This window comes from Phodopus roborovskii, unplaced genomic scaffold, assembly GCF_943737965.1.
Source record: "Phodopus roborovskii unplaced genomic scaffold, PHOROB, whole genome shotgun sequence".
NCBI classification, from domain to species: domain Eukaryota; kingdom Metazoa; phylum Chordata; class Mammalia; order Rodentia; family Cricetidae; genus Phodopus; species Phodopus roborovskii.
Genome location: NW_026126578.1, coordinates 2,740,878 through 2,812,966, shown reverse-complemented (window position 1 = coordinate 2,812,966; position 72,089 = coordinate 2,740,878).

Sequence of the window (72,089 nt, the reverse complement as noted above, 5' to 3'; positions counted from 1 at the left end):
TGTGGCCAGCTCTACCTGCCCCAGAGTCTTCATTAATATGTTCCATTGCCTCATAACTGGCATCACACACTTAGCACATGGGCCATTGTTAGATATGCCACACCCAACCTGTGGCACTGAATCTCAACAGCAACTCTAAAGTATGCAAAAGAAATGATCACACACACACACACACACACACACACACACACACACACACACACACCACAAAGAAAAGAAAAAGAAGAAATGAATCCCAGCACAAGGGCCATATTAAAATGATTTCATGTATCTCAAAGGACCCATTTTTACAAACCACCAAACTTGGAAACGCAGCTTCAATGTGTGCATCTTGAGAATATGTAATCCAGTACATAATAGCCAAAAACTCAAGAGCAATCACTGTTTATCAGGTATATTCTTATCTAAAAGACCCGAAAACTGAAATTATTTAAAATGCATTATTAAAACAAATGATGATAGAGACCTTCATTTTTCAATCCAATTATAGGAGGAAAAAGAGGTGACAGTTTTATTGTGATGTGACTTTCTCCTTTGCCACACTTTCCACTTGATTCTGTCCAAGTGAGAACAAGGAATTTTATTGACTAAGCTACACAAAACCCCAAGTGGATACAAAGTCAATTATAAAAACCAGTACTATTATCCAAGGTGATAACTGGTGATACTAGGGTTGGACAGATGCTTTTAGCATTATTCCTCTCAACAATATTACTTTCTCCCATTTAGAACTGTAATATTAACACAGGGCATAATACCAGTTATACTGAATGGCTAAACATCTTATAATTACCATTCACAAAAGAGTGAGCTTGCCTTTGTTAACATTCCTCACACCAATTAGACTAACCGATTGAAAACCCCTGTAATTTTAAACTACAAAATGAAGTAAAAATGAATGGTAAAACTGGACTTCAATGAATCATATTTGGATGACTTATTATTCTGAAAATATTAGAAGCTAATTAACTGAGATATCTCAAATTAAGGGATTTAAAAACACTGAGTTTTAGTTTTACAAAATCTTTATAATCTAATAACATAATAGCATATGATAGGCATTAACATTTCACTCAGTGATAGAGTTATTTTCCTAACATGAATGATGCCTTGGTTTCAATTCCAGCTTCCTCATCAATTTTCTGACATATGGTAAAGATGAAATTAAATGCCCAGCTCCAAGAGTGGGATTAAAAATAAAAAAGAAATAAAGAAAGAAATGATACTATAGAAGAGGGGACAGGATGAAAGAAGGCAGGGCAGAAGAAAGGTGGCGAGAGAAGAGGAAAGAAATAATACTGAGGAATAAATGTCCATGTTATTAAAATTAGCCTTATTCAAAATAGCCAAATGTGGATAAAAAAGAGGATAAAAAAGAAAAACCAAACATAAACAAAATGGAATTCATTTACCCTGGAAATAAAGTAAAATATACACTGGAACATGGAGGATCTTTTGAACCAATATCTAGGTCAAATAAGTTAAAAAACAAAAGAAAAGTCCATACTGAATTACTTAGTTTACTAGAGGCATCAGAATCAGAATAGATACTTTATAGAAACAAAAAAATGGAATTTTATTTTTCAGTCATGGAATTAAGTGAAAAAAAAAATGAAGTTACTGTATAACTGAGACATACCCTCAGTTATAAGATGAAAATTTTCTGAAAAAGGACCAAGGTGAAAAATACATACAAGACTATCTGAATAATTTGATACAGATACTGATATAGAGATTAAACTTAAAAATGGTCCAATAGCTAATTTGGGCTATGAATATTTTACTACAATATAAAAAATAAAAATGAGAATTTTAGAAAATTGAGGCAGACTGTGGCTGCACAACATACATGTACTTTGTATCAGTGAACCATGAACTGAAAAACTTTAAGATTACAAATCTTATGTCTTGTATGTCACCACAAAGTTCTAGTTTTGCTTCTGTCGCTGTGATAAATTACTCTTAACAGCAGCAGCTTCCTCAGGAAGGGGTTTAAACTCACAGACCTCGGTCTGACAGCTGGGAAACCAGCATAAGACCTAACAGGGGCCTGAATGTGGTGTCAGTTAGGAGGACTGGACAGTCTATGTGGCCTCTGGCAGTAGAACCAGTATTTATCTCTAGTGCATAAATGGACTTTGGAAGTCCATTCCCTGTGGAGGGATACTCTCTCAACCTAGATACATGGGGGAGGTCCTAGGTCCTCCTCTGAATGATGTGACAGATTTTTGATAATTCCCCCATGGGAGGGGGTGGATTGGGGAGCTCGTGGGGGGCATGGGAGAATGGGAGAGGGAGAGAACTGGGGATTGTATGTAAAATGAGATTGTTTTTAATTTAAATAAAGATGTATTTAAAGAAAAGGAAGAAAGGAGTGGGTTTATTTCAGTTTACACGCCTTGGTTATAGTATGTAACAGCAAGGAAGCCAAGTTGGAGGGGACTTAGAACAGGGAGTCACATCATATCTACAACCAAAGGCAGAGGGAAACACACTCTTGGTTGTGATCAGACCTGCCTCTTTGATGTAGTACAGAATTCCCTCCTTAAAAAAAAAAAAAAAAAAACAAAAAACAAAGAAATGATACCACCAACAGTTCACTCAGCTCAGTTATTATTAAAATAACCCTCACATAGACATGCTCACAGACAATCCTAACCTAGATCATCCCTTGACACCCTTCATTGGTACATTGTATCAAGCTGACAATTAAAATGAATCATCATAATCAATGAAAATACATAGACATGTAAAAAGAGAGATAACCCAGAAAAAGTACAAAATATATAAAATAAAGCAGCGACATATGTTATTTTAAATATGTTAATAATTGCTTTGAGATGTAAATATACCAATAAAGCTTGAAAGTTGTCTAATGGAATTAAAATTGTATTCACAAATGTGGTTCTTTATTAAAGCTATGTTAAATATAAGGCCATGAAACATTAAAGGTCAAGATTTTGAAAAACAAAACCAACCAAAATAAAGCTGAAAGAGTTTATTAATTCTAGACTAAGCCAACTTGCCAGGAAAATAAATTATCCATAGTAAAGGGGAGTATGGTTTAATAAGAAGATAGGTAATTTTCTGAGACAATAAAATAATTGTTAACATGTATGTATCTAGTAAAGAGTATTTGTGAATTGAAACCTGAAAAGTATGTGAAGAATAGTCATAGATACCAGCACCCTGTTATCAGTAATTGACAGATCCAGTAGGCAGAACATCAGTCAAATGACAGTTATTTCAAACTATCATCCATCACACAGATATTATTGACATTTATAAGTTATTTCATACAATAACAACAGAAAACATATACCTTATTTGCTGGCATGGTACATTTGTCAAGCAGAGCATATCTGAGGTCATGCAATAATTCTTACCACACTTAAAGATTTCAAAATCAAATCAAGTAATTTTCAGATAAAAAAATAATACTAAAACCCAAAATAATAACAAAATAGGAATCATATTATTTTTAACTAAATATATGAAAATAAAAATAAGTATAAAATATGTTTGCAAAAGCAGTTCTTAGAAAAGCATTACAACAGTAAGAACTCTAAGAAATAAAATCTAAAATTAAAAACCTAAAACTGGAAAGTAAAGAAGATAAAAAAAACTAAGTAGAAGTGAATGACAAAATAAGAAATATAGCAAAAAATAGTGCACAATTTAAAATGAGAAAAAATGTTATATTTAATAGCTGGTTCTTTGGCATAGTAATAAAATTGAGTAAAAGTCTCCACTTAGAGAAAATAAGAAAACAAAAGGAGACCACAAATTAATAATATAAAAAATGAAAGTGGCATGGCCATTAAAAAAAAGGGGGGGGCTCTTTTATCATCTACATGCTCATAAGTTTGTTAACTGAATAACATAGATTAATCTTTACAAAGAAATAATTTGCCAACATATGCAGAAAAGTGAACAGTTTAATATCTATTAAATATATTACAAAGACTAGCTCAGAGGATAAGAGCACAGGTTCTCTTTGACAGGTCTGGGGTTAAGTTCCCAGGGACCATCTTAACTGCTAATATATACCTGTAACTCCACTTCCATGGCAACTTCCAGAATCCAGGTACACTTGTACTCATATATATGCAAATACAAGTATACATACATGCACACATGTACATACACACACAAACACACACACACATACAGAGAGAGAGAGAGAGAGAGAGAGAGAGAGAGAGATTTCCAAAAAGTAAGAAAGAAAACTCCAATTAAATATGGACAAACTTGGGCTAGAGAGATGGCTCAGCTGTTAAAGGCTAGGCTCACAACCAAAAATGGACTAACTGCTACAAGAGAAAACAATAAGCTTTTGATGTGTTTCCTTGTTAATTTTAGCTACATTAAAGGAAGTTGTTCTAATTATGTAGTGACTCTCAGGAAATGATAAGGGATGTGCTTCTTTATCCACTTAATATTATCATCCCAATAACAGACGTAGCCAAATAAATGGAAAGAATAAAAACACAGTCAAAAGTATAAATGTAAAAATTCCCTACAAATCATTAGGAAATTGAACTCAACAGAATATGAAGGACTTATACACCATGACCAAGGGGGATTTAGTCTATATAGGTAAGAGTAGTTCATCCTTTAAAATTAACTTATGACTGATATTTGCTTACGCAGACAGAAAAACATTTGTGGTTTTTCACAGACTACTTGATTGCTGATGTACGAAACACAAAAGTGTTCAAAACAAAAGCTCTGGTAGTCACATGTGATTATAACAAAGTGAAAGGCTGCAAAGTTTATACACAAAGGCTAATTATTATTTTTGTGTCTAATAGATAATTAGAATTTTTAAAATAACATGATGTATTCATAGGCAACTAATAAGTAGGTTGTTTATCAGAATATGAATTACAATACTCATTAAAACAAAGACGTAGTTACTGTCCTATTGCTGTGAAGAAACACTATGACCAAATCATTTGGGGGAGGGGGCTTGCTTACAGTGCTTGAGGGTTAATACACATTTGCCATACCAGGAAACAGACAGGAATCACACTGGTAAAGTAGCAGTGAGCTTTCCATCCTGATTTACAGGCAGAGAGAAAGATACACATGGCTTGTGTCACCACTCACACTGCCAGTGACACGCCTCTTCCATCAAGCCCACACCTACTGCCATAAAGCCACACCTCCTAATCCTTTCCAAAAAGTTCATCAACTGGGAACTAAGCAAGCAAATAAATAGCAAATGGGGGAGGGGGAGGCATAACTAATCAAAGTTTACCCCATCATGCTTTGCTGCCTCACCACAGGCTCAAAAGCAAACAGAGCGTATTGATCAACAACTGAAACTGCTGAAATTGTGAACTAAAATCAATCTTTCTTTTATGTAAGCTGTTTATCTCAGGAATTTCATCACAGTGACAGAAAGATAATGGTTTTGCTAATGATTTTCTTGAACAAAATGAATACCCAGACACTAAAAAGACAATTATCACAAAGATCTAAATAAGGTGTAAATTAATGGTGCTTTTTTAAAAAATGAACTATTAAACTCATACCACTCGCAGGGATTATAGTCTCAGAGGAAAATAATGATTGATGCTTAAAGAACAAAAATACTTAGGAAATTTTGCTCTTCAGATATCCCCCATTAAAATTTGCTTGTTACTGTTTGGTCAGGATGCTGTCCTTTCTTTCCAGCTTGCTTCCTTCTATTCCTTTCTTGAGCTTCAATCTCAAGAGCTGCAAATGGGCAGGCTTTAGATTCAAATAGCTGGCTATCCTCCTCTTCCAACTAACAGCACCATGTCACTTTTTAAAAGAGCAGTTAGATGCCTATACAAAACCAACCAGGTTGGCTTCAGCCACAGCAAATAATTCAAAAGCTCTTTGTTCAATGAGAGTTCATTTTAAACACATGGATTCATCCACGTTTTTTGACTTTTCTTCCTATCCATACTTACTATTCCAAAAGAACTTTTACAAAGGAGAATAAAAATAAAGGGGCCATACTTCCAATTTTTCATAAAGTTTTAACAGCTGAATTAATAACCATTCAAAGGGAATAAAGGATTAATCATGCATACAAACATTTCTCCCCAAATTCAACCAACTAAAATGTTTATTGACTGGAAACTTGCATAAAATTAGGTTTGTAAGGATTAATCATTGCTTGCTTTTTATATGAGATAATGTTTATATTCTAAGTTCAAAATAGTATTTCTCTCATTGATTTTTATAATTTCAATACACTGTTTCATTGTGAAAAATTACAGTTATTTGCCATTGACACTTTGCAACTATATAACATGCCACCTGATTATTTGCATGGGAAATCTGTTTTGCTCATTGTTAGTTTTTCAGAAACTTGCTACTCTCAAGGGTGAACTCATTTATTGATGCAAGTCAGATCAGCTGGAAGTGATTCCTTTTCTCTGCACAAGTGAAAAATAAGATAATTCATTTATGTCTCAATCCCCCCATTAAAGCATCCATAGCTGTCCAGACTTAAAAAAATATAAATTTATACGTGATTTTTCAGTATAAAATATTTCTGTAGCATTTACGTTTTTGTTTTTTGTTCAACAGAACTATGAGTCAGAGATTATTTGGATCTTTCATAGGAGGGAATTGAAGCTGTGTCTCCTTTTCTCTGACACACACATTGGTGACCTGGAATGTTGTGTTTTAGCAACTCTTCCAATTTCAAAGCCATCTCTTCTTTATTATGATTCTGTGCATGAAAAAAAAAAAAAAAAAAAACCTAAGTTAGGCACTGAGAATGAAAAAGTTTGTTATAAATAGCAACAGTCAAATTCTACCAACCAATTGTTTTTGTAAACAAAGTCTTAGTGAAGCAACTCTATTCATTGGATTGAACTGCCCCTACCCTATAGTGACAGAAAAATGGTCCAACAGACTGCATTTACTGAACATGTTTTCAACACTGTTTGACACTTGCAGACATTTGGAGAATGAGGGCAATTCTATCTAGCTGACTTTATGTATGAGTGCTAAGAAGGTTGGTTTTGACCCTGAGTAAGCCATTTATTGCTGAGAAAATAAACTCTCTCTTACTTTTTTTTTAACTTTTATTATTTTTTTTTTCATTTTTATATACTAACCCTAGTTCCCTCTCCCTCCCCATCTCCTGCCACCCCCAATCTGCTCCTACTCCCATCCACTCCTCGGAGGGGGTAAGACCTTCTTTGGCGAAGTCAAAAAAGTCTAGCATATCAAGTTGAGGTAGGAACATTCCCCCCGATGATGGGAGATGTCATTCTGTATATGTTTCTCATACTGGTTAATAAATAAAGCACTGTTAGCCAATAGGAAAGGAAGATAGGAGGGACTAGGAGACAAGGAGGAGGTAGTAAGGAGGAGTCAAGATGGAGAGTTGAGAGAAAGCAGTATGCCAGGCAGGCCGGCTCCCCGGTAAGAGAAATACATAGATCAGCAGAAATGGGTTAATTATTAAGGCAGAGCTAGCCGATAAGAAACAAGTAACTGGGCCAACAGAATTATATCTAATACAGAGTCTCAGTGTGTTAATTGGGGCTGGTGCGGCAGCGGGACAAGACCATCTGTGGCGGGAGGAAAAAACTTTACTCGTTACAAATGGCGCCCATGTGGCTAGTAAGAACTTCCACTTAAAATTTAACAGAAGCTTAAAAAAGGGTTTTAGAAACAAAAGAACAGAGACAAGCAAGGTTTCTTGGTAGTAGCATTTTTCTTGGTTGAACTCTGCTTTGCAAGAGACAAGCAGATATTCACGTGGCTCCTTTAAGGGAAGATTCCTGACTCAGCATAAGTGGCAAAAAGCCGCATGGCTTTAAAAAAAAGCACTGCTAACAATTTATTGGTGTGTATCAGAGCTGGCAATGGCAGTGACTACATCTCCAAGCCGGCAGCATGCAGACCAAGGCAGTGAGCACAGCTTTCAGTGCTGGCAGTAAAGTTACCCACTGCCATCTTTGATAACCACAGCAGAAACAACAAAGACTTTCATTTTAGCAATGTTGTTGTTTACCAGATAAAAGACTGTGGCCAGAAAAAGATAAAGATTTACAGTAAAGACAGATTCATATTTAAAAAAAAACCTCTAAAGGTTTACAGTGTGTTTTAAAATATACGTAGGCTTGGGAGAGAAAAGAAATAAAATGGTTTTAAAAATACAGGGAGGAGCTGGGTGTGGTGACACATGCCTTTAATCCCAGCACTCAGGAGACAGAGGCAAGCAGATCTCTGTGATTTACAAAGTAAACCTGGTATGCAAAATGAATTCCAGGACAGATAAAAATTACACAGAAACCCTGTCTCAAAAAATAAAAGTAAAATAAACAGTAATAATAAAGCCACGTAAAAGCTCAGAGAGAATCTGGTTACTGTATGCTATTGTGTTGTCTCTGCATTGTTTGACTGCTGAGAAAATAACAACAACTGATAAAGGAAATGCTGCTGCATTAATTCAATTTATATATTTTAAAAATGCTTTGACTCAAAAATTTAAGTTCAAGGACAAGTTACTGGGGAAAAGGATTTCTATTTTTGTTTCCACAGAAAATAAAAAGACTAATGTGGTTTGATCAAGCCAGACCCCCTGAAATAGAGTCGCTGGTGATCCAACATTCAAAACAGCTTGGACAAAGCAGCCTCGTGACTACAACCAGGATTTCTGTGTCTTCTTAGGATTCTCCCATGACAGCGCCCCCTATCAGCAGGAAGTAGTTTGGAAAGAACGACACCCAAATTCCCAAATACTGTTTATAAATGTTTGTTTTCATTATTATGGGATTGGTTATAAATGCTTAATGACTACAACCAATCTTTTTAAAGGTAAAAAGGGGATTATGGTATAGATATGATTACTTTGTTTTGGAATGGATTTTCATTCATTGATACAATTATGGTCAATTTTGTCATATGTATATTTCTCCTCTTGTTTGTATAGCTCATTTAGAAATGTATTATATAATTTAGTACAGATTATAGATAATTACCTATGACAGTCAAAGCTTAGAGTTAAGTTAGTTAGGTTTTTCAACATACACAGAGATGTATTTGAGATAGATAGAAAATGCTTCAAACCTTTCAAAGACCGACAGAATATGGCATTTAAAATGGATTAGGGTTTTTCTTGACAGTGAGACATAAATGCTCCTGGCAACACCACCTGCGTCAGTCAGAAAGGAAGATGGACATTAAAGAAACACGTTATGGAGTTTGCCTCCAATATGGCAAGACTAGCCATTTGGGCAAGATACTGCTCTTGTCTGGACTGTTTGACTTTATGCTGTATAAACTGGACATGCAGGACCCACAGGAAAGTGACTGCTGATTCAAGATGGACAGTGCTACAGAGTTCCTGCTTCATGGAAGAGTCTGCCAGTCTGCAGGACACAGAGAAAAGTGACCGACAAACTGCAAATACAAGAAGACAGTTTAAAGTCTCCTGCTTTGCTGAAGAGTCTGCCAAACACACTGTGGCCTATGGGCTGAAGATGGAAGATTACAGAAGAACTTCAGGTGACTGACAAAGGCAAGATGTCTCTGTCATTTGTAGAGTTTATATATTATCCTTCTGTGGTCTTTGAAGGAGTTGAAGACAGATAGTTATGGTTATAGTTTTCCTTAGTTAGGCTTAACGATAAGTTACTTATACTTTAGACACAGAAAGATAGAATAGATGATGGAATATTTTCTTAAATCTTGCTAAATGTTAATGGACTAAATAGTATTAACTGTGATTCTTATTTGATTACTGTTATGTGATATATTTTGCTATGTTAAGGTTAAAACTCTTCTTTTTATTTAAACAGAAAAGAGGAGATGATGGGAGATGCTATTATGTATATATGTTTCTCATACTGGTTAATAATAAAGCACTGTTGGCTAATAGGAAAGGAAGAAAGGAGGGACTAGGAGACAAGGAGGAAATAGGAAGTAGTAAGGAGGAGTCACGATGGAGAATCTGGAGAGAATAGAACCGCCAGCCACCTCTTGCTGGTAAGACCACGTGGAAATACTAGATTAAAAGAAATGGGTTAATAATTAAGACAGAGCTAGCCGATAAGAAGCTAGTAACAAGCCAACAGAATTATATCTAATACAGAGTCTCTACGTGTTAATTGGGTCTGGTGTGGCGGCAGGACAAGACCAGCTGTGGCAGGCAGAAAAACCGTACTCATTACACCCCACCTCATCCCTGTATGAAGCCTAAGCAAGGTATCCCAACATAGAAAATGGGTTCCAAAAAGCCAGTTCATGGATTGAGGATGGATCAAGATCATGATGATGAAAAACACAGAGACAGCTTACCTAACTATGGACTGATAGCTGCGGAACCTACATGGAACTAAACTAGGTCCTCTGAATGTGGGTACCAGTTATGTGGCTTTATATGTTGAAGGGGGGCATGAAGTAAACTATTTCTTAACTGCAAACTTGCTGAGAGTGTTCACAAATTAAATTTATACACTATATTCCCTGGGATTCTGATTTATCAGGCAGCCAAGGTGAGATCAGTGTGCAAAGATGTAACAGAATCTCAGCAACTTAAACAAAACCTCCAAATAAAGCAAAACACACAACACACACACACACACACACACACACACACACACACACACACACCATATCCCAGAAAACCTTTGCCCAGTCTATAATCATTTGGTAGTCTTTAAGGTATTACCTGATAACAAGTTATTAAAATAGCCCAAGATTGGCAGGTTTGTGTACAACAACCATCAATAACAACATAAAATGGCAATTACAAGAAGTCACCTTTGTCTCTTTTGTTAAAAATCAGATACTCATGATGGGAGGTGGGCTGTCATAGTAATTGAAATTAAGTGGACATGACATAGAAATAATGGACAACAGAAGACATTTATGATGTCTTTGTCAAAGGTTTCTTTGGACACAGTATGAGACATTGTACCACCTGTCCTCTCATAAAGTGATGATTTTCCAAATCAATGTCTCCCACAGGATCAGCCTCTGTTTTCTAAATTAATCTGTTATCTTAATAGGATATGACTCTAAGCTAAATATCATTATGCCAAAGAAACTGATGGTATCTAAGTTGCTTTTAAAGGTCATCCAATTTGTAGTTATGAACAAATGCAAAAGTGTTCTAGAATAAACAAAGACAAAACTATTAAAAATCGCATTAAAAATATGGTAGAATAAGAGAACATTCTGGAAAGCAGATGACTTATATTTGGCTAGATATACCATATAGCAATATATGGAGCCATACATAATGGGTTATGATTGAGATATGATGTTTCTAAAAGACTTATGTGTTGAAGGCCTGGTGTCAGTATTGAGAGGTGGTTGTATTATAAACCCGATCCGCTACCATCATGTATACATTGATCCATTGATGAGTTCATAGCTGAATAGATATAAGGAGACAGTGCTTTCCCAAGACCTTGGGATGTGTGGCTGGGTGGGGGGGATGCTTATATCTTGCTCCTAATCCTATCTCTACTTCTCCTCATGTTATCCTCCAAATTTTGCTTAGATGAGGTGAGCACCTTTGCTTTGACATATACTCTTCATTCTGATGCTCTGCCTAACCCAGAATCACTGGAGAGGCCAAATATGAACTGAACATTCTGAAACCTGAGCCAAATAAATCATTCTTTTCCTTTTAGTTTTACTCAAATCTCTGAACAGTGATGAAAAGCTATTTTACTGTGTTAAAGATTTTATATTGTACATAGAAAAGTTATCTCTTCAAAATCACACAAAAATATGAGACTAGGATAATGATAGGGTACTCAGTTTTCCTGATTCCATGCCAGGAGTAACTGTTCATGTTTCCATAGTATTTATCCTTATGTGAAGCACTTTTTAAAAGGTACTTAAATAAGTGTAAACTCATCGCTTCCCACTATCGTCTAGAGGCAGCCGTGCACTTCCTGTCCCTTTCATCTGCCTTATTGCCCAGCTTTCACAACTTCAATGAACACCCAAACCACTCTAGTTCAAAAAACTACTGTGTTGTAGAAATTTCCATTTGTTCAGTAGAATTCGCTTCTTTTAAATGTCATGAACACAGGTACGGGAATGGCTTTTAAAAATCCATGGCAGAGGCAAAGTAAAACTCAGCCCATTTCCAGTATTAGCCAAGCATTAACATTAGTCACTTCCAATTATCCACAAATTATACATGTGTCTACTGTCACCAAAGGGTGACATTATATGTATGGTATGAAGGAAAGCAACAGTGGAGCTGATGACAGAAATGTATTCCAGACACCTACAAGCTAATGTTGAGTTGATCTGATACATAGATACATGTATGTATGTATCCTGGTTCCTGCACCATCCCTCCTTCCCCTGTTTCCCCTAGCAACCCCCTTCCCATTCCCTTTCTGCTCCCCAGGGAAAGTAAAGCCTTCCATGGGGAGCCTTCAAAGTCTGTCATATCATTTGGAGCAGGGCCCAGGACTTCCCACATGTGTCTAGGGAGTATCCCTCTATGTGGAATGGATACCCAAGCCCCATTCATATACTAGGGATAAATACTGATCTACTACCAGAGGTCCCATAGACTGCCCAGGCCTCCAAACTAACACCACATACAGGGAATCTTAGTCAGTCCTATACTGGTTTTCCAGCTATCAGACTGGGGTCCATGAGCTCCCCCCTTGTTCAGGTCAGCAGTTTCTATGGGTTTTTCCAGCCCAGTCTTGACCCTTTTGCTCATCACTCCTCACTGTCTGCAACTGAATTGCAAGAGTTCAGCTCAGTGTTTAGCTGTGGGTGTCTGCTTCTGCTTCCATCAGCTACTAGATGAAGGCTCCAGTAGCTGCACTCCCCTACTAGAACCTCCAACAAGCTCTCAAGATCTGCTTCTTGCAAGGGCAGAAATCTCTGCTATCTCAAAAATAATCATGAGCTGAACTCTTGCAATTCAGTTATGGACAGGTCTGGGAAACACCCAGCCAATACCTATTTCTTCATTAATTCAATGTTCAAGTGATTAAGACTTAAGAAAGTTTCTTATACATTTTATAACACCAGTCAATTAGTTAAAGGACATACCATTCAAATCATAACCAATAGTTATACATATAAAAAAACTGCAAAATAAATAATTACATAGAATTTCATTTATATTTTGTCAGGAGAGAGCAAGATAAATTAATTAACAACCACCTAGTTGGTTCATTACTATTCAAGGTTCTCCAGAAAACAGAATATATATATAGAGAAAAAAATGAGATATGGTTAGGAAAAGGGAAGAAGAGGCAATGGGAGAAAGAGACCAAGACAGTACGTCTATGAAGATGGATTGTGTACTGGTATGAAGAAATTATTAATATGCAATCAGAGAAGCTGAATCTCACACCTGCCACCTGCACAGTGGTGACAAAGGAAAGACAGGCAGCTGGAATTAGAAATAAAGAAACCAATAAAATAAAGCCTAGGGCTGGAGAATAGATGAGAAAAATCAAGCTAAAGAAGAAGGCAGAGGAAGGAGAAAGAAGAAGGAAGGAGGAGGGGGAGGAGAAGGAGGAGAAGGAGAAGGAGGAGAAGGAGAGTGAATTCCTCCTTTATCATGTCTCTATCTGGGCCCTTACTGCTTTATCTACTCACATTGTTGACAGTCATCTTTTTATGAATGTCACATTGGGACATCCATGTGAACACACTCAGGAACTGTTCAGCCTGATGCTCTGTGGCCCATTCAACTTAGCACCTTGACATGTACAATTAAACAGGACAAGCACAGTTCTACTGTTTGCCACAGAAGAGAACAATTTTTTCTGTGTTTTTTCTATCCCAGAGTAATTTTCATTGTTGATGTTTTTCTATAAATCTGGTTTCCTTTGGCTTTTTCATCAAGTTCTCTAGCGACTAAGAGTAAACACAAACTCAATTTTCTCCTTATGTGTAGATATTTTGTCTAATTTTAGAATATTGGAAAATACAGAAAGGTCAACCCATTATATATATATCTGTTAAGTTCTTCTCATTGTGTATAACTAATATTGAACTCCACCATCATCTATCAACCATCATCTTTCAACCACATACTGACAATGCACCTAGCAAGCAGTGTCTTTTTTCATAGTCACCTGCCTGTTGCTGTAATTAAATTCTCTGACATAGTCAACTTAAGAAAGCAAGGCCTCATGGTGAGTCACAGTCCCCTGTAGCATGGAAGTCATAGCAGCCTGGGAGATCTCCTTACACAACATCCCCAATCAAGAAGCATAGAGATGAATGCATGCTGCTGTGCAACTCCCCTTTTCCAGACAGATCTCTAGCAGGGAATGGTACCTATCAAATAATGCAACCAAGAGAGTCCCACACAGGCATGTAGAGATGCCATCTCCTAAGTGATTCTAGATTTCTGTCAAGTTGACAAATCACAGTAACTGTCATATTATCTATCAGATTCCAAGTTTCAGACAGCTGTGACCATCCTAATATACCCAGTACAACTAAGCAGTTGTAGCACAGTAAACCTAGAGATACCTTTAAAAGATAAAACAGGAAACTTATTTTTCTTACAGGCTCTCTGAATATTTAAATAAATATTTTTTTTCTTATCAAACTTTTCAACATATATAAACCCCCCATGTAATGACTTCATCTTGAATCCAGGCATGGTATACAAATCTTTCTTTATCCCTGTGTACAAGCAGCAAGATCAAGCTACAAAACACACCCAGCACCTACAAATCTGGTGTTCTTTGATGTTTTTCTTTGTTTTGTTCGTAAGAAAGAGCACTTACTATGAGATTACCTACTAACATTTTAAAGTGGGAAGCATCAATATATTTATAATATCTACCATGTTGTATATCAGATTCTAGAAGTTACTTATTTTGTATAAGCGGAACATAAAAACCATATAGCAAGGTGTCCTTACCTCCCTCTTTCCATGGGGGCTGTCCATCACAATTCTACTCTTTGTTTCTGTACTTGTAAAATTAGCTCATTTCTTAAGCTGTGCCATCAAACAAAATCATCTCTGTGTTTCTGTCATGGTTATGATTTATATTTACATGATTTATAGCAGGTCCCCAGTAAATCATTTTATAATAAATGATGGGAAGATTGAGTAGTTTTATGAGATTGTCCAGCTTTCTCATAAATGAAACCTGAGCAGAAATATCTGAGAAATCTCTATCTCTGCCTAAAGCCGATAAAATATACAGAACGTCATGTAACATAAAGGTCTAATATTCTACCCTTTATAGTCTTTTTAATGACAGATATTTTAACATATTACAAGAAAAAAGTTAACGATATTACATACAACAAAGTCTGAATAAGCAGAAACAGATATACATCACTTCTTTAGGGAAGGGGATAGCAAAGCTGACAGGTGCCTTGTGAGATCAGGCTTCTATACCTGCTTCCAGTACATAGCTCTAATACATGCTTATTCAAGCAGATGGGAATATATGGACTTTCATTAGCATGTAATTGACTTCCTTTTAACTCTTCTTCACAGCAACGTAGTTGAGAAAAAAAGAATAGAGTTCTAGGTCTTAGCGTTAGAATATCCACACATTCTCCTTAAGGTTCTATGACTTAGTAGGGTAAGTCCATGAGGCAATTTGACTTCACATTTAATAATATATCTAATTGATAGCAGATCATATGAAAAGTTGAAATATATAAATAAGCTATGACCCAAACATTTCCATTCTTGTATTAAAACAGATTATGTCTGTAAGAAAATCATTAACAGAACTATGTGGTAGTTGTTATAGCAGCAGCTATTGTAATATTCTAATGATGATAATACCAAAGACAGAAACAACAGTATTAAAACTGAAGACACCCTTGCTTGAGTCACTCCAGCTATGGTCAGCTGGGCTTTGTGTTTTGCCTGCAGCAATCATCCTTCCTTCACTTTTTAGTGATAGTGATACAGGCTGTTTTTTCTTTGTTCTTTGGTCACAGTAATAGATATTTAACCAAGATCAGCCCAAATACCTCCATATTCCCAACTAACTAGCAAGTTAGACCTTGGGTTTTCCAGTAAAGAGGCAAAGAATGTCTTTCTTGCCCTTCAAAGGGAAGATATAGTCTAATTTGGTGACATGTGTTCCCTCATTACAAAGAGAAAAAAAGTTTCTATGAGATAGAGAAAGCTAGAACCAATGTGTGATTCCACACTCTGAGCTCCTACAATCACCCACATATGAGCCAACAACTCAGGAACTTTTAAACGGCATGTGCCAGTGAGTACCTCTTTTACTTAGGTCATTTTGAGCTATATTTTAATTACTAAGTTTACCTAAATGAAACCATATGTACATTTATCATTTTTATTCAACAATAAACAGCATTTCTATGAGATCATTGTATAAGTAATATCCAGAAGATACTACTGCATTTGTTACTTGAAGATGTGATCCAGAACTCCTACTCAATTTACGCTCATGGATATATTATTTTTCTGTTTGGTCAAGTTCTTGGAAACATTATATTCCTCTAACATGTATCATTACTATGAAAATATACAGTTTTAGTACTTAAAAGCAACCTTAAACAATAAAATACGATTTTGGATATTGGAAACTCCTCACATGTAAGCATTGTATTGAATTATTGAAGCATACTTTCATTCTCTAAAATGTTTTACAATAATAAAGTGATATCAGACTTGACTTTGCTTTATAGTAGCTGAAAATTTTGATGAGACACTTTCCATTTATTGTGCTCTGTTCTCTCACTTTTGAGAAGGAAAGAGAAAAATGAAGAAAGTCATACAGAAATGGTAACAACCTAGGCAAGTAGTAATTTATTCTTGCGGGAAGAAGGCAATGATGACATAGTGTCATCAGAAAAGAGGGAGTGGGGAGTTTATTTCAACATCTTTGGCCCAGTGTATCTGTAGGAGTAATTCATCTGTACAGTCTCCCTACAATCTTTATGAACCACATCCCTGACTTCCTAATAATTTATTCATTTTATTCATCCTTAGACTACCTGGGAGTTAGTGACAATGCAATTTTTGTTCTTGTTGTTCCTATGGTTTCTTGCTTGTTTTGAACCTGTGTTTGTTTTGTTTTTGAGCCAGGATCCTGATATATTCCCAAATCTCCATTAGAAAAAAAAAAAAAAAAAAAAAAAAAACACTGGAATCTCTGACAAAATAGCTTGAGTCCTAGCCATGCTCCTCTCCCATGCATTCAGGCTGAGAATGGGTGGCATCCCACCATAGGGAGTAGGAGGAGGCAAAGGGAAGTCAAAGAAAGTGTGAGAGGGAGAAGTATAGTTTGAATGTAAAATTAAATTTAAAAAGTAATAAAAAATAAAAAAGAAGTAAAAGAAATAATTAAAATTATTTTTTAGATTTCCTCAAAAAAAAAAAAAAAAAAAAAAAAAAAAAGAAAGAAAAGAAAAGAAAAAAAAAAAAAGAAAAAAAAAACTACTACTACTGGATGCAACAATTCATTCTACCTCCCACGTAATCAGACTCTATATAATGGCCACCATACTCAATATAAAATGCTATTTTCTTTCCATTTTGGTTCTGGCCATTTGGACAAGAAATCCTGACAGAAAGACAGGCATGTGAGCATCTTTGAAGACAAGTCTCCTCATTCACTATTTATTGCCAGTGAAAATTACATAAGTTAATCCAGCTGTAGTCTTAGGAAACAAGTAGATTCATAGTATCATGCCTTTGGTGATCCTTGTAAAGCCTGATTTAAGGGGTGATAAAATTCCATCTCTTTCATTTGTTCAAAAAAATGTAAATTCAAACCCCTAATTTCAATAGAACATCCCTGTCCTCAAAGACCTCCTCACATAGGTAATAAATTACATTATGAAGCAAAAAGGATTCTGACTGAATGTGTGTCTGTTTAAGTGGGGGGGGGACAAAAGTTTCAAGCCATCTCAAAATTATTCCCATTTTATTACACATACTGGAAGGACATTATATCTTTATTGAATCTCTAGGAAATAAGACAACTTTAAGCCCCCAACGTAAATGAAGTGATCACTGTTTATGTACAATGAAAGGTTCCACCTCTAAAGATGTTCTATCCACATTTCTCTGCCAATAGCTTTGAAAATGTGGAATGACAGAAAGGGTGCTGTTCTGGTGTCAGCATGTACCTGTCTTTCATGTTTTCACCCACAAACATTACAATTTAACTGTACCCTGTGAAGCAGAAGAGATTTGTGGAAGAAATTTCCCTCCCATCTCTCTGTGACTGTAAATAGGCAGAAGGTACTAGAAAAACCAAAGGCAAGGTTATAAAAGACAGATCATCTTATTTCTTGGTACAGTTTTTTTTTCCCCACCAATGAACAGAACCACAAGGACAAAAGGTGCAGAAAACAGAATGTCTGTCTCTTAGAGGCCAAGTCTTGTCTTGAACATGTGTCTGCGAACTGAATGCGGACAATGGACACAAACTTTTAAAAAGAGGAAATAAAGTTAATTGTTTCTCTAATCCTAACTTGGCCTTGAACTTTTGGGTTGAGTGGTAGATAAGTATATTGAATACAGTCCTTACTTAAAGTGTCTAATTTAATGTGAAGTGTCATAGATTCCATGTTAAATGTGAATTCTTTTTTAGAAGGTAACCTTTTTTAATATATGTATATGTATACAAATATATTATTTTACACATCAATCCTAGTTCCCTCTCCTTCCCTCCCTCCCTCCGTCCTATGCCCCCTGGTCCCCCTCCCATCTTATCCCCCACACACACAGGGAAGATGATGCCTTCCAGGAGGGATCATCAAGATCTGTCAAGTCATTTGGAGTAGGAACTAGGCCCTCTCTCCTGCCTCTAGGCTAAGGGAATATCTCTCCATGGGGAATGTGCTCCCAAAGTCCTTTTGTGCACTAGGTATATATCCTGGTTTCACTGTCAGAGGTTCCTTAAATATGTCCAGGCTTTCTGACTGAGAACCACATTCAGGGGGTCTGAGTCAGTCCAATACTGGTTTCCCAGTCTGTTTTCCCCCAGTCTGGGGGTCCATGGGTTCCCACTTGTTCAGGTCAGCTGTTTCTGTGGGTTTCTGTAGCCTGGTCTTGACACCATTTTCTTATCACTCCTCTCTCTCTACAACTAGATTCTAGGAGTTAGGCTCAACTGCTTATGTTTATTAAAGTAGTATAGAATTGGGTACTGGATAACTTTGTTTCATGCAATGTTTTTATTTACATAAAAGTGCTTTCAAATAACATATAAAATATTAAATTTTTGGCAGGAGTAAGATGGTATCTCAAAGTTGTTTTGATTTGCATTTCCCTGATAGCTAAGGATGTTGAGCACTTTCTTAAGAGTCTTTCAGCCTTTTTGATTTCCTCTATTGAGAATTCATTCTTCAGTTCTGTACCCTGGCAGAATGGTTAAAATTAGAAACACCAATGACAACTCATGCTGGAGAGGATGTGGAGAAAGAGAAACACTCCTCCACTGCTGGTGGGAGTGCAAACTCGTACAGCCATTTTGGAGATCAGTATGGCGCTTCCTCAGGAAAATGGAAATTAGTTTACCACAGGACCCTGCAATCCCCTTCTTAGGCATATACCCAAACGATCCACATCCATGCAACAAAGACATCTATGTTCAACTATGTTCATAGCAGCATTATTTGTAATAGCAAGAACCTGGAAGCACCTAGATGCCCCTCAACTGAAGAATGGATAAAGAAAAAGATGTGGCACATCTACACAATGGAATACTACTCAGCACAAAAAAATAATGGAATCTTGAAATTTGCAGGCAAGTGAATAGCACTTGAAGAAACCATCCTGAATGAGGTAATCTAGTCACAAAAAGAGGAACACAGTATGTACTCACTCATATATGGATTTTAGACCTAGATTAAAGGATCACCAGCCTATAAATTCACACCACCAGAGGAACTAGGATACGAAGTGTATTTTAAGAGATTCATATAAAGTCCCTCACAGAAGGGGGAAGGGACAAGTCCCCCAGAGCACAGGGGAAGTGGGGGGGCAGTGACTGGAGAGAGATGCAGGAGAAGGAGAGGGGGGAGGAGAGGAAAACACATGCAACTAGGAAGATTGAGTCAAGGTAGCAATAGAAAACAGGAGGCAGAGAGAGAGAGAGAGACTGAGAGAGAGAGAGAGAGAGAGAGAGAGAGAGAGAGAGAGAGAGAGAAAGAGAGAACATAAAAGAAGGAGCCATTATTGGGTTGAAGAGAAAATTGAACCTAAAGAAAAGTCTAGAGACCTACAAGATTCCCGCCAACTAACAATTTGAGCAACCATGGAAAGGCTACCATTAATGCCCTTCCCAGATAGCGAGATCAAAAACTAACTTATCCATGGAGCCCTCAGGTAATACCTGTAAGAAACAGAAGCAAACACCCATACATAAACACTGAGTCTAACTAGAATCCAGATGAAGATGGAGAGGACAAGACCAGGGTGCAGAAACACATAGAGACAGCTGACCTGAACAAGGAGGATCTAACGGGCCCCCAGAATGATAGCTGGGAATCCAGCATGGGACTGACTCAGGACCCCCTGAATATGGGTCTCAGCCAGAAGGACTGAGCAGTCTAAGGGACCTAAGACAGTGGAACCTGGATGTATCCCTGGTACACAAATGACCTTGCAAACACATCCCCCATGGAGGGATACTGCCTTAAACTAGAGACAGGAGAGATGTCATCATCCCTACTTCAAATGACCTGACAGATCTACATGATCCCACCTGGATGGTATTGACCTACATGTGGAATTTTGGTGGGGGGATGGGAGGGAAGGGTGGTCAGGGTGCATGTGAGGGGGCAGAGAGGGTAAAAGGGAGGGAGGGAGGAAAGGAGTGAGAACTGGGATCGACATATAAAATAATAAATTAAATATTAAAACAAATAAAAAATGTTAAATTTTTTAAAAAAAATAAAAATAGGGAGAGAAAGAAGAATTCATATTATAAATAATCCATGAATAACTTGAATTGTATGGGAGAATATGCAGGAGATAAAATCTAACATATCAATTTATGTGAAAGACTTGATCATCTTTAAACTTTGGGATCCAAGGAGAAAGTTAGTCCAGAGTAGATTCTATGAACAACTATTTAACTACATTTGGTATTTTCAAAGATGTCTTCTCTTACTAGCTGAGCAGGTTAATATTATTCTGTCTCTAATAGCATGAATACTAATTTTCAAGGACAAATTTGATGCATGGTGAATTTTATTAGTCAGAAATGAATAAAATTGCTCCTTTGTCCAACAATCTACTAAAACAGAGCAGAAGAAGTCTCCTGACCCAGAGTTCAGAGTGGCTAAATGCCTTGTTGAGGACCCCAACCTTCTCTCTCTAGATTTCTAGGATACTCCCTTTATAGTCTCTCATAGCTACTTCTGAAAATAAGTGATTTACTATCTAGCAGCAGAGCTCATAGGGCTTCCCCCATGACAGGAGGCCTTTCTAAGTTCAGATGACCATGCACCTTCAGTCTGTTATTTCTCTGTGTTATTCAAAGTTTCCTAACTCATAAATGTATTTGTCTGCTGCAAAAGTACAGATAGCTAAGCAGAGCTATTACTCTTGAAAAGGCAAGCCTCAGTGATTAAACACAACTGATCAACAACAACAGCAAAAACACAGCATGCCATTGGTTGGCAATGCAGACACTCCTTTCTCATCAAGAACAAGGCCAGTCAGTATCATCGACCTGTAAGTCAGTCACTCCTCCCTGAATTTAGAGAGCTTGGCCTCCCTGACCCATAGTCAAAGAATCACACCTTGTATCTTAGTCAGAAATCCTAGGCTTTTGCCTCATAACATGGGGTTTTTCTTTGAAGATTTATCATACCTACTCTTCAGGTTCTTGTAAGAATCACTGATCTTGTTCTAATACTGCACACGGCAGAAACATAAAACATAGAGGGAAAATCCTTTATTTTCTTCTGTCCTGAATCACTGGCCATTAAAAGAAAAAATTCAATTTTGTCCCAATCTCATAATAGCAGTCAAAGGTTATAATAGAGACCTCAAAATGAAGAATAACCTTGAGTTCAGGTTTACAGATTCTTTCGACTGACAGGAGAAAAACATTTCCTGACAAAATACCACAGGTACTCATGGCTAAACGAGGCTAAGGGGCAACTGAAGCAAAAAAGAAAATAAAATCTTTTGAGAAAAATCAACAGAAGAATAAAAAGAGAAGTATAAGGCAAAGGAATGGAGGGATTAATTACAGTGGACACAGATGTGGACAAAGGTATTGTCTGTTCTGACTTCTCTGGAAGTGACATTGTTTTCCAGATCATCTGGCAGGATATAATGCCCATCTGCTCAGCTGTTATATGAAGACAAAGACACATTGGTTGCATCGTCTTTTTGTAATATTGATCACTCCCCACCCCTGTTTCTAAAACCTAAGTACCGAGGAAAGTAGTAGCACAGTCTCTTAGGAGACATTGTGGAAGGCACTGATTAATATTAGCTGCCAAGTAGTCAACACTATTTATTATAGTCACCTTCTAAATCAGTACTCCAGTAGATGCATGTACTCCAGTGAGTCTTCTGGGTATTCGTTGATGGGTAATAGGACTTTGTTTAAGCACAGGGTTTCTCAGGAGACATAAGCTCATTACTTTTCAGAAAGATTAGGATTCTATTTCTGTCAACACTTGGCTCCATGTTAAACATCATCTAGTAATGTCTGTAATGGCGGGATGGGAGGTGGTACATTAGATTGCATGATAGTGTTTTCTTACCTGAATTTAAAATGGAATAAATTTACTTCCATACAAAGCCAACCATCTTCATTAATTCACTAGCTGGCTTTGTGTAATGACTCATTTAACTCTCTGAGACTCTCAACTTCAGAATAATACTGATGAAGAAACAGCAGGGAGAACCTTCAGCACTGAAACATAGAGATCACCCAGGAAACATTTTAACCATTTTTTGTGTGTATTTGATTATTTTTCACCTAAATATTAAACAGTGGCATCACAAAACGATCAATAAAGCCTTTAAACAGTGGCTCCTTGTTTGTTTTTCTGCATACTGGAGTCCCCAAGAGAGTTTTCATTATTCTGTTACAGAGCCTGCCCATCAAGACAGATAAATGTGATAAATTGTGTTTGCAATCTAGATATGAACATTTTGTTAAGTTCTCCAGTGAGTGTGATGGGAAGTAGAGTGTGACACATCATGTAGCTCAGCCCAGAGGCAGGATCAGTGGGAATTTGTGCTGCCATAACCTTCTGTGGATATGTGTTATTAACAGGGAGTCTTCCTCCTCCACACAAGCACAGTGACCTCAAATGTCTTCTGACTGAACAGTTCCCTCATTGAAACCTAGTAGAAAGCAGTCATGTGCTAGGATAAAATTGGTTTATATTTTGTATTATTAACTTAGTGAAGGAATTATGAGTCTTACAAAATATAAAGGTTAAATTTCATTGCAAAATATAAAATTTAAATTTAGGTATTTAGTTGAAGCCAGTATTCTATGTTAATTATACAATCAAAATTACTGCAGTTTAAAAGGAAACTGTAAGAACAAAATGCCTCATTATTGGTTATTTTTTGAGTCAGGGTCTCATTAGATAATCAAGCTGGCCTACAACTTACTATATAGCCAGATTAGCCTCTTGAACTCAATGTACTCCGTTTACTTCAGCCTCTTATATACTCCCATTTTCATCTATTAGACACTAAATTTGTAATTATTTCCTAATGTTGGTAGTAGGTTATTTTGTCTTTCTATCTTCCTTCCTGCCTCTCTTCTCCCTCCTTCCTTTCTTCATTTCTTTCCCCATGTCTTCCATCTGTCTTAATTTTCCACTCTTGTTTTTATCCAACTCATTTGTAATTCAGTATATTCATTGAAAACTTAAGCAGATGATTATAAAAATACTAAAATGTGGGGTCTGTTTTCAATGTGTCTATTTAATCACATCCAATCCTCACATTCCATATTACAAATATTCATCATACAAGTACTAGAATGTAAATAAATACATTTTCCTTAACTTAGTTGTCAAAGATAGAAAACAGCATTCCTGATCATTAGATTGTGTTACAAACCATTAAGGAAATGCAATGCCCATGAACTGCATGATTTTGGAGCAGTAGGCATAAACTTTGGAATATATGACAGATAAGTGACTTTGAAATAAATATGTGAAAGACCTATAAGAAGAAGAGAACTACAACTTTTCAACCAATGCATGAGTAAAGAATAAAAGTAAAAAACATATGTTCACACAGAGGAAGAAGTTCTTGTTTAGTGATCTGACCTGCATTGTTCTAGTTGAACACTGATAATAGTTTTAAGTTTCCATGTAATTAGGACATATATTTTACCACCTAAATTTAATGTAAATAAAATGTATAGATGACTCTAGAATGATCTAACAACACTGTAATAAGAGACGTGTTATAAACATTACTAACAATGAACTTCAGGTTTACACAGAACACTCCTGACAAGCTAGCAAATGAGACATGCATGCCATGATTCCCATTTATATTCTTAGACATGACTCAAGCCACTTTCTATCAGATACTAATTTTATTAGTGAAAGGGAAATCACAGTAAACTGGAACAAGAATTACTCTGTAAACAAGCTATCAATAGGAAGAACATATTGTTTACAGAGAAACAGAAAAAGGTATAAAGTGATAGGGAGGTTGGCTGATAATGAGTTGCATTTTATCTACTGCCAATTTATCATTTAGGCAGAATTAAAATCCCCTCTGGTTTGTTCTGACATCTGCTTGTTCCTGTCCACAAAGTTGGTTTCCCAAGTGGTCAATCCTTTTGCTGTCTTCTCCTGGAGAGCCAGCAAGTCTTGCTTCCCACAAGATTGCAACCCTGAGGAGTAATTAAGTTTGAGCCCTGCTTTCCCTTGACACTAGTCTATCATCTTGACACAGGTCTATCATCTGAAGTATAAACAATTAGGTTATTATCTTACAAGATCTTCTAAGAGAGGGAAAAGGATGAACTGAAACTTGTATTTTCATGAAGTATATAAACAATATTGTTATTAGGTTTCAGTTACAGCCTGACCATGTGCTTACACTGATCTTGGGCAAAGGAAAACTGAAAAGAAAAAAATCTCTTGGCTCCAGAAAATAAATTTCTTGAAAATAAGACTGCAAATTAAATGAAAGTGTATCCTTTATATAACTGGTAGCATGATGATCAGTAGTTACTCTCAGAAGCCTCAACTCACTATGTTCCAAAAATATGAAAGTTCTTATATATATAAAAAAAATTCACTACAATTCCACAATGTCCTGTATCTTGAAAGATATGCTTTCTACCATGGATATATCATCAAACTCTCTAAGTCCCAAAGTCCCCCTTCTGAGAAATAGTATTCCTCTGACAATATGATATTTTCCCTTACACAAAATTTTAATGCGCTGGTTTTCCTTGATTGATAGAGATTTGAACATTGGAAAAGAGGTTTCAACCTTAGGGAGGGAAGAAGGGAGGAGGGAGAGAGACATAGACATAGAAACACAGAGTGACAGAGAGACAGACAGAAGAAAGGTAAATGTCTAAGTAGCCAGCTCATATCGAAAGACATTCTGTCCCCATGTAGTCAAGTAGTATTCTTGAATGTAAGAGAACACTTCTGAGTAATGAGAGTGCAGGTAAAAATCCCAAATGACTAAGAAAGCATTCAATCCTAGAAGTTTTGAATGGCAGGAGGATTTCCACAGTCTGAATAAGAAATGGCTGACATAATAGAAGGGAAGATTTTGAACAAAACCACTTTAGGAAATAAAAATATCAGAACATCTTGGTTGCATGGGTCAAGTACAAGAGACAGAAGGATCAGGAGCTAAAAAGCAGACAACAAGAAGTCTGAACTATGAAGCAGAGTTGATGCGAAGCTCACAGAAGTCCTGGTTAATTTCTAGGTTGAATCCAGGTGGCCTTTGCCTCGATAGTTTCGGTGGGTTACAAGCCCCTTAGGTTCAAGGTTGTTGCCATGAACCATACCCTCAACTATTTAGCAGTATGCTAAAGAGATTTGAAAACTTTAGTTGAAGATAATGAACAATGAACATATTTTATTACTGTCTGATATTTGTACAAGAAATTTATAACAGTTCTCCGGTGAGGTAATTGTAAGCATTTTTGACAAATGAAAGAATACATTTGAAAGACAAGGCAACCATGATCCTAGGGGCTGAAGTTGTTGTGTTTGTAAATATCTGTGTGAACAAGTATGTATGTGTATTCATACATACATTGATTGCATTAGTATAAGCATCAACTCTAAAATTCTATAGAAACAAACAATTCTGATTACTGTACCACATACCTCCCAATATCAGTTGATGGTGCCAAAACTTCAACTCAGCTCATCTGATCCCTAGTCCATTTTTTGTTGCATCCTGCAACATCCCTTTTCTGTTCTTCTACACAGGTCATTTCTGAGGCTGATTCCCCTTACATTTTTACAAAGCAGAGGGAACTCTACTTCATCAAGCTTATTTGCTTTATGGGAAGACTTTGCCAGTTATTGTGACTTATTACTACAAAGGGAAGGGATTTTCCTACTGATCACAGACTTAAAACTTGTAAATTTTTGACATCAAACCTCAGTATCCAAAGATAGGATCTATAATGTTCAGCTTATAAGTGAAAGCTTGAGATGCACATATGTTCTCAGTACAGACTTCAGACAAGAATAATTCGTGATTCTAATTAAAAAACAATAGTTGTGATACTTTCCTCCAAAAAAAAAAAAAAAAAAAAAAAACCCTACTATGTCTTCTATGCAATAAAGCTAATGCTTAAATATATTTACCATAGTTGAACAGAAGTCTTTGTTGCATGGATGTGAATCCTTTGGGTATATGCCTAAGAGGGGGATTGCCGTGTCCTGTGGTAAACTAATTCCCATTTTCCTGAGGAACCACCATACTGATCTCCAAAATGGCTGTATGAGTTTGCACTCCCACCAGCAGTGGAGGAGTGTTCCACTTTCTCCACATCCTCTCCAATATAAGTCATCACTGGTGGTTCTAATTTTAGCCATTCTGGCAGGGGTAAGATGGTATCTCAACGTTCTTTTGATTTGCATTTCCCTGATAGCTAAGGATGTGGAGCATTTTCTTAAGTGTCTTTCAGACTTTTTGATTTCCTCTGTACCCCATTTTTAATAGGGTTATTTGGTGTTTTGTTGACTAGTTTCTTGAGTTCTTTGTATATTTTGGAGATCAGCCCTTTGTCGGATATAGGATTGGTGAAAATCTTTTCACAGTCTGTGGGCTGCCATTTGGTCTTCTCAACTGTGTCCTTTGCCTTTACAGAAGCTTCTAAGTTCAAGAACCTGGAAGCAACCTTGATGCCCTTCAATTGAAGAATGGTTAATGAAGATGGGGCACATCTACACAATGGAATACTACTCTGAAGAAAAAAATAATGGTATTTTGAAATTCGCAGGCAAGTAGATGGCACTTGAAGAAACCATCCTGAATGAGGTAACCCAGTCACAAAAAGAGGAACACAGTATGTACTCACTCATATATGGATTTTAGACCTAGAGCAAAGGATCACCAGCCTATAATTCACATCACCAGAGGAACTAGGATACAAGGTGTATTCTAAGAGATTCATATAAAGTCCCTCACAGAACTGGGAAAGGACAAGTCCCCCAGAGCTCAGCGAATGGAGAGAGAAGTAGGAGAAAATGAGGGGAAGGAAAGGAAAACATGTGCGACCAGGAAGATTGAGCCTGGTTAGGAATAGAAGATAGGAAAGAGAAAGAGAGAGAGACAGAGACAGAGAGAACATAAAAGAGGGAGCCAATTTTGGCTTGAAGATAAAATTGAACACAAACAAAGGTCTAGAGAACTACAAGACTGCTCCCAACTAACAATTTGAGCTTCCGTGGAAAGGCTATCATAAATGCCCTTTCCGGAGAGTGAGATCAACAACTAACTTCTCCATGGAGCCCTCAACTAATGCCTGTTGAAAACAGGATCAAACACCCATACATAAACACTGAGTCAAAGTAGAACCCAGATGCAGATGGAGAGGACAAGACCAGGGTGCAGAAACACATACAGACAGCTTACCTGAACAAGGAGGAGCTAACGGCCACTAGACTGATAGCTGGGAAGCCAGCATGGGACTGACTCAGGCCCCCCTGAATATGGGTATCAGCCAGAAGGACTGAGCAGTACTTCTGAGAGACCTCAGACAGTGGAGCCAGTATGTATCCCTGGTGCACAAAAGGACTTTGCCAACATATCCCCCATGGAGGGATAACTGCCTTAATCTAGAGACAGGAGAGACCCCTAGTTCCTATTTCACATGACCTGTCAGATCTACATGACCCCAACTGGATGGCATTCCCCTACATATGGAATTGGGGTGGGGGGATGGGAGGGGAGGGTGGTTAGAGTGCATGTGAGAGGGCAGAGAGGGTAAAAAGGGAGGGAAGGAGGGAGGGGGGGCTGGGGGGAAGGAGGAAGGGAAGTAGAGGGAACTGGGATCGACATGTAAAATAATAAATTAAATTAAAAAAATGCTTTGACTCCAAAATTTAAGTTGAAGGACAAGTTACTGGGGAAAAGGATTTCTATTTTTGTTTCCACAGAAATGGAAAAGATGTGGATTCCTTCCAGACTAATGTGGTTTGATCACGCCAGACCGCCTGAAACAGAGTATAAGGTGATCCTTCATTCAAAACAGCTGGACAAAGCAGCCCTACAGACTACAGCCAGGATTTCTGAATCTTCTTCGAATCCCCCATGACAGTGCCCCTTACCAGCAGGAAGTTGTTTGGAAAGAACGACGCCCAAATTCCCAAATATTGTGTATAAATGTTTGTTTTCATTTAATTGGACTTTGTTATATAAAATAAAATAATAAAATAAAAATATATATATTTACCAATAATAAATTTGGAAATAACCTATCTTTACTACTATTACAACATATTTGGGAAGTGGGACTTTCCTATGAGAGATACAGGGGGTATTTTAATAAGAATTTCTAATCATACCAAGATCAAATGCCCTGCTTATGAAGATGTTTATGAGCTTAATCTGTGTATCCTATGGCAGCTACCACCACCCACACAGCCTCCCTCTTATTATCTATCAACTCTCTTATCCAAGTACCAAACTCTTACTCATTAAGGTACAATGTCTGGTATATAGCACCCATTCACATATTATGAAGGTGCTATTGGTGACAATCACACAATGAAGACATATCCAGTTCTTTCCCTAGTAGAATTGTGGCATGGTGAGTATGTCTCCATTTCTGTTACCTCAGTACCTGCAAATGTCAATTCATTAATTTGGAAGAATCATTTAGATATATATTGACAGTTATTTAAAATATGCTATCCAGTGTACTTTAAAGCAACAGATGAACTCAATGATCTAACATTAACTTAGGGTTCTTTGATGATTGCAGCCATGACTCCACTGCAAATTGAGGTTAAAAAAAAAATCTATGAAATAGAGTGAATAACAAAAACAGAAAGTCTAATTTTGAATCAATTTTTAAATCACTATGTGTTTAATCTATACAATAGACTAATACTTCTGTGTGCAAATCCATGTCTAGTCATTCAACGTGAATTAGAAAGCAGAGACTAAAAATTGCCTTTTATGGCCCATCCTTTCCATGACACCTGAAATGTATACATTATTAAGATAAAATATACAAGACAGAAAGCTTATTGAAAACCAGTACCTTGTATATTTTAATGGGAGAATACAAACTTTAACTATATCTCCACAGAGGACTCTTAACAAGGGAAAACTATTTGTTTACAAACATTATTCCCAATGGGAACAGAATTGAGATTCATCCATTAAACCAGGCCCACATTCTAATATGTCATAAGGAGTAAATCTACCCCAGTCAATTAATGACTTCAGTCTATTTCAGCTTTTGAATTCACTTCATATGAATATACAAATTATTGGAAGAGTAATTCTACCTCTGCATTTAGTTGTTTAGCTCACTACATTTGCATAGTACCAAAAATATTCACTATATCTGCTACTTGTCTCTTACAACCACCTACTAATTCCAGGTCCAGCAGATCTGAGGCCCTTCTCAGAAGTTCATGGGTGTCTGTGTGTGTGTGTGTGTGTGTGTGTGTGTGTGTGTGTGTGTGTGTGTGTGGTGTGTGTAGCACTGAATTGTAAGAGCATTTACTGCCTTTTATAGCAGTAGACAAATGTTAACACACTTAAATTTCATCATGGTGTTTTAGAAGATGTGTATGTTTCCCAGGATAATTAAATAGCAACCTTGTGAGACAGCTCATGCTGAAAAGTGGTTGAGTACATGACATTTAGAACTATATAGTACAAAGCATTACTGTCAGGGCTTCGTGTGTATGCAAGCATGCATGTGTGAATGTGGTGTATGTAGAAAAACTGAGCCAAGGTGTGAACATGTATATGTTTTGTGTAAGCCTACCATCTTTCCTGAAATTATAGTGAGAAGCAAATAAGGAAATGAGAAGAACCAAGTCTATAATTTTTTCATTTAAAAGGAAAGCCATGGTAAGCTTCCTGTGAATTTCTTCTACAGAACCTGAAAGCTGAACTTAGAACACAGGATTTTCACAACCCTATTTAGCGTCGGAATTTATTTCTGTTTCCATGGTAATTCTGCCACATAAAACTGCATTACTTTTCTGGGTAAGAAACCTTTCATTTTTCATATAAACCCATAACCCAAACGTTACCTTCGACTTCTGAGTCCAGTCCTAAATGCACAGCAAACTGGCTAATATATTTATTTTAAATCAATAGTGTCACTACATTTTAATAACAATGGCATTCTTACTCGGCATTTTATTTGCTACATCAATTCTAAAGTCCCATTTTATTAGCCAGTATAGCCCTTCTGAGTACAATAGCACTGGTGCTGCAGAAGTCAATAAAAGTAATAAATTAAATGTACCAGTCAGTCATTTTTTCCTTTGCTCAGATCTACAAATCCCAGTGCAACCCTGACAGCACTGAGAACCCTGTGCTAATATCCTCTGCTTATGCCATTGTTAAAAATAATAATAGGATGATGGGCTACTAGACAGGAGTGTGCATCAAGAGCTACTATAAAGGAATGTGAGCAATAGGTTATTAATATTCTCCTGGACATTTCTTTCTGTGCCAGCTCACACTTGCCTATTCTCTGAGCCTCTGTCACAGGGCTCTTTGATCACTTGTGAAGGGTATAAGTCAGAATCATAGCTTTAGAGCTCAATGGATATTATTGTAAACTGTATAAGTCGCAATCACAGCTTTTGAGCTAAAGGGATCTTGGGGTCTATATGTTCCAATATACTCCTTAAAAAATAGAGGGAAGAAACCATGTGAGATTATGTGGTTCATGTAAGGTCAAACACTCAGAGGCAAAGCTTAAAGGAGGTGCCAGGACTTTGCTTCCCTTGCAGTAATGGCAGACCATCTGCTAGCATACATTTTTTTACTCCTGAGGAGAAAAATCTGTGTCATTCCACTAGAGATTCTTTCTTTATGAGCATCATAAGTAAGCTTTATAAATGCATTGTTTTAATCAGCTGAATTAAACTGTGAATTAGTAAGGGCTGTTTGAATATTACTCAAATATAATGAGTTTTGTTGCATACAACAATTATATTTATGAAATTCTGAATGAGAGTAGTTGTTATTTATTAAATAATAAAATAGGTTGGATTTCCTGCTTAAAAGTTGACACTTCAGGCAATAATTTAAATTACTAAATCTTTGAGTACTACTGGTAATGAGTGTATACAATATACATGAATTAATTGGGTTACATGTAGGAAGCAATGAAATTACAGGCAAAACCATCTGCTCAGATTATCAACAGGATTTCCAGAACTACCCACTGAAAAGGCAATGCAGCCTAATGAATATCTGACAGCCATCATGGCCAGATCTACTAATAGTCTGCCATCATAACCAGATCCACTAAAAGCCTTACAGCCATCATGGCCAATACACTGAAATTCTGACAGCCTTCATGACCACATCCACAGGCTTACTTAGGTTTATCTGGACAGAAAGTCATTCCTTTAATGAGATTGTCAACAACTCAGGTTTGCTGAAAACCAACAAGTGCTCCTTCTTTAGTTCCAGGGAATGAAGTAGTCATATCACCGTGGCTCTGGCTTCATCTTAAGTCTTACCATTCATCTAGAGCTTCAATTTAAGGAGAGCAGATAGCCTTATGAATTAGTTCAGTGCAGTCAAAATCATCTTAAAGGCCATTATATGGCTAAAGAAAAATACAGGAAACCTCTTGGTACCTTTTTGTAACTGATACATGTAGAGAAGACCAATCCTGGCACCCACAAAGGAACACAAAGAGAAAGTAACTAATAATGCAAGTTCATTTTGCAAGAAGTTTGTGCCACTCCCTCTTGTACTTCCTATCCCTTCCAATATCCCTCACCTCCACCCTTAACACACGATAGCATAGAGCAATACACTTAGCCTAGGTGGCCTCTGTCTTATCTCTAATGCAAGGGGTAACTTGGTTCCTTGCTGACTGAAATTTTATCTTATAGTACACTCCAAAATGGATAATTAATAAAGCAAAGCTAAAAGGGTGAGAATAGAGGGGAAATCACAGAATTATTCATGATTCCACATTTAAGCATTTCAGGAATTCCATGAAGCAGACATTAAAGCGATTCTATCAATCTTACTAATAAAAGACAAAAACATCAGGACTTAGGTAAAGAGGGGACAAAAGAAAGCAGAAGCACAGCTCTCACTGAATCTCACAAAGGACTCACTACAACAGCGTACAAAGGAATAAATTTTTGGTATGAATCAAATGTGTTCTACATCCTGCCATAGCTGCTATGGGAAATCTGAGAAAGTACAATGTGTGTAAATATTGTAAATATATATAACATTGTAAATATATATATATATATATAACATTGTATATATATATATATATCATATGTATATGATTATATATATATATATCATAAATAGTACACACACACACACACACTTCCCTGTGACTCTCACTGTAGCTGACATCATACCATCACACTATCAGAATCAGCTGAGAACATATTATTCTCTTAGTAGAGAATTAATAAAGCATAGTTGCAGTATTTCCAGAAGGCAAACAGAGAACAAAGAAAGGATGGGAAGTGTTAGTCTCTCTCAATTTAATCAAAAACTGACATTTTAAGGGCAGCTTCTCATAGGTGCTCAGATCTTCAGCTGTTGACATAATACAGAGTTGTCAGTAGCTGTGTGTCTTTAATTGAAATTATCAATGGTAAGGATCACCATAAGCATTTGCACATTAGGAATAGGATTTGGAGAATGCCAGACACATTTTAGTACATTTGCCACCATGAGGAGGTTTGTCCCGTGCCATAAATTTGCCTGGCCTTGTACATAGAACAGAGCTGTGAAGTTAGATATCAGTTTTATCTTATGACTTAACTATGGTAGGTTTTACCAATGCGGGAAAATATTTACAAGGCAACTGAGCATTGCCAGCCCTTTTACAAAGCACAACTATCCGTTTGCAATTGGATGTAACTAGAAGAAACCATCATGAGTGAGATAAGCCAGACACAAAAAGACATAGTATATACTCAATCATAAGTGGATATCAGACATAGAGCAAAGGATAAGCAGCCTACAATCTACAACCCCAGAGAAGCTGGGGAACAAGGAGGACCCTAAGAGAGACATACATATTACCCCAGACAAGGGGAAAGAGACAAGATCTCCTGAGCAAATCAGGAGCATGGTGGGAGTGGGGAGGGAAATAGGAGAAAGAGGAGGAGAGAAGGGGAGGAGGGGAGAACATGCAGGCTCAGGAATATTGAATTGAGGAAAGAATACAGAAGGAGAGCAAGAAAAGAGGTACCCTAATAGAGGGAGGAGAACAAGAAAAGAGGTACCCTAATAGAGGGAGTCATAGGTTTAAAGAGAAATCTGACACTAGAGAAATGTCCAGGGATCCACAAGGATGACCCCAACTAAGAATCCAAGCAATAGTGGAAAAGCTACCTTAAAAGCCTCTCCCCTATAATGAAATTTATGGCAACCTTTAATGCAATCCTAGAGCCTTCATCCACTAGCTGAAGTAAGCAGAAGCAGAGCTTCACATCCAATCACTGAGCTAAACTTTTGGAATCTAGTGGAACCAGTATTTATCCCCAGATACATGCAGGAGGGTCTAGGCTCTGCCCCAAATGATGCTATAGACTTTGATGATCCCCACATGGGAGGCTTCACCCTCATGGGGTAGTAAGATGGGGGTACTGGTGGGGATTATGGGAGGATAGGAGGATGGGAGGGAGAGGGAATTAGGATTCGTATGTAAAATCAGATTGTTTTAATAAATAAAAATGTATTTAAATAATAAAGCACACCTATCAAAATAACAGGTATAATGCTTAGTTTGTACTTTAGTTCCTTAAGTTACAAGTAACTTATTAATGTAGGAAGAGCTGAGTTACAATGATTACAAGGTTTTTGTTCAGATTCAACAGCTTCACTTTATAGGTTGTACAGATAAGGTCATGAAAAGAGAACCAGAACATCCTCATGATAGCTTACTCTTTATTTACAGACAGTGAAGTCTATCTTCTTCTCTTCTCTAAGTAATTTGTAATCATGGCTAAATGACCCCTGTGTGACCCCTGTGGAGGTTTTTTTTTTTTTTTTTTCTCTTTTTCTTTTTTTTTTTTTATAGTAATGGAGTACCTCCTAGATAAAACTAGGAGACCAAAATCATCTTTCTACTGCCTAATTCTTACTTTTGCTTAACAGTATTAGGTTGTCTAACTTGAAGGCTTATTATCCTTAATTTTATATCCTCAAACACTATTCATGATTGTATGACTTGGATGTATACATTTGTCAAAGACCAGTTATTCTCTCAGTGAACTAGTTGTTTATAGAAAAATATTTTATTCACTCATCTCTCATTCTTTTATATAACTATCATTCATCCATCTAGCCATGCATCCATCTATTACTTCATTCAATATTTACCCAGTATTTGCTATTATAAACACGACTCAGGCATTCCTACAAATTTATTAATGACCATATAGACAAGATCACTTCCTGACAAAACTTAGACATATAATGAGCAAAAATGTACCATCCTAGAAAATGGTAAGTTCAACATTACTATAAAGATATAATTTAATACAAAATAATATGAAAATGAAGACTACTAAATACATCTGTTTTGACAAATGGGAGTTCTACAGAATAGATGGAGTCATTCATCTGCTACACAAATTAATCTGAAAGCACCAAGGGAACATCAATTTTATGTATAATACCTGGATGGGCAATATTGTTAAGAAACTAATGGATTTGAGTAATTCTCAGAAGACAGTGGCAGAATCCTACCACTTCATTTTTATATGCAAATTGATAATCTCTAAAAATTCTCTTATGTATAACAATTAAGGGGGGGCTGTAAAGTAATTTAACAGTTTTCCTTAAATAACTCACCCAAACTAGCATATCATGTGATTGTTCTTATAGCTGTATGCCTGTGGTAGGAGAGAATATACTGGCACCATTCTCTGACTAGGGAATAGAGGTCTCAAAGATGTTAAGTAACATTGTCTAGTCAAGAGCTTGGGATTAAACTAAGGCTTTGAACTCATTTTTTTTCTTTTCCTTTGAAAATATCTATGATTATCTATTCAAGGCAAATCAGACTCAGTTTTAGCTCAGAAAAAAATGTCTTGTCCAATTCATTCATTACACACCACTGAACCAGGGATGAACCTGAATTAGACACATTCAGAAAATGAACATGGCTAAGTTGTTTTGAACAGAATATTCACAGGAATTCTTCCATTTAAGCATGGTTTGTTACTTAGAAAGACAGTGGTGAATAACACTCTTGCTGCATTATGAGTTTAGTACATGTGAGTTTACCTAAAGTAGTCATATATGTCTGAGAATAATTAGGATACATGAGTGTGAAGGCATCACGATACCTCATTTTTAATTTCAATTTGTTAGTGGAAAAGTCAATGCTTGTTAATGACATTTATCGTGTGCAATTAGAAGTCTCCAATATCATGTTTTTCCTGCAGAAAACCAACATATGTAAATAAATATGTGCTGCCTTAAGCAATTCATTTGTTAAGCAGAATTCTATAAAAAAAAAATTCCGCATCTGTTGATGACAAGAGATCAACAGGTGACAGAAAAAGGATAATTCCTGAAGCCTTCCTTAAACATTTAAATATTTGCATTTTTCAGTGTGGATATGCAAGTGAGGACAACCTCAATATTATAGAAGTATTTAATACTTCCTTGCTGAGTTTAGAGCTCACTATTAGAACTTTACCCATTCTTCCAGAATAAAAGACTTAATAGAAGTATCCAAGGAAAAGTCAACAGCTACATATACACATTCATTACAAAGAGGTAGTACTTGCTTTGTTTTCAAAGCACTGAATATATTTCTTAAAGGTAACACAGTCGTTTGGTATTGTGTTAAACAATTAAAATGCATATCAGCCTATAGTGAAGAAGAGAATTACCACAGCCAACATATAAACATACTGAGGAGTCACTGTACCTGCCACTGAAAACACACAGCAACTATAGAATCATTAATTCAATAACTGCTGGGTGGCAAATGGTATGTTTGCAGACAGATATGTAAAGTTCATCTTCAGATATTTAAAACAGCATCTTTATCACAATAAAAGAATAAATTGCATTAATTACTAGAAGAACACAATCTGACTACTTTTAGGCATCCTTAAATAGCTGACATCTTAACCACAATAAATACAAAAATTCAAGATCAGAGATAAACAACATGTTATGTATTAGTTACATTTCTGTTGTTAGGATAAAACATTATGACCAAGGAAAAAGCATGGGCAAGGCATAATAACTAGAACAGCATTCTGAGAGCTTACATCTTGAATTGCAGGAAGCAGAGAGAATGAACTGGAAGTGCTGGGGCCTTTAAGTTCTTAAATACCAACTCCAGGAATATACTTCCTCCAATAAGACCATAATCTCTTAAGTGTTCCCCAACAGTTGCACCAAATGGGGACCAAGTTTTCACACAGCCAAGCATGGGGAGGGTGCACATTTGCATATAAAATACCACAGATGGCATATTTACAAATAAGTTTGCTGTTTAATATAGTAAGGGGGACACAGAGACTAGGATGAGAGGAGGGAATGGGAAGATACAAGGGTAGGCCTCAGTTATATAAGATAGGGACTATGTGATATAGGATAAACATAGCTCCTAAAGAATATTTTGTATCACTTTACAGGGAAAACACAATATTAACATGTTAATGAAATTCAAGTTTTACATGAAATGTTCACATTGTAGAGGCAATAGATTAAAACTGTTGAGGAAGAAGTTTTACTTTTTGAAAGGTTAATAAAATGGGAAGAATTCAAAGCACATAAAGCTTATAGGCAGAGTGAGAGGTACAGAGGCAAGATCAACCAGTTTTATTTATAAACTATAAAGTTATACTAGAATAACAAGATAAATGTTAAGCACATAACTCACAAATGCTCAAAAATCCCAACAAAAATTATAGACATTTCTTCAAACCCCAAGAAGTACATGGAGGAACATATTTCGACTAATAAGATATTTACAATTTCTAGAGTGTCAGTTGTCTATCAAATTTAATAGGTTCCTCATATGCAAAAGGGATTGATAATAGCCTGCCTCAAATGGTATTAGGAGGAATTATGATGACAACTTTAACAGAGAATACACTAGATGATTGATCAATGCCATGTTACCTATATTTCTATTACTATTCATTTTCCATAGGGTTTTTTGCATTGTTATGCATTTCTGAAGCTGCACTCAATTAATTTGTATAAACGTTTTTATTATATTGCAAAGCAAGCCTAGTAATATTTGTGGCTCATACTATGGTTTATTTTACTCATATATGAGTTATAACGGATAAAATATAAAATAGCCCCAAATCTTCACTGTGTTTGTTTTATTTTCCATACTGCTTTAGGCTGTGTAAATACAATTGTATACTTACTTAAATCCTTGTGTAACTGTAGTGCTTGGTTGAAGGAAAAAAAATCTCACAGCATGCCTCAAAGTATTAAAATGCCCATCATTCTCACACCAAATAGTCATGCAAGAAGGAAGAAGATGGCTACAAACTGAAGCATGCTTCTTTTTTTGTTTGTTTATATTTTCTTTTTTATTTAATTTATTATTTTACATGTCGATCCCAGTTCCCTCTCCCTCCCTCCCTTTTACCCTCTCTGCCCCCTCACATGCACACTGACCACCCTCCCCTTCCATCCACCCTCCCCAATTCCACATATAGGGCAATGTCACCCAGGTAGAAGCAAACACCCACACCTAAACACTGAGTCGAACTAGAATCCAGATGCAGATGGAGAGGAAAAGAGCAGGCTGTAGAAACACATAGAGACAGCTGACCTGAACAAGGAGGTACTAACGCCTCCCCCCCAGACTGATAGTTGGGAATCCAGTTGGGACTGACTCAGGCCCCCCTGTATATGGGTCTCAACCAGAAGGACTGAGAAGCCTAAGGGACCTCAGACATTGGAACCAGGATGTATCCCTGGTGCACAAAAGGACCTATCATGCTGCTTTTAAAGAGTAGAGTTACGAGGGAGACTGTTGTTGCTCAGTAACTTGTAAACACTTTTCATCAATATACCAAGAACATTTTATAAGCATCATTTATAGTAAGACAAATTAAAAAGAGCAAAATTAAACTCATTTGATGTATTATAAGTTTTTAGATTAGCAAAGAGTAGAAGTATTTAATTCATTAGAGGATAGACTGAGGGCTCCTCCTGAAATTGTAACAAGTATAATTTCTCCCACTTTCTCATTTTGAGAGACCAAAATCCCTAGTGATTAGATACAAAGAAAGCATGCAAACTTCTCAAGTATGAAAAAAGGAGAGAAACCATCAAGGGATATTTTATTCAAGAGAAACATTAATTGTGATCTCCTCCATTTCCATTTTGCCTCAAGCAACCCAAACATGAAGATCCAAGAAATCACAATACTCATGTGAGACCAGGCAAAGTATCTACAGTAAAAGCCTGCTACCTCATAATCAAGGATCTAGAAGGGGAAAATCTAGCACAATGGAGTATTTTACACAACAGCTATACTACACTAGTCAAATAAATCTGAAAAAAAAAAAAAAAACTAACCCTCTGAGCTCTGGATTCAAAGTTTAAACAGGGAACCTAGACTGCCACTTTTGTGGGAAAACCCAAGTCAATCCCTCAAGTAAGGCTGAGTCAGAGAAGGTCAAATAGGAAACCAGAACATTAATTCATTCTAGCAGTAAGTAAGTCCCTGTGATAGTGTTGTAAATACGTCATAATCATGAATCATCTGAGATAAAGGTCTGTGGGAATGCTTGTGGGGCATTATCTTGAGGGCTTTGATTTATGTGGGATGGCCTGCCCATTGTGGGTGGTATAGCAAGGAATCTACGTAAGTGATGAAAGGGAACTGAGGCACAGTATAGCATTCATCATCACTTTTTTTTTTCTGATTAAAGACATGTTTTGACAAGCTGCTTTAAGCTCCTACACCTTTGACTTCATAACCATGATGGACAGTACCTTGAACTGGGAAACAAAATAAATCCTTCCTTCCTTCTTAAAGTTTCTTCTATTAGGGTTATTTTGTCACAACAGTAGGAAAATAACCAAGGCCATGCCCTTTTATTCACTGCTAAGGTGTGGAAAGCTGGTGCAGAGACTTTTACTCATTTCAACAAAAAAGAGCCTCAAGTCACCATAGATTTCAATGGCAACTGACAATTTGCTCAACTGTGAGAAGTTGGAGAGGGAGAGAGAGAAAGAGAGAGAGAGAAAGAGAGAGAGAGAGAGAGAGAGAGAGAGAGAGAGAGAGAGAGAGAGAGCAAGAGCTCATGGTAATAACAGAGCAGCACAGTTACTTCCAATGTCCAGGTGGTGGCAAATATAAGCTAAGCAGCAAGTTGGAATAATGTCCAGTCTTATAATGAAATATCTAAAATGTGCTAGTTTCAAAAACCAACCTATCTAACTTAAAGCCATGGGAGCATTAAATTTTTGTTATGATCTCTAATATTTTAGATTATATCTCTTTGTAAAACATTTTGTGCTTTCTGTTATATGAAACTCATCATAGCAAGCTGGTTTTGTCCTTTAACCTGGACATATGAAGTTGAAACTTCCCCACAATTTATTTGTGTCCACTTCCTGCAGTAGTTGTCTAAAGTACCCCCTTAGTGTATTTTAACCACCCGAGACAGTGTTGCAATTCTTACTTTTGGTATCTGATATGAATTAGAAATTCAAGAGGACAAGGCAAGTCTGTCTTCCCACATTGTGGCTTCCTAATAGTACAAGGGTGTTAGCTTAATATTTTCCTCTTGATTTAGAGAGCAGTATGCAGTATAAATAAGTGCTATTGTGAAGATCATAGAAATGTGAAAATTTTTTTAAATATTTAAAGCATGCATAATAAAGCTGTCTTACAAAGATGTTAGAAACTAAAAAGCATCATTAAAAATTAAATAAATATCTATCAGCAATAGCAGATATTTCTCAAAGTAGAAATATTATAACTGAAAAATACAACTACCAAGTATTCAAAAATGAACAATAGCAGAATGGAAGAGACAGACACAAGGATCAGGGACTTTGAAGACAGACAATATTATTCAATTTGATTACAAGAGGAAAAAATGAAAAGTGAAATGAGCTCCAATGATCTGTGGGAAAATTGTTATACATCTATCATTAGTGCCCATAAAGAAAGAACGCAAATCCAAACAAACAAACAAAAACATCAAAATAATCAATAATATAACTTTCAAATAATAGCATAACATATACACTGGATTCAGAAAGCAATTTACCTATCAAGCCAAGAAATCCACATCCAGATATGTCACAATACAGGAGAAGACAAAAACAAATCTTGAAGTCACCAAGAGAAAAGTGACCACTTCCTCACATGTGGCACAGGCTCTGGATGACTGAGAAGATTTCCCATGGACCATCAGGGAGGGCAAGCACAGAATTTTTTTAAAAAAGAAAGTACAAAGAACTATCTATTATGATTCCTTTATTCAGAGAGCATATTTTTTCAGGAATGAAGAAGAATCACAAACATCCAAAGAAGAAGGAAAATCCAACATAATATCTCCAGAAATTTTTTCTTTAAAATGCTTCATAATATGATTCTGTATTTACTTAATTCATAGTTGGTGTCTTTAATTGGTAATTTGTAGTTTCAGTATATAATGCCATATATGTTCATTTAGACTAAAATATAACAATTCATTTTTGAGTGATTTAGACATGTATTTTTGCTATAAGTCAATGTATTCATTGCAGTACAAAAATATATTTAGGATCTATACATTTTTTTAAATATTCTGCAGTCTTTCTAAATGTATGTAATGATTTCAGATTGGATTTTGAAATTGCTTTAAAGAAAATGACCTGGAGACAGACACTATTGCCATCATGAAACATCATGACTACAACATTTGGAGGAGTTTGTTTTCATAATCACTATTTATCATCAGAGAATGTCAGTACACTCACCTTCTTGTATAATTCTCCATAGGGCTCAGCTTGCCTTCCAGACTCCTGGCATGTTCCACTCTATCTCTGCTGTTGTTCTTGGAGATTATTCCATGATCCAGGTCATCTCTAAACTGCTGGGATCTCTTTTGCAACTGGGATGTACTTTTCCCAGTAGCCTCTCCTGGGCTCTCTTCATGGTACCAAATCTCAGCTTCTCTCCATGACCACTTCAATTCTGGGGCTTCAGTTGCCACCAAGTATCCATTTTCTCCAATGGCCCATGTTAGCTCTTCGTAGTGCCAAGCTCCAGCTGCTTTTCACAGACCTTTCTTGCCTTCAAAACCAGTACCACCTGGGTAACTCTTATGCTAAGGAGGGTGGCTGCCAGTTTGAGGTACAATCTGGGCTTGCCTTCTGTGTGCTGACTTTGAAGAAACATTTCCCATATTTCAGCTCAATGATGGCGGTTGCCTCATAATCACCAATAATTTCTTAACTCCAGATAAAAAGCATCGAATGATGGTCCCAGTAAAGTAAAGGTATTTCTTCAATATTTCTGGTCTCTTGTTAATCACAGCTGATTCTTCATCTCTCACTAATTGGAACCACAAATTCTCAACTCAGAATTGCAGGTGGCCCTAATAGTCTTTAAGCAGCTCTCAAACTTTCTTCTGGAATTTCACAACCCAGGCTCTCATTGTATGCATTGCTCTCAGCGTTCTTATTTTCCAAGATCCCACAGAAAGCTCACTAAGCTTTGAACACTCAGTGATACCTCTAACCCAAAATTTCAAAGACTTTCCTCCCCAAATAATGTAATCAGGTCTGTTACAGAAATAAGTCCAGGATTCTTGTACCAATTTGCCTTAGTTAGGGTTACAATTGCTCTGAAGGAAACTTGGTGAGGAACAGGTTTATTTCACTTACAGTTCCATGCAACAGTGAAGGCCAGGAACCTGGAGACAGAAGCAGATACAGAGAACATAGAAGGGTGCTGCTCACTGGTTTGCTTCCTATGGGTTGCTCAGCTTGCTTTCTTATACAAGCCAGACTAACATCCTTGGGGTTGGTTCAACCCACAGTGGGCTGGGTCTTCCCCCACCAATCACTAATTAAGCAAATGCGACCCTGCATGGGTCAGAGTTAGGTCATTTGCATGTGCTTTCTGGTTGTATAGCTTAGTGTTCTTATGGAACTCCCAACAAAGGGAGTAGGGAATATCTCTTACTCTAGCCTGTGCTCAGGACCCTTTTTCATCTACTGGGTTGCCTCATTCAGCCGTTATATGAAAGTTTGTACCCAGTTTGATTCTTTCTTGTTAGGCCACTTTCAGCTAATATCTCGGGGCAGGGGGAGCTCTGCTCTTTTTTTTTTTTTTTTTTTTTTTTTTTTAAGGGTAATGGAGGAGGAGTGGACTTGGGGTAGACGAGAGGTAAGGGAAGGACTATGGGGAATTAAGGGAAGGGAAGCTGGTCTATATGCAATATATGAGAGAAAGATAAAGGCTTTAAAAAAGAAAAGAAAAACTCTACACACTTGCCTACAGCCTATAGAGTTATTTTCTCTATTGAGGCTCCCTATTGTCCAATGACACTATCTTGTGTTAAGTTTACATAAAATTAGTCAGCACATGTACTATATTTATTGATTGGAAAGGTCACTACTGAAAATAAACTGCAAACAAACTACATCCCCAGACATTACCAACAGGAAAGTCAAATGCTACTAGTATTTCAGCAACCATTACAGGAGTTTCTTAACAAACTAAACAGCCATATGATAAAATACAGAGGTTGATATTTTAGGTATTTATCACAGAAAAAAATAATAAATACTTGTTCTCACACAAAAACTCAGTTTAAATACTTATAATAGTCTCGTTAATATTTTAAAATTGGAAATAATCAAACTCTGGTGATGTAGACAAATGACTGGCCAATCAGAGCTTTTCCTACTTGTGACTCTGTCCTCTACTTTGTGATGACTAACTTTACACTTAGTGTTGCTCTAAGAATCATGGACCATTTTGATGATCTGGGGACCCTTGTTGACACACAAGAAAAGCAGACCCCCTCTCCTACCTAGACAAATGGGCTTTCCCATCACGTTTTGTGATGAAAGGCACGGGGGGGGGGGCGACTCGGTTTAGAAGAAAAAAAAAATGCTTCTTCATGTACAAATGTTGACAAGACTAGTGATATATTATCAAGAAAAAAATAAATCAACATTTGTGATTTTTTTATACTTTTTATTTAAAGTTGAAACAAGGTTGTTTTGCATGTCATTCCCAGTTCCCTTACCTTCCCTTGTCCCCCAACACCCATCCCCATTTTGCCCCCCAGGGAGGGTGATCCTTCCATGAGGGAAACTTGAAAGCCTGTCATATTATTTGGAGCAGGGCTTAGGACATTCCCTATGTGTCTAGGATGAGATAGTATCCCTCTATGTGGAATGGGATCCCAAAGTCCATTTGTATACTAGGGATAAATACTGATCCACTACCAGAAGGCCCCATAGATTGCCCAGTCCTCCTAACTAACACCAATGTTCAGGGGGTCTGTCTCAGTCCTATGCTGCTTTCCCAGCTATCAGACTGGAGTCCATGAGCTCCCTGTTGTTCAGGTCAGCTGTTTCTGTGGGTTTCTCCAGCCTGGTCTTGACTCCTTTGCTCATTACTCCTCTTTGTCTGCAACTGGATTCCAGAAGTTCAGCACAGTGTTTAGCTGTGGGTGTGTGCTTCTGCTTCTATAAGCTACTGGATGATGGCTCCGGGATGGCATATAAGGTAGTCATCAATCTCATTATGGGAGAAGGGCATTTAAAGTAGTTTTTCCACTATTGCTTAGCTTATTAGTTGGGGTAAGCCTTGTATATCTCTGAACATTTCCCTAGTGCCATATTTCTCTTTAAACTATAATGACTCCCTCTCCTATAGTATCTCTTTTCTTGCTTTTCTCTATTCCTCCCCCGACCCAATCTTCCTGCTCCCTCATGTACTCCTCTCCCCTCCTCTTCTCCTTTTCTCTTTCTCCTAACTCCCTCCCCCCATGCATACAAATTGCTCCAGAGATCTTGTCCCTTTCCCTTTCTCTCTTAGGATCCTCCTTTTTTCTTAGCTTTTCTGAAGGTGTGGATTGTAAGCTGGTAATCCTTTGTTCTATATCTAAAATTCACATATAAGTAAGTACACAACATGTTTGTCTTTTTGTTACTGGGTTACCTCACTCAGGATGGTTTCTTCTAGATCCATCCATTTGCCTGTGACTTTAAATATTCCATTGCTTTGTTTTGTTTTGGTTTTTTTCCCCCACTGAGTAATACTTCATTGTGTGAATGTACCACATCTTTTCCATCCATTCTTCAGTGGAGGGGCATTTAAGTTGCTTCCAGGTTCTGGCTACTTACAAATAATGCTGCTATGACCATAACTGAACAGATGTCATTCTTGTATGAATATGCATCCCTTGAGTATATGCACAGAGGGCTGATTTCCAAAATATATAAAGAACTCAAGAAGCTAGTTCCAAAAACACCAAATAATACAAGTAAAAAGTGGGATACAGAACTAAGTAGAGAATTCTCAATAGAGGAAGAGGAATCTAAAATGGCTGAAAGAAAGACACTTAAGAAAGTGCTCAACATCCTTAGCCACCAGGGAAATCTAAATCAAAACAACTCCGAGATATCATCTTACTCCTCTCAAAATGGCTAAAAAAAAAACAGACAGTTTATGCTAGAGAGGATGTGGAGAAAGATCAACTCTCCTCCACTGCTGGTGGGAGTGCAAACTTGTACAGCCACTTTGGAAATCAGTATGGGGATTTCTCAGGAAAATGTGAATCAGTCTATCGCAAAATCCAGCACTTCCACTCTTAGGCATATACCATTTGTGATTTTTAAAAATATTTGTTTCCATGGAGGACTGAAGGACTTGGTAAAGTTACATACTAAAACTCAAGACATGTATATTTGTCCTGACAATTTCATTGAATATTCAAAATACTTGATCAATGCATTTTCCTTAGGTGACTGTAGATTCAATTTTGTTTTTGCTTTTCCAGCCCCTACATATTTTATTATGATGCAGATGGGAAATTTATAACAACTTGAGATTGCCAAACTATTCCTGTGGCAAGCTGAGTAATAAATAAAGACTCATTGTGGTCTATGAACGTTAATTTCCAGATCGAGAATATTTTGAAGATATGGATACATTGAGTTTTGAGATGGTTATGTTTTCCTGGATTATCTGGCTTAATTCATGAAGCTCATAGAGGAGGGGGCAGAAGGACCAATAGGATCAGAAGAAATGGTGCATGTATATCTGCATATTACATGCCTTCTTTGCACAGTGGAGAACAGAGGAGTCACTGGATCAACTGGGACTGGAGATATAAACAGTTCATAGCTGCCATGTGGGTGGGAATAGAAGTCCCTCTGGAAGAGCAGCCAGGTGTTCATAATTGCTGAGTTATCGCTTCAGCTAGACCAGAAACACTTCTAAAGAGTTGAATTTTCTGTCAGTTTCAGTATGCATTCGCTGAAAATGAAGGACATTCCCCCTGGATGCCCATACTTGTATTATACTTCTATTACCAACCTGTGAGATGAGAGCCATTCTAAGTATTGACAGATTTCTACAACCTAACCATGTCCAAGAATGTCTGAGGCCTGGATTGTTAGTACTTGCCTCTGATTGTTGTCAACAGGCTGTGGTCCTGCTAATCCAACAATGGCTGGCTATGAACAAGAAGTTCAAGAATGTAGAACTTGCTCAGCCCACAAGGCTATCTTCACTAGACCCTTCAAGATCAGGATTAGAAGTAGATCATCCCACTTCAAACATATTTAAGAGCAGTGGGCTTTGTTTTCTCACCAAACTAGGTTTGCCTTTTATCAAGACTCTATATATAAGTACTCCTCATCCATGTAAATCCAGAACAAAATCTGAATGGCAATCAGTTTTTAATAAAAAAAAAAAAAAAAACAGTTTTTCAAAACAAATTATTGACATTAAAAAAATGAATAAAGTTGACAAGCATCAGGTTCAAGTGATTTTACTAAGATGAAAGGTAGGAAAAATAGGAAACAGCATTTTTGTCTTCTATTTTCAAGCAACATTAATGAGCAGACAGAAATCCCCTACATGACCAGGATGGTCTAGTAGGATTTTCAGTCATGCACATATAATGACTAGAGATCATGTTTTGCTAGGCATCATTAATGCGATATATAGTTTGATCAATATTTCTCACTTTTATGTATAAATTATGCAAATGGTTGTCAGTGGGCTTGCTCTGTGATTGGGCTATAATTTTAGTGAACTACTATTGATTTGGATTTATACCTGAGACTATCACATTATAATTATAAATGTTTATTGAGTAAGGTATAGACTATAGTATCATAGACTGATAGTGGCCCAAGGCACATAATAATTTGAAGAAGCAACATGAATTAAAACTAGATGAGGAAACTAAAGAGAGGCAGACAAGAAAGGACTTGGAAACCTACCTACTTTAAGGGAACAACATAGCTTTCTTTAGACATAGGCTAGAAATCCAGGGAAATGACTTGTCAGTTAATTATTGGCTGAACAGTACCCCACAGCTCCAGTGGTCTATGAAGCATTGAGGCACTTAAACATATTTAGCTCTCTGTGTTGTCACTTACAATATTACAGAGAATGAATGTATGATGATGTCTGTCAATTGCTATAAGAGGGAATGTGTACTTCACATTAGCATCAAATAGAAAGCTGTGAAATTCTTGTTGACTGAATCACTTGAGATCATTGTCCTACTACTATCAAGGGAACCAAGGGAATGCCATGCAGTAGATGAGGCATGGGGCATGGTGTTGTCTTACTGAACTGCTAGAGAAACATAACACAATAATCTGCTCAAGAAGACTCTTAGTCTGGATGTGGGTAGAGGTGTTACATTCCAGTTTGGTCAGAGGACCACCTCTGTGAAGGCAGCTCATTTAAAGCCATGATAAGAGATTGATGTAGTAATTGATATGTTAATGAGATACTATAGATTTTCTATCCCGAATCTTTGCCCCTAGTGCTGTAGCTTATTGAGGGTATAGTCACGGAGCATGTTAAGTCTACCCATTTTTCTGAATTAAGGAAACTATAATTTATACTTTTCTTTCTAAATCTTTTCTAAGTATATTTTTCTTTTATAACTTTTAACTTATTTATTACTTTTACTTTTCCTGAAAGTGTTTCCCCCTCCCTCCTCTCTTTACATTTGCCCCTTACTCCTCTGCCACCCCATCAACCCACTCCTCTTCTGTATCTATTAAGAAAGGGGCAGGCATCCCATGAGTACCAACAAAGAATGGCATATCAAGATGCAGTAAGACTAAGTACCTCCCTTGTATTAAGACATGAAAAGGCAATCCAGTATGAGGAATATGTTCTGAAGAGCCAGCCAAAACATTGCTTCCATTGTTATGAGTTCCACAAATAGACCAAGCTACAAAACTGTCACATATATGCAGAGGGCCAAGGTTAGTTCCATGCAGATTCTCTGGTTGTTGTTTCAAATATGGTGAGTTCCCATGAGTCAGCCAGGTAGTTGCTTTGTGGGTTTTCTTATGATGTTCTTGACCACTATAGCTCCTACAATGCTTTCTCCCTCTCTTTAGCAAGATTCCATGATCTGAACCTAATGTTTGTCTGTGGGCTCTGCATCAGTTTTCATCATATGATATTTCATACAGCCTTCAAACATCTTAAGAAGTAGGGCCAATTTCATAAAAATTCATGGCAATGCCACATCAAAGTTTAAAAAACATACTTCATAATATAAAAAGTGGCATGTCCTTATATTCTTCATAACTCGGTTAACTGTGTGAAGATAATATGCGAAATTTCAGTTATTTATGTTTAACATAAAGAATCATTTCTATTCCATGGCTTTGAATAATACTATTATTATTGCCACAAGTATTAAATTCAATGCCTACTGGCCTAATTAGATATATACATATACACATACATATATGTATGTGTATATGTATAATAAATAAACTGCTTATAAATCTTGATTTCCATTTTTGGTGTTATATAATTGTCTAAGTTTTACCTAAGTGATTTTATGATTTACTAACACATCTTGGATAGGGAGGATAGATGTAAAATACATGTTTTAATAGCATGAGAACCTGATTCAAATCCCTAGAATAAACTAGACATGTAACTTCATGGAGATAAGAGGCATTGGATTTGCTTTTCTATTGCCTTAACAAAATATCATGACCACTTCACTTATTAAAGACAGCATTTAATTGAGCTTATGGTTTCAGAGGCTCAGAATCCATGTCAGTGGAGCAAAGTCACGACAACATAAATATCTGGGAGCTCACCCCTTGATCTGCAAGTAGGAAGCAGAGATAACACACTTAAGATGTCATGAGTCTTCTGAAGTCCAAAGCTCACCATCATTGACACACATCTTCCAACAGGAATGTAACTCCCAATTATTTCTAAACTACTGGGAAATACTCAAATATATGAGCCTCTGGGACCATTCTTACTCAAACAACCATAGGAGTCAAACACATAGGAGTCAAAGACATAGGAGTCAAAGACATGACAATAAAAAATGCTGAAACTCAGTGATCAGCTAGACTATGGAAATAACAAAAAGGAGAATTTATATGAAGCAAAATGGAAGGCAAAGATATCCTCAGATTTTCATACATGATATGTGACATGTATATGTCCATATTCAAACAGGGAAGTATATACACAAGCATACATATATATACATACTACACACAATCTCATGGTGCACACACACACACACACACACACACACACACACACACACACATTGTCATATTACTTCAGGGGTTACTATGGCTGTGATAAAAGCATACCCAAAAGTCAGCTGCAGAGAAAAGTATTTGTTTAGCTTATACTTGTCACCTTATTCCATCATTAAAGAAGGCAGAACAGGAACCCAAACAGGATAACAACCTGAAGGCAGGAGCTCTCATGAAAATTATTGAATTGTCTAGAGTCAAATCTTGAGACATATTCTCAGTTAAAGATCCCTCCTCTCATATAACCCTAGAGTGATTCAGATTGACATAAAATAGACACATATACATGCACACGTGCACACACACACATACACACACAGAGTTATTTTTTTAATGGAATGGAAAACACTTCTGGGGATCATCACTTGACTAAAAAAGAGTTACCTACACAAATTTACAAAACAATTTTCAAAATTAATCTAAGATTACTAAGTAACATCTCACAAAATATGTTCAGAATGATCCCACTTACTCCTCACACCAGTATATCCAGTGGTGATAATGTATATCTACATATATCAGTGTACAGCCATAACTAGTCTAAGGAAGGTATTTTAATGTAAAAAACAATTTCACATGAAAAATTCAGAATATTATAAGGCACTAGATGAAAGAAGTACATACTCAGTTGAGCTTGTAATACTTGCTTCACCTTGCATTAGTTTAAAATTTGGAGGAGATGTAACTTTACAAAAAGATTTCTATTTCTGTCCATTGAAAGATTCACAATAAATGTAACAGCAGAACTTTCAAAGCTGGGCATGATCTCCATGAGTGGAACTGGGGAATATTGAATTCAATTCAATTCTTTTCTGGGAGAAGATTAACTGTTAATCAAATCATCATACCAAGCATTGATGATTGTATTGCTATTGTTTTGGTTTCTTGTTTGTTTGTTTATGTTTTTCTTATTCTTGCTTTAACATAGTATTTTTAGCTGTTTTATAAAAATGTCAATACATATTTTTAAATAGTTTAGCTTTAATGTACAGTAAAATGGAAGAATCAAAACTTCAATGTATTTGGCTTATAAACTGCATCACAGAAAAACAAAATAAATATTTAGCTAGAAGTGACTTTTATCTAAAGGTTAGAATAAGATAGGCAGCCAGAACTACAGTGAAAATAGCATATTAATTACCACAAGAATAACAGTGACTGCTTTTTTTAGAATTAATGAATGATTTTATATTTCTGAGGTACTACAGTAACATATATAGTATACAATATATTAGATTATATGCTGTACTTAATTCAAACCTTACATACTATAACAGTGATATTTAATTACAAAAAGAAGAAAATGTAATTTCAAAATGTGTCCTACAAAGTATCAAATTACCCATTGTTAAACTCAGGTCATCTAGCTCATTTGCTTGACACTTTCACAGTTAATTTTGAATACCTGTGACAGAAACAAACCAAGATTACAAAAGAATGAAAACACAATAGGAGCATACCAGAAAGAAGACACATCTTAACTGAAGACATATGAGCATGAATAAAGATGACCAATAAGTTAGTGCTGCATTGTAAATTATTCCATATCTCAGGCAACGACATCCATTGGTTTATCCCACATATAAAGGGTTTATCTGTTTGGTGCTATAAAATGTTTGTGCTGGCTATGACTGACCATGTGAGTATTCATTGGACTTTCTAGTTCCCATTGGTTTTTTCATGTTTTGCTTCTACTTTGGGCAGTGTTAAAGAGTAGAAGTACAGGGAGAATAAAGAATTCCTTCCCAGATATAGTTGAGTAGAAGACCATAACTTCTGGTTTCTTCTGTCACAAGTTACTCAAAACAACAAACTCAGTGGAAGAGAATTATACTCTAACTAGGTGATGAAGAGATGCTAGAAATATTAGAGAAGACAGCATGATTCAAAAACGTATGACTACCAAGGACCACTACTGATGTAAACACATTCATTAATAGTAGGTAATGATGGCAAAGAAGACCTGTCATTAGAGCTACAGCAAAGCAACTGTAACTTTAGTTAAAACCTATTTTAGTGATATTTATAAGGAGTTAAAAGAGATGCTATTCTAATAAAGCTGTGTTCTCTTGGTAATGCCCACATTCCTTTTCTCTGTAATACCTTGATTACTGCCCTGGAAGCCAGATTCTTTTATATTATTACTTTATTTATTTTTCTTATTTTACATATCGATCCCAGTTGCCTCTTCTTCCCTCCCTCCCATGTCCTCTGACTACCCTCCCATCCTGCCCTACTCCACATCTAGGGCAATGCCTTCCAGGAGGGGTCATCTAAATCTGTCAAATCATTTGGAATAGGGAATAGGCCCTCCCTCCTGCCTCTACGTTAAGGAAGTATCCCTCCATGGGGAATAGTCTCCCAAAGTCCTTTTGTGCACCAGGGATACATACTGGTTCCACTGTCCGAGGCCCCTTATACTGCCCAGGCCTTTGAGCTGAGACCCATGTTCAGGGGGTCTGAGTCAGTCCCATGTTGGATTCCTAGCTATCAGTCTGGGGGCCCATTAACTTCTCCTTGTTCAGGTCAGCTCTCTCTGTGGGTTTCTGCAGCCTGGTCTTGTTCTCCCTCTCTGCATCTGGATTCCAGTTCGGCTCAGTGTTTAGCTTTGGGTGTCTGCTTCTGTTTCTATCAGCTACTAGATGAGGGCTCTGTGACAGTTGATAAGTTAGTCATCAATCTCATTATCTGGGAAGCGCATTCATGGTAGCCTTTCCACTGTTGCTCAAATTGTTAGTTGGAGTCAGTCTTATAGGTCTCTGGACATTTCTCTAGAGTCAGTTTTCTCTTCAAATCTATGATAGCTCCCTCTTGTACTCTCTCTCTCTCTCTCTCTCTCTCTCTCTCTCTCTCTCTCTCTCTCTCTCTCTCTCTCCTCTTGTCTATTCCTCCCCTGACACAATCTTCCTAGTACCTCGTTCTTTTCTCTCCTTTCCTTCTCTTTCTCCTAGCTCTCTCTCCACTCACTGCCTCCCCCACTATGCTCAGCAGATCTTGGCACTTTCCCCTTCTTTGAGGGACCTTGCATTACTGAATTCAAGGTACCCTAATAATCACTGATGCTTTTAATTGTACACTGCTAATTAGTATCTCTAGCCTCTCATTTTACTAATGACTAGGAGTTACACCACACTGAAGGAAAACAAGAAAAATATTTCCCATTCCATTCTGATGATATGCAAGTCATCTCCCAAATTAAAGCAAAGAAGCTGGTTCTTACAGACCAGCTTCACTGACCCCAATCTTGGTTTGTAAAGAGCACAATGCTACCTCCTTCTAATGACTTTGGTTAGGAAGATTGTCTTTCATACATTTTAAGTATATGCTTATATCTGCAGCATTCAAAGCAAGATGAATTTTCATTCCTTCTCTCTTCTTCTGTCACAGAGGAAGCAAGCATAAAGAGAACAGCAACAGCTCACAGCTTAGAATGAGAAAGATACAGGGAAATGTCAATTTCTGAGACAAAATAGAATATTCCTGCACCAGAGCCAGGCTTTAATCCTGGAAATCTAAAGCGTTTTTCATGTAGGACATATTTTTTATTGATTTTTAACTTTTTTTCCTTTTACTCATGTGATTTTTATAACCAAACATAAATGGATTTGAAATTTTAAAAATTTATGATAATCACCTCAAATTTTGATGTGTCATTTCTACAGATGTCAGTATATATATATTGCTCGATTCCATAACATTCTATAATTATGCTTTGTAAGGATATAAGAGTATATTTCTTGGGCAAAGAAGCTCTTTAATACAATTTAATTATATGATTCTTTATGAGAGTGGTGTAAGTACAAATGTAAACATTTAGTTTTAAAATGTCTATCTCAGAACTGTCCATATATTAAAAGTCTTGGCTAAAGAGATGGCTCAGTTGCAGAGGTACTATAATCCCAGTACTCCAAATTCAGACAAAGGAGGATTGCTGGGAGCCACTGGTCAGTCAGCTCAGTCTAATTAGTGAGCTCTAGATACCAAAATTGATGTGGATTGTTCTTAATGAATGACAACTGAAGCTGACATCTGATTTCTACGTGTACACACCCAAACGTGAACGTGTGTGTGTGTGTGTGTGTGTGTGTGTGTGTGTGTGAGTGTGTACTGTTTCTTCAATAAACTGAAGAAACTTAAGTGTTTATTTCTAATAAAATTAAGTCATCCATAAAAGATACAAGTTATATGATTACATATTTACAGCATTCTAGAAGCAAACGTTAAAATACTATAATGGAATTAGTGGCTGCTATGCATTGGGGGAGGAAGAAGGAGATATAGGTAAAGCTCAGAAAAAAATTAAAGGAAGGGTTATTATAATGTATATATACATCATTATACATTTCTTTAAACTTATAGAATAAATAACAATATGATCCCTAATGAAAACTGCAGGCTCCAGGAGAGGACATACACTCTTTCTGCTGTAGCAAATGTACCGCTCTACAGGTAAAGCTATTGAGGACAGGGGTAGGCCACACATGTTGCAGTCAAGGATATACAGGTAAATTACTGTACTTTCTTCTCATTCAAAAATGAAATTAAAATTACTCTAAGATTTAAAATTCTAATATTAATTCTAATATTAAGATAGCTGCTTAGAAGCCACATGAAAATATGTGTGACTCAAGAAACAGTAAAATGTATAAGAATGTTACCACCACATAAAAACAATATGCTGGGACTCAATTTCTTTGCAAAGTACCAAAAATTTGTATGTATAAAGGATGTCAATCCATTCAAATGTGGCTTTGAACTTTGTTATTTTTTTTTGTGTGTAGTCTAGGCTGAACTCAAACTCACTATATAACTGAGGCTGGCCTTGAATCCAGATCTTACTGCACTTTTCAGAACATTACAGAGTTTACTTTAAAAGAGCTAAACCTATTAACTGGAAATTCTAGTGATCGTTCATTTCCATTACTGGGAGGATTTGTAGAAAAACACATCAATTTGGACAAAAAGTGATACATTTTCTAATCAAATTAATAATAACTGATTTCTTTCTCTTTAGTCACTAATAGTCAACTTGCTTATTTTTCATCTCCCCAAACAGAACTTGTAAACACAAACATACCAATACACAGCTGTGAATCCTTTCATTGAGATGTATTTAATACAAGTTTGAATCTTGAATTATCTTTTGAATCCATTTGAAATAGTACTACAACAACTTTAGTGGATTTATACAAAATAAATCATAATTTGCCCAAGAATTCTCAAATTCTATTGTGGAATTCTAAGCAGAAAAGTTGGTTTTTATATGCTCAGTTTAACAGGTATCCACCAAGAATATGTAATTACATATATATGTATATATGTGTATAACACTATATATGTACATATCATTATATAATATATATGAATATATATATATGAATATATATATTAATGTATGAAATGCCATTTTATAATACATTTTATCTATGCCTACAGCTAATATACATAACATTTATGAAAGTACAAAGTTTAAAATAATCTTCCAGTTATACAAGATTTTTATTTTGACATGGACTTACATTATTTTAATTGCCTTTTATATCTATGTCCTTTGCAGTCAAAATATGCACAATGGTTCACTTGGACAGTGAAAATATAGAATATCTCATAATTAGTTTTTGGTTTTTTGCATACTCTTTGCAACATGTTTTTAATATTATACCTTTGCTTCTGTGACCAGTCAAATTTCCAAGAAAACAAAACAATGCAAAGAATTACCATTCACTTCCAAACCTCATCCTTACTTAGTATGAAGCCACCATGTCTAAGGATGCAATCACTTCTGAAACCATTTCCAAACCACAACAAAATCATCCTCTAAAATTCTGATTCACATTACTTTTTCATACTATGTATCATGTCCTTAGTGTTTATACATAAATTGTACTTATGATCTTTCTATGAAAAATTAGTTTTGGTTTATCTTCTATGAGGAAGTTGTCTTGCTTATTACTTTTTCTTATGATAATTACAGATGCCTGGGACCTTACAATAATGTTCTGTTCAACATTTTATATGACTGTGTGGTCCTGATTCCTTTGAAGGAAGAGCGTCTTGGAGTGTGGAGTCTAACTTCACAGAGCTTGCACTTCTGTTATATGTGTGCAGTGTTCAAAGCATAAGACAGCTCCTCTGTGGCTTTAACTTAGACCTTTTCTCTCCTCTCTTTTTTTCTTTCTCTAGCTCAGTATTGACTCCACTTCTGCTGTTTCTTATCATTTTGTGACCCTATCAGAAGATTAAGATATTATTTCTTTAGTTTTGTGTGTGTGGAGATGTATAGACATACATACATCCTCCCAAACATTTGTCTCTCAATTTTATTGGAAATAATTAAAAATCCTTGTAATCACGTTGAAGTACACAATACTATTGTCATGTACCATAGAATTCTAAATGTATTCTCATTATCTAATCATAATAATTACCTAATAATACTTATTAACCTCTACTTATTTTCTCCCTCTCTCTTACCCTTTCTTTCCAGTACCTAGTAACCACAATTCTAATCTTTCTTTCCATGGTAGGTTTGAAAGGTCTATAGAATTTGCATACTGTACTGAACTCAGTTGTCAGTTTATCCTGACTTTATCAGACTCTTGTCCACATGTAGGCAACATACAAAATCTCTGCGTTAAAGTCCTATAGTACCCAATCCATTCTTTCTCTCACACCTTGTGGCCATGCTTCTCTATGGACACAGATGGTTATTATCATTGGTACACCTTTTGAAAAGTTTTGAAACCTCTCTCATTGCTTTTTCTATAAGTGGAAATATTGGCTTTAGTTTTCCATTTATTAGAACTTGTATATGTGTGTGCATATGTGTATGTGTGATGTATGTATTTGTGTATGTGTATATGTGTATACATATGTGCATGTACATTATAAACTTTGAGAATTTATCAGTTCTTTCTCTCCCCCAGAGTCAGGACTTCAGTTACTTAAAAAAGAAAAAGATGCTTAGAAAGGACTTTAAAATGTATGCATGCCAGGACCACTCTGAATCCCCATCTGATTGATCTCTGACCCCCACCCCCCCAGCTTCGGTCCTCTGCTGGAACCTGATCTTTGACCACCATCACTGGGCCGCTGCATAAGGAGAGATCTCCTAGAGAGCTTGAACCACCCAGAGCTACAGATATTGAACTTCTGACCCATCTAAGACCAATGGGGGAGTAGCAGAGAGAGAGAGAGAGAGAGAGAGAGAGAGAGAGAGAGAGAGAGAGAGAGAGACCACAACTTCACCCACTGGATGAAGTGATGGGAAGACAGCAATACAATAAAACACCTAACAAGAGAAAGTCAAGCATGATACCACCAGAATCTGGGGACCTGAACACCCCAAAATAGATGAAGCAGAAGAGAATGACTTAAAAAATATCTTCATAAAAATGATAAAGGCTTCAAAGATGATGTGAGAAAATCCCTTAAAGAAATGGAAGAAAAAACAAACAAAAAATTGGAAGAAATTAACAAATATCTTAAAAAAAGAAAGGAAAACCCAGAAAAAAAAACTAAACAGGTAAAGGAAACAAACTTGAAAACTGAAATAAAGACAATAAAGAAAACAGAAACTGAAGGAATGCTGTAAATAGAAAAACTGGGCAAATGATTGGGTACTACACATACAAGCATAACCAACAGAATACAAGAGATGGAAAAGAGAATCCCAGATGCTGAGGATCAACTGGAGGAAATAGATTCATCGACCAAAGAAAATCATAAATCCAACAATTCTTTAACACAAAACATCCTGAAAATGTGGGAAACCATGAAAAGGCCAAACCTAAGACTAATAGGCATAGAAAAAGGCGAAGATGCCCAGATCAAAGGTACAGAAAACATACTCAACAAAATCATTGAAGAAAACTTTCCCAATCTAAAGAAGGACATGCCCATGAACATACAAGAAGCAACAAGCATACTGAACATCAAAACCCTAACATAACATACAGAATAAAGAAAGAATATTAAGAGCAGTGAAGGGAAAAGGCCAGGTAAGGTATAAAGGCAGACCTATTAAAATTACACCTGATTTCTCCATGGATACTCTCAAGGCCAGAAGGTCCTAGATAGATGTTCTACCAATACTATGATTCCACGGATGCCAACCTAGGCTACTACACCCAGCAAAACCCTCAATCACTATAGCTGGAGAAAAAAAGATATTTAATGACAAATCCAGATTTTCACAATACATATCTACAAATCCAGCCCTACAGAAAGTTCTGGAAGGAAAACTCCAACCCAAGGAAGTTAACTATGCTCACAAAGACATAGGCAATAGATAATCCCACTTCACCAGAAATGAAGGTAAAGCAGGGCAAATATATTCACAATACCACTGCCAACAACAAATATAAAACACACAAGCACTAACAATCAACAGTCCATATTTTCACTCAACATTAGTGGTGCTAACTAGGCAATACAAAGGCATTGGCTAATGAATGGATAAGAAGACAGAATATATCCTTCTGCTGCATACAAGACACACATCTAAGCTTCAAAAACAGACATTACCTCAGGGTAAAGTGTTTGGAAAAGATCTTCCAATCAAATGGACCCAAGAAGCAAGCAAGTATGGTATCCTAATATCTAACAAGTTAGACTTAAAAGTAATCAAAGAGATGAAGCTGGTCATTTTGTATTTGTAACAAGAGAAATCCATCAGCACAAAGTCTCAATTCTGAATATCTATGCCCCCAAAATAAAGGCACCCACATCTGTAAAAGAAACACTACTAAAACTCAAAACTCACATACAACCTCAGACACTCATATTGGGAGACTTCAACACCCAACTCTCACTGCTAAACCAGATCACCAGTCAGAAACTTAACAATGAAACAAAAGACCTAACAGAAGTTATGCCTCAATTGAGTTTAAGGGACATCAATGGAACATTTCACCCAAAAACAAAAGAATATACCTTCTTCTCTGCTTCACGTGGAACCTTCTATAAAATTGGCCACATACTAGGCAACATAACAAACCTCAACAGATACAAAAAAAAAAAAAAAAAAAAAAAAAAAAAAATGGAATAGTCCCCTGCTTTAGAACACCATGCTTTAAAGTTGGAATTGAATTAACAAAAACACAAATTGAAGATTGCAGAAACCCTACAAAGTAATGGAAACTGAACAATGTGCAATTGCACCCTACCTGTGTCAAAGAAGAAATAAAGAAATTAAGGACTTCCTAAAATTCAATGAGAATGAGGACACAACATACCCAAACTTATGGGACACCTTGAAAGCAGTGTTACAAGGGAAGTTCATTGCACTAAGTGCCCATATGAAGAAAACAGAGGAGAGTCGCATTAGAGAATTAACAGCACAACTGAAAGCCTTAGAACAAAACGAAGCAAACTCACCCCGGAGGAGTAGACACCAGGAAATAATCAATTTGAGGGCTGAAATCAATAAAGTAAAAATGAGGAAAACAATACAAAAAAAAAAAACTACAAAAAAACAATGCAACAAAGAGTTGGTTTTTTTTTTTTTCGAGAAAACCAACAAGATAGACAAACCTTTATCCAAACTAACCCAAAGCAGAGAGAGAGAACATGGAAAAAAAAAGGGGGGGGGAACATAACAATGGAACAACGGACACTGAGGAAATCCAGACAATTTTCAGGTCACACTTTGACCTGAAAACCTGTATTCCACAAAATTGGAAAACTCAAAGGATATGGGACAACTTTCTAGAAAACTATCACTTACCAAAATTAAATCAAGAACAGACAAACAACAACTTAAATAGACCTATAACCCCTAATGAAATAGAAAATAGAATCAGTCATCAAAAGCCTTCCAACCAAAAAAAAAAAAAAAAAAAAAAAAGCCCAAGGCCCGATGGCTTCTGGCTTCAGTGCAGAAATTTGCAGAATTCTACCAGAAATTCAAGGAAGAGCTAAAAGCAATACTCCTCAAATTGTTCTACACAATAGAAACAGAAGGTTCATTACCAAACTCTTTTTATGATGTTACAATCACCTTGGTACCCAAGCCACACAAAGACACAACTAAGAAAAAAAACTACAGATCAATTGACCTCATGAACATTGATGCAAAAAATATTCAATAAAATACTGGAAACAGAATCCAAGAACACATCAGAGAAATCATCCACAATGACCAAATAGGCTTCATCCCTGGATTACAGGGATGGTGCAACATATAAAAACCTATCAATTACATCCACCAATAAGCAAACTGAAAAAGAAAAACCACATGATCATCTCCCTAGATGCTGAAAAAGACTTTGACAAAATTCAACACCCTTTCATGATAATGGTCTTGGAGAGATCAGAGGTAACAGGAACATACCTAAACATAATAAAAACAATATACAGTAAATCAACAGCCAGCATCATACTGAATGGAGAGAAGCTTAAGGCAAATCCTCCAAAATCAGGAACAAGACAAGGCTGCCCTCTCCATATATCTTCAATATTGTACTTGATGTTCTAGCTAATGCTATAAGACAACAAAGGAGATCAAGGGGATATAAATTGGAAAGGAAGAAGTCAAACTTTCACTATTTACAGATGATATGATAGTTAACATAAGTGACCAAAAACTTCTAGCATGGAACTCCTACAGCTGATAAACACCTTTAGCAAACTAGCAGGATACAAGATTAACTCAAAAAAATCAGTAGCCCTACTATATACAGACTTCAAAGAGGCTGAGAAAGAAATCAGTGAAACATCACCCTTTACAATAGCCACAAACAACATAATATATCTTGGGTTAATGCTTACCAAACATGTGAAAGAACTATATAGCAAGAAGTTTGTGTCTTTAAAGAAAGAAATTAAAGAAGATACCAGAAAATGGAAAGATTGCCCCCTGTTGGTTAGGTAGGATAAACATACTAAAAATGGCAATCTTGCCAAAAGCCATCTACAGATTTAATGCAATCCCCATCAAAATCCAGCACAATTCTTCACTAACCTTGAAAGTATAATAATCAACTTCATATGAAAACACAAAAGACCCAGGATAACCAAAATAACCCTGGACACTAAAGGAACTTCAGGAGGCATCACCATTCCCGACTTTAAGCTCTACTACAGAGCTATAATCCTGAAAAGAGCCTGGTATTGACACAAAAATAAACAGGTAGACCAATGGAATCAATAAAAAATCATGACATTAACCCACACATGTATAAACACCTGATTTTTGACAAATAGCTAAATGTATACAATGGGAGGAAGAAAGAATTGTCAACAAATGATGCTGGTACAACTGGATGATGGTGTGTATAAGGTTGCAGATAGACCCATGTCTATTGCCATGCACAAACCTCAAGTCCACATGGATCAAAGACCTCAACATCAATACAGCCACACTGAACCTCTTAGAAGAGAAAGTGGGAGGTTTCCTTGAACAAATTGTTACAGGAGACTGCTCCCTGGACATAACTCCAGTAGCACAGACACTGAGATCAATAATTAATAAATGGGATCTCCTCAAACTAAGAAGCTACTATAAGGCAAAGGACACAGTTAGCAAGACCAAACGGCAACCCACAGACTGGGAAAATAATCTTCACCAATCCTAAATCTGACAGAGAACTGATCTCCAAAATATACAAACAATTCAAGAAACTGCTCAACAAAACACCAATTATCCCTATTTTAAAAATGGGATATAGAACTGAATGGAGAACTCTCAATAGAGGAAATCAAAAAGGCTGAAAGACACTTAAGAAAGTGTTCAACATCTTTAGCTATCAGGGCAATGCAAATCAAAACAACTCTCAGATACCATCTTACTCCTGCCAGAATGGCTAAAATTAAAAACACCAATGACAACTTATGCTGGAGAGGATGTGGAGAAAGGGGAACACTCCTCCACTGCTGGTGGTAGTGCAAACTCGTACAGCCATTTTGGAGATCAGTATGGGTTTTCTCAGGAAAATGGGAATCAGTCTACCACAGGACCTGACAATCCCCCATCTTAGGCATATATCCAAATGACCCACATCCATGCAACAAAGACATGTGTTCAACTATGTTTGTAGCTGTATTTTTTTGTAATAGCAGGAACCTGGAAGCAACCTAGATGGCCCTCATCTGAAGAATGGATAAAGAAGATGTGGCACATTTAGACAGTTGAATACTACTCTGCGGGGGTCAGGGGGGCGTGGAATCTTGTAATTTGCAGGCAAATGGATGGAACTTTAAGAAACCATCCTGAATGAGGTAACCCAGTCACAAAAAGAGGAACATGGTATGTACTCACTTTTAGACATAGAGCAAAGTATCACCAGCCTATAATTCACACCGCCAGAGAAACTAGGATACAAGGAAAATTCTAAGAGATTCACATAAGGTCCCTCACAGAAGGGGAAATGGACAAGATCTCCTGAGCATATTGGGAGTGGGGAGGGGCAGTGAGTAAAGAAGGAAGTAGGAGAAAGTGAAGGGGAAGGGAGAAAATCACGTGGGACTAGAAAGATTGAGTGAGGGGAGGAATAGATGAGAGAACACACACACACACACACACACACAGAGAGAGAGAGAGAGAGAGAGAGAGAGAGAGAGAGAGAGAGAGAGAGAGAGAGAGGAAGCCATTATAGGTATGAAGAGAAAACTGAATCTAGAGAAATATTTAGAGTCTACCAAGACCAAGCAATTTGATCAATAGTGGAAAGGCTACCATAAATGCCCTTCTCTGATAATGAGATAGACTAACTAATATACCATCATAGAGCCCTCATCTAGTAGCTAATGGAAACAGAAGCAGACACACACAAGTAAACACTTAGCCAAACTAGAATCCAGATGCCGAGAGAGAGGACAAGACCAGGCTACAGAAACACATAGAGAAAGCTGACCCAATTAAAGAGAAGCTAATAGGCCCCCAGAGTGACAGCTGGGAATCCAGCATGGGACTGACTCTAACCAACTGAACATGGGTGTCAGCTAGAAGACCTGAGCAGTCTAAGGGACCTCAGACAGTGGAACCAGAATATATCCATGGTGTACAAAAGGACTTTGGGAGCACATTCCCCATGCAGGGATACTCCCTTAACCTAGAGACAGGAGAAAAGGCCCAGTCCCTACTCCAAATGATTTGACAGATTTAGATGACCTGTCCTGAAAGACATCACCCTACGTATGGAATAGGGGGAGATTGGAGGTGAGGCTGTTCGGGGAGCAGAGTACACTGGGAGAGAGGGAAAGAGGGAGGAAGAGAAAAAAGGGAACTGTGATCAACATTAAAAAATAAAAGTAAAAAAAAAACAACAAAAACTTGGCAGACAGAAAGGAAAAAAGATGGAAAGGACAGAGAGTCTTTGGATACTGTATGCTATTCTGTTGTCTTAATATTATTTGACTGCTTAGGAAATAGCAACAACTGTTAAAAGAAATGCTGCTAGATTAATCCAATGTATATATTTTAAAAATGCTTTGACTTCAAAATTTAAGTTCAAGGACAGATTACTGGGGGAAAGATTTTCTATTTTTGTTTTCACAGAAAACATAATGCTGTGGATACCTTCCAGAGTAACATGGTTTCATCAAACAAGACCCCTCTGAAACAGTGTCCCAGGTGATCCAACATTCAAAACAGCTAGGACAAGTCAGCCCCATGACAATGCTCCCTATCAGCAGGAAACAGAACGAATGACACCCAAATTCCCAAATGTTGTTCATAAATATTTGTTTTTCATCTAAATGGGATTGGTTATAAATGGTTAATGACCACAAACAATCTCTTTTTTAAAGGCATAAAAAAGGGGAATTATGGTATAAAAGTGTATGCTTTGTTTTGGAATGGATTTTCATTTATTGATACAAATTTAAGGTCTATTTTATGAAATGTATATTTCTCCTCTTGTTTACATATTGTGTTTATATAGCTCATTTATAAATTTAATGTATAGTTTAGTACAGATTTTAGATAGTTATCTATAACAGTCAAAACTTATAGTTAAGTTAGTTAGGATTTCTACATATACAGATATGTATTTGAGATGAATAGGTATGCTTCAAACCTTTCAAAGACTTACAGAATGTGGCATTTAAAATGGTTTAGGGTTTTACTTGACAGTGAGACATAACTGCTTCTGGAAAAACCACTTGTGTCAGAAAGGAAGTTACACATAAAAGAAATACATTGTGGAGTTTACTTCCATTATGGCAAAACTAGCCATTTGGACAAGATACTGCTGTTGTCTGGACTGTTTGACTTTATGCTATATAAACCAGACATTCAAGACCCACAGAAAAATGACTGCTGAAACAAGATGGACATTGCTATAGAGTTCCTGCTTCATGGAAGAATCTGCCAGACATTCTGCAGGACACAGAGAAAAGTGACGGACAAACTACCAATACAGATGGACAGTTTAAAGTTTCCTTCTTTGCTGATGAGTCTGCCACACACAAGAGGGCCTATAGTCTGAAGATGGAACGTTACAGAAGAACTTCAGGTGACTGACCAGCGAGTGAGATGTCTGTCATTTCTAGATATATATATTATCTTTCTGTGGTCTTTGATGGAGTTGAAGACATAGAGTTATGGTTATAGTATTCCTTAGTTAGGATTAAAGATAAGTTACATATAAGACTTTAGAATCACAAAGATAGTATAGATGATAAAATATTTTCTTTAAATCTTGCTAAATGCTAATGAACTAAAATTGTTAACTATGGTTCTTATTTGATAAAAGTTTTGTTGTATATTTTGCTATATTAAGTTTAAAACCCTTCTTTCTATTTTACACATTAAAGAGATGTCATTCTATAAATATGTTTCTCTTATTGGTCAATAAATAAGCACTGTTGGCCAATAGGAAAGCAAGATAGGTGGGACTAGGAGACAAGGAGGTTTCTCGAACAGAGAGGAGGAGATTCAACATGGAGGATGGAGAGAGCAGAACTCTGGGCCCTCTCTCTTGAGTTTTCACCTAGTAGCTAATGGAAGCAGAAGCAGATACCCACAAGTAAACACTGAAATGAACTCCTGGAATCCAGCTGCAGACAGGAAGGAGTGATGAGCAAAGGGGGGCAAGACTAAGCTAGAGAAACCAACAGAAACTGCTGACCTGAAAAATGGTAGCTCTTGGACTCCAGACTAATAGCTGGGAAGCCAGCATAAAATCATCCAGACCCCCTGAATGTGGGTGCTAATTGGGAGGACTACGCAGTCTATGGGACTCTGGAAATGGATCAGTATTTCTTCCTAGTACATGAATGGACTTTGGGAGCCCAATGCACATAGAGAAATACTCTCAGCCTTGACACACAGGGGAGGGCTTGGGCCCTGCTCCAAATGATATTACAGACTTTGAATACTTCCCAGGCCTCACCCTTCCTGGGGAGCAGGAAGGATGGGGATTGGTTGGGGGAACAAGGGAGGACAGGAGAGTTCATGAACTGGGACTGACATGTAAAACAAGCTTGTTTCAAATTTAAATGAAAATATTTGTTAAATGTGTATGTGTGCTTAAATGACTACTTAGAATGAAATGAAAAGACTAAATGTCTCCAAAGACCAATAGCATGATTTTTACTAAGAAAATCTTGATTAAAATAGTTGAAATTTTAAATAAAAAACAATATTTGCATTTTGAGTAAGTCTAATTTACTACCCTCCAGTATAAAATAAAATGCATTTAATATATTGAATGCAGCTAGAAACTGTACAACATAAGATTAATTACATTTTCTTTATTATAAAAAGAAATTACAGGACTGGGTGGTAGTGATGTACAAGATTAATCCCAACACTTAGGAGTTCTACAGAGCTCCTTCCAAGACAGTCAAGGCTGTTACACAGTGAAATCTTGTCTCAAAAAATCAAAGCAAAACTTTAAAAAAGTGAAATTATAGAAAACTTTCAGAGTCAACCTTGATTTGTGCCTTTACCATGATATTCAATATTTATCTGATCAGCTTTTCTACACTGTAAGCATCTGTGGGTCCCTCAGTCCTTTAGATGTTTCCATTCACGTGTTTATTTAGTTGTCTTCCTGCAAATAACTTTATAGAGTGAAATTTAACTCAGTTTCATGGTCTACAAAGTCATTTGTAAGCCTTCAGCAAATATGAAAAGAAAATTAAGAGCTGACTTACTTCTTCATGTCCCTTCTAAAACTGCACAAGTCAAAACAAAGAAAGAAAAATAAAAAGGGGTAATGACAACAAGACATCTGAATAGAAGTAAATAATAGATGTGGGACTTCATTAAACCTTGATACAATTTAATTATCCTTTAGTATAAGTTAATTGAAGATGTGGGTCTGAAGATAATGTTATGTTTACATAAATGTAAGAATATAAATAAGGGTTAGTATTTTTAGACTTCATAAAGTTTTATTACATTTATAGCCAGCAATTGGTGTGACAATTTCTACTAATAAAGTAACCCCACATATGTTATGGTTATGTTAGTCTTTTTAAGACTGCTTTTGTAAATATATTGTGATGTCTTCAGAAGCACCTGCTGTTTCACACCAGAACATTTTAAATCCTGAGACTGCTTTTATACTTCTGTGGAATGTCACATAAGAAAATTGTCCAATATTAAAAATATCAAAATTGCCAGTGTGGGAATAGGAAGACATTTTACATGTCAGAAATGTCATCATAAGAAGTAAAAGCCATGGCTGTATTGGCAATTTAAATAGGATTTTTCTACCCCATTTCACCATGAAATCTCAATCTAAGCAGAATTTTCTGTTTTCTACTGCAGTGTGGAGCCTGATCAAAATGACTTGCTCTGACTGGTACTGAGTCTTAGTCCAGTCCTCTTACATTCGCCTTTTTTGCCGTGTCTAATCAGTGATCCACACACTTGGCCTCTTTGAATGTCTCCAGAAAAGACCTTTCTTCCAGTTGTTGTTCAAACATTGCCAAGTTGTTCATACACAAATTAGATTCCATGAGGAGAATTTGCAGCAAAGTTATCTCACAGTTGCAGGACCCAAGAGTGGGAGCAAAAGCCATTGGATGGTGAGGATTTGAACAGCTAATTCTTCAGGCTCAGAGCTACATTTATGAAACATATTAGATGATATTCTCTAGCTCTAGAAAATTCATGGGAGTGAATTGTGAAAAAGGTAAGAATATTTTGTTAGTTTGGTTTTGCATGACTGGTAAAGTAGCACAAAGCAGAGTAGGGTAGGTCACAGATGCACATTGTTTGGCTGGCATGTATGAGGTCCTGTGCTGCCTTCTTTACTAGAATAGCTAGTCTGTGAGCCTCAGGGACCCTCCGATGTCTGCTCCCAGTGTAAGAGTTACAGGTTCTGACCCCATAGCCTATCTGTCCCCTGGTTCTGAAGATGCAAAGTCAAATTCAAGTGTTTGTACAGCAAACTCTGTACCTAAATTACATCCCCAATCCTTATTTTTCTATTAAGGATTTTCCAATTCTCCTGCATCTTACTTCTAAATGCAGTTATGCAACAAGATGCTACAAGAGAAATGTGCCTTTATTTTCTTTTTCTTATTTTCAACCAAGTTCATTTAAGTTCCCATGACAGCAACAGCCAATTCACTGTTGGGGAGGGTCAGCCCTCAGATACAGCAAAACTGTGTACCAGAAACAAATATATTACACAACCACCAGGCACTGAACATGCACATTTCTCTTTACAAACTCTATGGCATACACTTTTGATCTGTCCTAATCATTACCTCTGCCTATCAATAAATGTTGTTATTCAGATTTCCCTTATAATGCCACCCTTTCATCTGGGTCAGAGACGCTTGGATAATAATCTCCCTTAAGAAATCTTTGTGATGCCAAAATTCCTACAAGAAGTGCATCCTAAATAGATTGAAAACTACCAGCTGTTAAATGTAGATTTAAACTGCCTAAATTGCTTTGTCACTAAAGTGTTTTTAAATTCTTAAGGCAATTTGAACCAGGGGTGAGGCAAATGACTAGTCATTCTGAACTTTAACCACTTTGTGTCAGTATTCCAAATACTAATTCTCTTGGGAGGCATACAAGTGACCTTCAGAGGAACTGTATAAGCCCTTGGTTTATATAAAACCTCACAGGCCTGTTTTCAGAGATGAGGATGACAAAGGCAAGCTCAGAGCTGTTATCATACTATCTGAACACCAAAGACATTCAGAGATAAACCAAGTAAAAATAGTAAAAGGAAACATTTGTGACTTCAGACACTTTAAATCTCAGTTTTCCAACTCCATAAACTGTGAGAACTGCTTTTCTTTTTCTTACCAGAATTAAGCTTGAAAAAAATTCAAAATTTCCAATTAAATCCTGCTGACTTTGGTCAAACAAGAAAGATGTAGGGTGTAGTGCCTTCTACTCAAAGACAACAGCCTTTCTTTGGCATTCTTCCAAAGAGTCTAAAGTTCATTATCATTATTTTTTCTGTCCATGTAGTAGTTCTTTTGAATATTCCCTTTTTTTATGTCAACATGGAGGGAGAGCCATAATTTCACTCTCCTATTTTGTTTCAGGATGACACACTGAAGACCTCAGTCTAACTCATTGCCTATTTCTTGAAGAAATCATCAACGTATCAAATTTGAGTGGCTAGTCATAGGCATATTGTAGAGAGCTGATATGAATATTGACCAATAAAATTAAAACCTCACTCATGGGTGTCATTATTTTGACTTCCCAGAAGTTTAAATTTCTTTAAATGACTTGACTTTTAAATATCCTGAATTTTAATTTAATTATTTTATTTATTAAAATCTATAGTTTCTCCTATTAATTTCAGCAGCTAGATTTCAAGATAATATATGTTTCACTTAAGGGGATGAAATTATGCATTTCGTTTATATGAATTATATTTAATATTTTTCTTACTATGACTTTAAATGACTTAACATTATAAAATATAAGCCACAATTCATTTTTATGTTAGCCTTCATGTTAATATCTGTCACTGCTCACATAAAAATAAAAAAAATGTTATGAGATTCTCTTGGCAGGTTCCAAAGCTCAGGTGGCATCTTCCAGGGCAACATCTGGCTTCTGGAACCTTGCTTCCATTGTTTTAGACAAGATGCACTGAATTGCTCCTAAGCTTCTGTAGTTTTTGTATCTGCATGTTTAACCAACTAGAAATTCAATAGAGTTTGTTTAAAAATTGTGTTTATCTACTGCATATGTGGTCGCTTTATGCCTTGTCATGTGATCATGTGGTCATTTTATGCCTGTTATTGAAATAATACAGTATAGTAACTATTCATTTAACATGTACAATCCACTAGGTATCATAAATAACTCAGCATAAATTTAAAGCATATAAAATAGTATACATGGATAAACTAATCTATTTTATATGAGGAATCTATTATTAAGCCTTTGATTTTGGTGTCTAGGGAATGGCCCTGGAACCAATTCCATCAAGAGTCATAACTATATGATGGGAGATGTCATTTTGTATATGTTTCTCATACTGGTTAATAAATAAAGCACTGTTGGCCAATAGGAAAGGAAGATAGGAGGGACTAGGAGACAAGGAGGAAATAGGAAGTAGTAAGGAGGAGTCAAGATGGAGAGTCTGAAGAAAGCAGTATGCCGCCGGCTCCCCAGTAAGAGAAATACATAGATCAGCATAAATGGGTTAATAATTAAGGCAGAGCTAGCCGATAAGAAACAAGTAACCAGGCCAACAGTATTGTATCAAATACAGAGTCTCTGTATTATTTGGGGCTGGCGAGGTGGCAGGACAAGGCCAGCGGCAGCAGGCGGAAAAACCTTTACGCTTTATAACTATACCATTAACTGTTTGCTTCCTCTGATATCACATGCTTAGTACGTGGACATTTGTGTTTTTACTGTGCTTTTTCTTTGAAATATTATAACCTAAAACCATGCTACTTTACATACATTATCCATCCTCTCACTCATCATATTTTTCTTGAGGATTAGACCCTTGCCATCTGTACAGGGAAAATCAAACTTTAAAATGACTGATCAAAACCCTGGATATTAGCAAAGACATTATGCTGTGACCAAAGAAGACAGTACACCCTCTTAGAATTCCAATAAGGAAATATGGGCAGTGATCCACCCAATGAAAAATTAATGCAATTATATAATAGGAATATCCAGTTTATTATGAGGTAATCTATTTGTTTAAAAGCAAATACCCTCCCTGGGGAGCAGAAAGGGGATGGGATAGGGTTTGGTGGGGGGGAGGGATGGGGCAGATGCGAGGGTGAGAGAATTGGAATTGACATGTAAAACAACTTTGTTTCAGATTTAAATGAAAAAAGAAAAAAAAAAAAAACAAAATGATATAGTCAGAGATTCTTTTTCTGCCTGGTCCAACAGCAGTTTAGACCCAAATAAGCACACAAGACTTGCGTTAATTATAAATTGTTTGGCTGATGGCCCAGGCTTCTCATTGGCTAGCTCTCTACTAATTATTAGTTCATAACTACTAATCTATGTATTTCTACATGGCCATATCTTACCAGAGAACACACAGTGTGTCCTATCTTCCTAGTATTTACATGTCATCCTCCCACAGCTCCTTTCTGCCTCCTCTCCCCAGAATTCTCATATATGTCTTTGTATATCCAGAAAAGCTAACTACTATAAGTTTTAGTAATCTGTATTTAATTATACATTACATTTTTAAATTATCTGTATAAACACAATATATAAACAAGAATGAAAATATATATTTACAAAAAAATTGACCTTAAATTTGTATCAATCAATCAAAATCCATAGCAATGTGAAGTATACATTACCATATACTGTTTATCTTTTTTTAGGAGAATATTAACTGTGATCATTAACCATTTATAATCAGCCCAAGTGAAGCTACTATATACATATATTTGTGCTGTCCAAAAGTCTTATTTGAGAAAAGATTTTTTTCTTCAAAATAAATATTTATTTACAAGTAACAAATATTGTTGGATACAAGGAAATTATAGGTAAGAATGCATGTGTGTGTGTATATATGTTGTGTATGTGTGTGTATATATATATATGTGTGTGTGTGTGTGTGTGTGTGTGTGTGTGTGTGTGCATATATATACCACAGACATACATCAGCAATACAAAAATCAACATTAGCTGACACCCCTGCTTTCAGTGCCATATTGTTCCATGTATTTGTTGAACTGTGGTGGCTAGATTTCAGCCTATAGAAGGACGATGCTGTGTTCCTTAGTACCTATGTGAGAACTCTGTCTACTAAACCTCAGGCTGTGTCCTCTTTGGAGCCTCATTCTTTGTGGATCACTGTCTACATATTAAAGTCCATGTACATCATTTATGCAAACTAGTTTTGATGTGGTGCTGAGTTAGAGTGATTTTCAAATTGCTACTTTGGCTGAAGCTTAAGCCATGTTGAAGTAGTTACTAATGCTAAGTTCTATTTTGCTTAATTCAGCTGACTACTTCCAAAGTAAACAGAGGACTTGTAAATCAGAGAGCAAATTCATCATGTGAATAGAGACAAGTGATTGCCTTTGCAGAAAGGTTTTCAGAACAGTATGACAGGAAATCATATTTGTTTTTCACTGACTCCTGCAGCAACAACTAGATAACAGACCTAAGAACCATTAAAGATTGATGCGTGATTCAGGACATATATGAAGATGAATTAAGTGGATCATGGTCTTCAAGCCCTCAAAAGAAAATTCAAGCATAAATTATTCATGACTTTAGCTTAACAAACATTTCTTCTCATTTTTTCATTGCTTAGGTTTTTATTTTTATATTTTATTTTTGAGAAAGGCTTTCTCTGTGTAACATTCCTGGCTTTCCTGGAACTCACTTTGTAGACCAGGTTGGCCTGAAACTTACTGTGATTTGCCTGCCTCTGCCTGAATGCTGGGTCTAAGGATATTAGTCTTTTCCTTCCTAAATAGTAATCAAATTTTAAAATGTTGAAAATTTTACAAGAGTTGTAAAATTCTATATTTCCCCAGAGTCTTCTTTATTTTTATTGAAGTGATAATTCATGGTATAAACATAGGCTGGACATCTATACATTTCAAGTGATTTAAGTAGAAGTGTCCATATTTAAAAACAAATTCCCTCAGCTACAAACACACACACACACACACACACACACACACACACACACACACACACACACACACGCCTAATGGCTTGAGAATTTTTAAATCAGAGCCCAGCAAAGGACCTTGGCTAATATCAATATCAATCTCTGGGAGAATTATGGCAGTTTAAATAATTTCAATTTTATATTTTGTTTCCAAGATATTACCTCAGCTGGATGTTTCCCTTGAAGATAAGCCTATGCTGTTATTTATGGACTGACTCTGAATTACCATTTCTCCTTTTGAGCTCTTTATATTTTATGTCCCCTCTTGGAACCAGAAACTCAGAAATTTTTGTTGGATAGTTTACTATTTCCTTCTGTGGTCAAGTATATTTTGTGTATATGTTTTGAATAATCTTTGAAGAATTTTAAAATAGAAAAATATGTCAGTTTTGGCATCCCCTGAAGAGGGAAAGCTGGATTTACCCTCTATAACCAGAGATTATATATCTTAAAGAAAATCTCATGCAGAATGTTTAGGCGGGCTATAACAAAACATCCCAACATGAGTTAGCCATAATTCAAGTCATTCTATTCAACTAGTAAATTTGGTATTTGGGGTTAACAGAAGCTCTGGGCATGGGGTAATTATACATAAACCATCTTTATTGTGTTGGTGCTTTCAGCTCTGGCTTCATTCAAAAGCTGGTTGT